At 40.8% G+C, this 63,038-nt stretch overlaps 3 protein-coding genes and 4 long non-coding RNA genes across 31 annotated transcripts in view; 4 read left to right on the top strand and 3 right to left on the bottom strand.

Annotated features, from left to right (window-relative positions):
• Positions 1–2,295: 2,295 nt before the first annotated feature.
• LOC126983598 (uncharacterized) lies at positions 2,296–12,142 on the bottom strand. Of its 20 annotated transcripts, none has more exons than XR_007736010.1 (5): positions 12,000–12,118; positions 11,750–11,874; positions 11,125–11,624; positions 10,500–10,874; positions 2,296–10,184 (listed from the first exon to the last, which is right to left on the bottom strand). It is a non-coding gene; the product is annotated as an uncharacterized LOC126983598 (long non-coding RNA). The 20 variants fall into 20 exon arrangements; XR_007736015.1 differs by lacking the exon at positions 12,000–12,118 and having other exon boundaries at positions 2,296–5,463; positions 5,622–10,184; positions 11,750–11,909; XR_007736000.1 differs by lacking the exon at positions 12,000–12,118 and having other exon boundaries at positions 2,296–9,399; positions 9,537–10,184; positions 11,750–11,909.
• LOC126983602 (uncharacterized) lies at positions 10,526–12,046 on the top strand. The gene is made up of 3 exons (XR_007736024.1): positions 10,526–10,653; positions 11,031–11,778; positions 11,906–12,046. It is a non-coding gene; the product is annotated as an uncharacterized LOC126983602 (long non-coding RNA).
• Positions 12,143–12,705: 563 nt separating the features above from the next.
• LOC126983595 (GPI inositol-deacylase-like) lies at positions 12,706–40,327 on the bottom strand. Of its 5 annotated transcripts, none has more exons than XM_050836405.1 (19): positions 40,180–40,327; positions 38,610–38,847; positions 37,642–37,795; positions 36,347–36,579; positions 35,100–35,237; positions 34,580–34,723; positions 32,940–33,104; positions 32,022–32,284; positions 30,538–30,697; positions 29,860–30,128; positions 22,941–23,054; positions 22,268–22,379; positions 21,994–22,097; positions 20,670–20,840; positions 19,754–19,916; positions 19,092–19,279; positions 18,083–18,184; positions 15,213–16,310; positions 12,706–15,067 (listed from the first exon to the last, which is right to left on the bottom strand). In XM_050836405.1, exons 2-18 carry the CDS (start codon positions 38,742–38,744, stop codon positions 16,025–16,027), a joined length of 2,901 nt encoding a protein of 966 aa, XP_050692362.1. In that variant the 5' UTR covers positions 38,745–38,847; positions 40,180–40,327; the 3' UTR covers positions 12,706–15,067; positions 15,213–16,024. The 5 variants fall into 5 exon arrangements, with proteins under 5 accessions (XP_050692362.1, XP_050692364.1, XP_050692363.1 ...); XM_050836407.1 differs by having other exon boundaries at positions 12,706–14,926; XM_050836406.1 differs by having other exon boundaries at positions 15,355–16,310.
• Positions 24,602–28,722, top strand: LOC126983604 (uncharacterized). 2 transcript variants are annotated; one of them, XR_007736027.1, is made up of 4 exons: positions 24,602–24,695; positions 24,861–24,952; positions 26,969–27,110; positions 28,286–28,722. It is a non-coding gene; the product is annotated as an uncharacterized LOC126983604 (long non-coding RNA). The 2 variants fall into 2 exon arrangements; XR_007736026.1 differs by lacking the exons at positions 24,602–24,695; positions 24,861–24,952 and adding an exon at positions 26,482–26,643.
• Positions 40,328–46,693: 6,366 nt separating the features above from the next.
• On the bottom strand, positions 46,694–52,113 carry LOC126983459 (oxygen-dependent coproporphyrinogen-III oxidase-like). The gene is made up of 5 exons (XM_050836158.1): positions 52,103–52,113; positions 51,524–51,671; positions 50,400–50,562; positions 48,040–48,209; positions 46,694–46,780 (listed from the first exon to the last, which is right to left on the bottom strand). Exons 1-5 carry the CDS (start codon positions 52,111–52,113, stop codon positions 46,694–46,696), a joined length of 579 nt encoding a protein of 192 aa, XP_050692115.1.
• A 207-nt stretch (positions 52,114–52,320) lies between these two features.
• Positions 52,321–54,508, top strand: LOC126983601 (uncharacterized). Its single transcript, XR_007736023.1, has 3 exons — positions 52,321–53,337; positions 53,503–53,842; positions 54,362–54,508. It is a non-coding gene; the product is annotated as an uncharacterized LOC126983601 (long non-coding RNA).
• Positions 54,509–58,362: 3,854 nt separating this feature from the next.
• The window catches only part of LOC126983596 (ataxin-10-like), a 7,431-nt gene continuing 2,755 nt past the window's right edge, over positions 58,363–63,038 (top strand). The window contains exons 1-7 of the mRNA XM_050836410.1: positions 58,363–58,673; positions 58,979–59,153; positions 60,099–60,364; positions 60,603–60,701; positions 61,097–61,355; positions 61,982–62,047; positions 62,774–62,873. Coding sequence (XP_050692367.1) covers positions 58,546–58,673; positions 58,979–59,153; positions 60,099–60,364; positions 60,603–60,701; positions 61,097–61,355; positions 61,982–62,047; positions 62,774–62,873 — 1,093 coding nt within the window. The 5' untranslated portion in view covers positions 58,363–58,545. The remainder of the gene's footprint in view (positions 58,674–58,978; positions 59,154–60,098; positions 60,365–60,602; positions 60,702–61,096; positions 61,356–61,981; positions 62,048–62,773; positions 62,874–63,038) is intronic.

Below are 63,038 nucleotides of genomic sequence, written 5' to 3'. Positions count from 1 at the left end.
ATGGTTGTATCGTTCAAATTATTCGTCAGTGAAGCTCGTATATATTATCAGACGCTTTTAGTCCTCACAACAACCATTTCCAAAAGCCACTAAGGAGATAAGTTGGGCTGTAGTGTGTGTTTTTTACGTTGGCGGAACTGTTTGACAAGGCTTTCGGAGGAGTTTTGGGCATTTCCAGGGGCAACATTGCCAGATTATCGTACTCAGCCTCTTATATTTACCAACTTCCGACACAAAAAACTATCTCCTGGGCCCCAATATTTAGATTCATTTATATTCATCGTTAAAATTGTTAATTCCTGATGTTTCTTGGCAATAGTTATGGGGCAGAAACCGGTTAATATGATGCTCCGAGTACGATAATGTGGCAACGATGTCCAGGGGTACTTTTATGACCCTGGTGGTTGTGTGACCCTTCTTCTGTACCATGAACCTAAAAGACCACTCGTTAGAACCCGATTGATCTCCTTTCTGGCCTTCGGAAATAGTTGATGTAAGATGCGAAAGCCACCGATAAGGCTAACACGCTATAGAGGCTCATCGATTAGCCTTTTCTGTAAAGTTAAAGCTTGGGGCATTTGCTAAAATTAAGGCAGCGCGTGACCTCGGTGCTCATATCCGTCACACTGGCATTAAGAATTTAAGAGCACGTGTTTTTCTTATATGCAACCAGCGACTTGTATATCAGAGCATCACCGGCCTGCATATAATTTTTTTTTTTTTTTTTTTTTTTTTGCGCCTCTATTGCGCCTTGAGGCTTGGGGGAGGGGCGAGGCGGCCCCCGCCCAGCCGGCGCAGGGCGGGGGCAAGTGGTGGCGCCATCTTCTCTTCTCATATGCCGCCCCTGGAACTCGTTCTTTCTGATTTCTGGACTAGGAGTAGAGTCCGAGTTGATGGGTGGTCTTCAGGACAGCATGGGTAGTTTAAGCCACTCGTGGGTGAAAACTGAAAAATGGAGGGTAGTGTGGATTCGACTGTGTCCGTCCATCACATGGTGAATGTGGGCCCAGCACGCTACCGCTTCAGCCACCGCCTACTTACTCTTCAATGCAATCCTCTTTTCTACCTCCTGCTTTTTCCTACTGAACAGCCATATTACGTCTGCCACCTCAATTAGGACGTATCACACACACACACACACACACACACACACGAGGGAAGATGGTGACATGAGATGAAACATGGAGAGATGAGTGACTTATTGGTGTTGTATGGTAATCAATTTATTAATTTGCCATAATGTGTGTGTGTGTGTGTGTGTGTGTGTCCTACATGAAATATTCTATGCTTGTGGGGTCCAGCCTCTGGAATGAAGTGAACTACCTTTTTGTTCACTGTTCAATGCATCTATTGGGCAGACTATTTCTCGATGCCTTTGCCTTTCAAACATTTTTTTTTTTGACTTCCATGCATGCTCTCGTTGCTCCTGTCGTATACAAACATATCTTTATCATGCGTCTACTCCATTCATCGCCATCATCTCTAATTTCTTTCTTTTAACAAAGGCAGTCACAACTTTTCAAATGACATGCTCCGCCTTCCTCCCTTGGGGTATATCCCCAGCGAAATACCAAAAAATAAAATAAATAAATAAATAAATAAATAAACAAATAAATAAATAAAATAACTACTCGTAAGTTAAATAACTCAGGCTGGGTACCGCCTTGTTGGCTGATTTTTGTATTATTTTATTTTTTTCTATGTAGGTACAATATATCAGTGGCAGGTATTCAAACCTGGGCTTGATCAATGCCACTAACAATTCCTCTGTCACTTCTTCATATCGTCCACAGAGTGAAGGGTCACTCTTTTGTTTGTCAAAAACTTACAAGTCTCTCTTACAATCCTGTTAATAAGTGTTCCAGGAGACAAATTATCCTGGACCAACACTCCAAAGTCCTTCTCCTTCTGCCATTGAATAGTTCAGTGATGGCCTCTTAGTAGTTAGACATTTCCAATAATTTGGACTTTTTCATTTAATTTAGTTTCCCACGCCTGGCCCAACTCAAATCCTGTCAAAATCTTCTTGCAGACTTTTACAATCCTCCTCAGCTTTTATTCTCCTCATGATTTTGGCAACATTCGTGAACAGGCCTGCATAAAAAAGAAGGAACTAAGAGAGTGAGAGGCACAGTGCCATCAATGAGTAGGGAGAGTCCCCTCAACACACCCACCAAATTAGTATCAACTCCACTGGCTATGGTGGTTTGACATGGCCAGCCAGGATATGTACACACACACACACACACACACACACCTCAAAACACTTCAAAAGCACAATAAATACAAAACAACAACAATCACAAAGTTTATTGATCACCGTCCACCTTCCTTCCATCATTCTTCATTTCCATGCCTCTCCCTGGCTACTTAAGTACATGAACGAGAGGACAAGTTAACAATAATACCACAACCTGTGCTTGAGTGTTGCCGGCACCACACGCACACCACCATGAGGGGAGGCGACTCTGGTGTGGCGGCTGACAACCTGGTGATGAGGAGAGGCCTGGGAGACTTTGTGAATGTGATAACAATTGTATGAACATGGATTGTGCGTCCTCCCTCTTCCTCCTCCTCGTCCCGTATATGAATTGCCACAAGAACACTTAGATAATACAACTTGTGGTCACGTTACCTCCACGACAAATCTGACGAAATTTTCTTTACCATTCTAACATTGGTGAATTTGTCTATGGTTGTCATCATCATCATTTCTTCACTTAGATAATATAACTTGTGGTCACGTTTTCACAACAAATCTAACGAAATTTTCTCTATGATTCTAACTTTGGCTAATTTGTCTATGGTTGTCATCATCATCATTTCTTCACTTAGATAATATAACTTGTGGTCACGTTTTCACGACAAATCTAACGAAATTTTCTCTGTATCATTTTATCTTTGGCTAATTTGTCTACGGTTATCATCATCATCATTTCTTCACTTAGATAATATAACTTGTGGTCACGTTTTCACGCCAAATCTAACGAAATTTTCTCTATGATTCTAACTTTGGCTAATTTGTCTACGGTTGTTATTATCATTTTTTCCACCATAAGAAAAATATTACTAGGGCCAGCATTCTCAGACACTTTTGACTCACAACTATTTGACTGTCAGACTTACTGGCACCAAAACACACTTTGATAGACAGTGCAATGCTAAATTTTCTTTCCAATTACAAACCTAACTACATTATCAATTAGGAAATATTAAAACCCTAAGTAATTGCGATGGCCTGACATGTTGGTAATGAATACAAAGGTCTTAAGCAGTGGGATACCATTTGGCTTGGTGCAAGAGTCTGCCTCATCTTTCCAAAGCCTGGGTGAGTTGTTGGAAAAAAATAATAAGCCCAAGTATTAACCCGGTAGCTGGCGGGATCATGTTTCTTAAAGGTCCCTCTAACCAAGAAAAATGAGAAAAAATCATCACTCACACAAACCATTTCATAATAATATATATCAATGCATTTGTGATCAGTTTATGCATCATCTATTTTTTGGGGTTTATATTATGGCGAAAATTTGGCCCATCGCTGGTACATGGTAAAGCCACAAATTTAGCCCATCGCTGGTACATGGTAAAGCCACAAATTTAGCCCATCGCTGGTACATGGTAAAGCCACAAATTTAGCCCATCGCTGGTACATGGTAAAGCCACAAATTTGGCCCGTCACTGGTACACACTAAAGCCACAAATTTGGCTCGTTGCTGGTACACTGTAAAGCCACAAATTTAGCCCATCGCTGGTACATGGTAAAGCCACAAATTTAGCCCGTCACTGGTACACTGTAAAGCCACAAATTTAGCCCAGCGCTGGTACATGGTAAAGCCACAAATTTAGCCCAGCGCTGGTACATGGTAAAACCACAAATTTGCCCCGTCACTGGTTCACACTAAAGCCATAAATTTAACCTGTTGCTGGTACACTGTAAAGCCACAAATTTGGCCCGTCACTGGTTCACACTAAAGCCATAAATTTAGCCTGTCGCTGGTACACTGTAAAGCCACAAATTTGGCCCATCGATTGTACATACACCATAAAGCCACAAATTTGGCCCGTCGCTGGTACACGGTAAAGCCACAAATTTGTCCTGTCGCTGCTACCGGGTTAGATTAATTCCTCTGTGCATAAATATTCCTGTTACTCCTCTGCACACTCTCTAAGGAGCAGCACCATCGTAGGCCTCTTTTGATTCCTCTTTTTTGCATCCTTGAGCTGAACCCTTTCCTTAAAAAATTAATATATGAAAAAGGGCAGTGAAGTCTAACCCCCTTTGAGAGATGCAAGCCATATGTTTCCTGTCGCACTGGTAGGAAAGGAAGGATGGGAAAGGATGTCCATTGTTAAGCCACCACTGTCATGAGGGGTGACTGGAAGTTCTTAGAGTACATAAAAAAAAAAAAAATAAATAAAATAAATAAATAAATACATAAATAAATAAAAAAATAAAATAAAAATAAAAATCTACTACTAAAGATAATTTTTTTCCAACAGAGGGAGGGTTGATGTTTACAAAATACTGACTTTTACACGAATATACGTATACATAAGAACATAAGAACGTAAGAACATGGTACATTTCCTTTTATCAAACATTCTAACTGCGACTAACCCGATCAAAGTTGCCATGACTGTTAGACTCATTGCCACCACAACACTTTGATAGACAGTGTAATGTTTAATCTTCTTTCCAATTACAAACCTAACTACATTTTCTTCTAGCAAATATTAAAACCGTAAGGAATCAAAACCAGGCTCCTGAGATGCAAGGCAAGCACTCTACCATCACAACAAAGATACCTCAAAGCTTAAAGGGGATATAACACTGGGCAAATTTTCCGTGGATCTTGTCAAACCACGATTTCCGCTGGCGTGGTTCTTATATTTCCGTTGTTTTCTGACGTGTCCACGATCTTCCAAAGCTACGGTAGATTTCACAGAAGGATGACGGTATTACTCACCATCATCATCAGCAGCAATAACAAGAAACAAATGAGAACCACGCCAGCGGAAATCGTGGTTTGACTGAAGATCCACGGAAAATTTGACCAGTGTAGTAGCCTTTTAAGACCTCCATATTCCTTCTTAACGTCTCAGGCTATCACATAATTTGATCATGTTATCACCGACTGTTAGATTCTCACAGCAACCAGACACACGCTTAGAGAATATGTCACACTACACTTTATTCCCTATGACGCACCTTACAGCACTCTTCTTTCTTGCAAAATAATTCGGACTTTTTGATTCTTATGGCAACATGAAAACAGGCTTAGGAAATGTTATGCTATGTCATGTTACACTTTCTTCCAAACGACGCACACTTCCTTTACGCAAAATTACGACTTTTTGATTCTTATAGCGACCAGAAACATGCTTATAAAATGTTACGCAATGTTACTTGACGCTTTCTTTCCTATGAACCTGACAGCACACTTTCTTTTAGTAATCATGCCCCTGTTAAATTCTTATAGCGATCTGAAACATGCTTTAAAATGTTACGCTATGTTATGTGACGCTTTCTTACCTGTGAACCTGACAGCACACTTTCTTTTAGTAGTGATGCTTTCTTCCCTATAAACCTAACAGCACACTTTCCTTTAGTAATCTTGCACCTGTTAAATTCTCATAGCGACCAGAAACAGGCTTATAAAATGTTACGCGATGTCACGTGACACTTTCTTCCTTATGAACATGACAGCAAACTTTCCTTTAACCCGGTAGCAGCAGGGATCATGTTTCTTAATGGTCCCTCCAAGCGAGAAAAATGAGAAAAAATCATCACTCACACAAACCATTTCATAATATATATCAACGCATTTGTGATCAGTTTATGCATCATCTAATTTAGGGGTTTTATATCATGCCACAAATTTGGCCCGTCACTGCTACACGGTACAGCCACAAATTTGGCCCGTCACTGCTACACGGTACAGCCACAAATTTGGCCCGTCGCTGCTACACGGTACAGCCACAAATTTGGCCCGTCACTGCTACACGGTACAGCCACAAATTTGGCCCGTTGCTGCTACACGGTACAGCCACAAATTTGGCCCGTCACTGCTACACGGTACAGCCACAAATTTGGCCCGTCACTGCTACACGGTACAGCCACAAATTTGGCCCGTCGCTGCTACCGGGTTAATAAATTTGCACTTGTTGGAATCTTATAGCGACCACAACCATGCTTACAAAATATGTTATGCTACACTTGTTTCCCTACGATGCACTCGCCAGCACACCTCCTTATGGTAAATGTTCTGCCGTGGGTAAATTTATCATGTTGGCACGACGGTTACAGCCACAAAAAGCACGTTTAAAAATACACTTCCTACTTGTCCCTTCCCATGAGGAGTACTGGCATTGTCTTTTCAAACAAGTTACTTCCTATACTTGTGTAGAAGAGGATTTTTTAACTAATTATTTTAAGGTAAAGTTTATGAGATTGAGTTTATGTGGATTCTACTTTTCTAAGGGCTTGCTGCTACTACGAGGACAACTACTACTACTACTACTATTGATACTACTACTACTACTACTACTACTACTTCTGCTACATTTCTAAGGGGATTAAATTCATTCCTCAGAACATCAAGTCTTCACGTTTTCTGAGGACTTACTACTACTACTACTACTACTATTGCTGGTACTACTACTTCTACTACATTTCTAAGGGGATCAAGTTCATTCCTCAGAACATCAAGTCTTCACATCTTCTGAGGGCTTACTACTACTACTACTACTACTACTACTACTACTACTGCTACTACTACTTCTACTACATTTCTAAGGGGATCAAATTCATTCCTCAGAGCATCTAGTCTTCACGAGCTTGACTTTTACATGAGATCAGCTTTGCAGGGAATGTAAGGAACACTTCTATAAACAATCTTAACCACGACCAATTTATTCAGTTTATCACAATTGTTGGATTCTCGTATCTATCGAGGGAGTGATAAAAAATACTTGACTACTTCCCTGACTACATACTAAGCATAACTGATTTGTGCACCTAAAATTTATCAGTATGTTCATCACTTCTAAATCACTATAACACTGATATGTTCTCGACGAGGAAGTCTTCTGGATAATCATGAATGGCGAAGATAAAGGTAATAATGATAATAGTAATGAAAAAGGTAGAAGGTTAATCAAAGCCCACCTGTCTGAATGAGGCTACCAAACCTAACTAAAGTTCATCCCAGCAACGCCCTAATTCCTTTCTTAACCCCTTGGCTGCGGATTTCCTACAAGAAAACATCACCAAGCTACAGGAGTGGAGCAAAAAGTGGCTGCTACAATTCAATGAAGAGAAATGTAAAGTCTTGCACCTTGGGAGGGGATATCCAGCATACCAATACCACATGGGAAACACTCCACTATCCACCACAGAGGCAGAGAAAGACCTGGGAGTGCATGTTACCAGGCTACCAGTGAAGGCCAAATCTGAGCCAATCGCAGCGGACCGACTCACAGATTTCTAACAAGATGCAGGAGAGAAGTGTGTGTAGCTTTTTAATGACTTTATAAATGCCTGATGATTGCCAAAATGATAATGACAAATGCTTCTTGCTGTTGTGATTATAGAGTATTGTGAAAGAAACAAAGCTGCTGCAGATGGCAAGACTTGTTTTAGACAGCAGGAATAGAGAAAAGAGAAGTGTTTGGCTAATCAGCTGACTAAACTATGGGCCACTTTCACAGTTCGCCATGATGGGTTAATAAGCCTCCAAACCAATACCAAGAACTTCAAAAATTCCGTCATATTTTTTTTTTTTACAACAAAGGAGACAGCTCAAGGGCACAGAAAAAGGAAACAATAATAAAAAAATGTGTTCATGTTTAAGTTAAGAAATTTGAGGAGACCATACAGAAAATCCTTTGTGTATCCAGTCTTGTATTGAAAACCTAACCATCATGGAGTGTAGAAGATCAAATAGTTTGGTTCGGGTGATTACAAAGCCACTGTGACGGACTGTGAAATCTGCTCTAAGCGTCGTATTATAAAACATTTCATCGCCCAAGAACACATATTTGACAAGGCTTTCGTAGGCGTTGTGGGCATTTCCAGGAGTAGTATTAAGACCCTGGTGGTAGTTTGACCCTTCTTCTGTAACATGAACTTGAAGGGACACTCATTAGAACCTGACTGACCCCCTCTTTGAACTTTAGAAATAGCTGATGTGAGAAGTGAGTGTCTGATAATACCAACCAAAATCCTCAAAAAGATCAATGAAATGAGCAACCAAAGAAGTGTTTCATTAAGCAATACATCAACAGACCCACACTTAGATCAAATCAGCAGGAAGCGACTAAAAATCATCAATGAACGGATTCAAAAAACCTTCAAACAGATCAAATATATGAAAGAAAAAGACTGCAAGTGCCGAGTTTGTTAGCGTCCGTCCAACACACAAGCAGCATGGATTAGGTCATACTACAGAGCAACCACTAACTACACCAGTAAGTCGTCCCTCAAATAGTACGGGCGTTTGGGACCTGCAGGTGTTTTGGTAGAAGTGTTGCTGTAGCAGTCACCGCTCAAATTCCGTGTTCCTTCCCCTCAGTGACAATAAGAAAATGGGGCATTGCAGCATAGACTCTATATTCATTTTTACTTTGTGTCAATGTTTTCGTTCATGCTCCCGTCTCGCTGTTTCTTGTGTGTCTAATTGTTTATCTCTTGTTATTTGTTTATCTTCTACTGTCCGTCCATGTCCTCTTGTCGTCCATTCGTACACATTGTTCTACACATACACCCACACTTAAATGTTAACCTACACAAACAACATTCACACAAACGCATACACAAACAAACACCTATCCTATGTGTTGTCCTTGTTGTAATGACCTATGTGATTTTTGTCCAATAAAGTAACCCTGGCGGATATGACTTTCTCTATCCGTGAACTGATTAGCACTTAGAACACTCGCTAACACCAACATTGCCACTCACGCCATGGCTACTTGGTGCAACGAGCGGGAAATTTAAAAATCCTAAAAAATTCTTCCATGACAATCCGTATAAAACTGAAACCGAACTATTGGAAACTGTACTATTTGAGGGATGACTGTACTATGAATTGCTCTAATATAAATACCACCAATAAAACCCTGAATAATGGTGAGTTAGCTAAAATAATAAGTAGCCTGCTAGCGTTGTCAGCCTGATTCACACCCACACACAGACACGCTAAATAAGAACACACGACAGGCCAGCCACAACTACTAAAATGATTGTTCTTTAGTCTTTTGTCCTAGTATGACCTAAGTCCGTATTACTAAACGTCTCGGCCCCTCAGTTTGCCTATTTGAAAAGCCTCTCGTAGAAGCTGCATGGGTTTTCATGGGCTGTTTTGTGACCCTGGTGATAGTTTTACACGACTTCTGCACCTTGAACGGAGAAAAACACCCATTATTAAACGTCTCGGCCACTCAGTCCATCTAATCGAAAAGCCTCTCATAGAAGCTGCATGGGTTTTCATGGGCTGTTTTGTGACCCTGGTGATAGTTTTGCATGACTTCTGGACCTTGAATGGAGAAAAACACCCATTATTAAACGTCTCGGCCACTCAGTCCATCTAATCGAAAAGCCTCTCATAGAAGTTGCGTGGGATTCCATGGACTGTTTTGTGATCACAGTGATAGTTTTACACGACTTCTGGACCTTGAACGTGAAAAACACCCTTAAAGACCCGGTTAATCTTCTGTGTCTGTATCATTAAACGCCTCGGTCCCTCAGTTCGCCTGTTTGAAAAGCCTCTCGTAGAAGTTGTGTGGGTTTTCATGGACTGTTTTGTGATCCCAGTGATAGTTGAGGTATACATAAGAGATTGCTATGGTTTACGTGGATGGGAGATCATGGCTGAGAAGAGATTGATGGAGCGGAGAATTGATCCGGAAAATGCGATTACTGACCGATTCAACCTTCCCCATCTTTACATACATGAGAGATTCCTAAGGTTGAGGAGAATAGGAGATCATGGCTGACAATAGATTGATAGAATGGAGAATTGACCCAGAAAATGCTTTATATACTGACCAAAACAAAGCCTCTAGATTGCTAAATACATAAGATATTGGTAGAGTTGAGATGGATGGGAGATCGTGGTTGAGAAGAGATTGAAAGAATGGAGAATTGATCAGGAAAATGCTTTATCTACTAGCCAAAATAAAACCTTGAGATCTAAAAACACATAAGAAATTGAGAGAGTTGAGATGGATGGGAGATCGTGGGTGAGAAGAGATTGATAGAATGGAGAATTGATCAGGAAAATGCTTTATATACTAGCCAAAATAAAACCTTGAGATCTCTAAATACATAAGAAATTAAGAGAGTTGAGATGGATGGGAGATCGTGGGTGAGAAGAGATTGATCGAATGGAGAATTGATCCGGAAGACGCTTTTTATCCCAGCCAAAAATAAAACCTTGAATGGATGGGAGATGGGGTGAGAAGAGATTGATCGAATGGAGAATTGATCGAAATAAAACCTTGAGATCTCTAAATACATAAGAAATTGGTAGAGTTGAGATAGATGGGAGATCGTGGTTGAGAAGAGATTGATAGAATGGAGAATTGATCAGGAAAATGCTTCATCTACTAGCCAAAATAAAACCTTGAGATCTCTAAATACATAAGAAATTGGTAGAGTTGAGATGGATGGGAGATCGTGGGTGAGAAGAGATTGATCGAATGGAGAATTGATCTGGAAAACGCTTTATCCACTAGCCAAAATAAAACCTTGAGATCTAAAAACACATAAGAAATTGGTAGAGTTGAGATGGATGGGAGATCGTGGTTGAGAAGAGATTGATAGAATGGAGAATTGATCTGGAAAACGCTTTATCCACTAGCCAAAATAAAACCTCGAGATCTCTAAATACATAAGAAATTGAGAGAGTTGAGATGGATGGGAGATCATGGTTGAGAAGAGATGGATAGAATGGAGAATTGATCAGGAAAATGCTTCATCTACTAGCCAAAATAAAACCTTGAGATCTCTAAATACATAAGAAATTGAGAGAGTTGAGATGGATGGGAGATCGTGGGTGAGAAGAGATTGATCGAATGGAGAATTGATCTGGAAAACACTTTATCCACTAGCCAAAATAAAACCTTGAGATCTCTAAACACATAAGAAATTGATAGAGTTGAGATGGATGGGAGATCGTGGGTGAGAAGAGATTGACTGAATGGAGAATTGATCTGGAAAATGCTTTATCCACTAGCCAAAATAAAACCTTGAGATCTCTAAATACATAAGAAATTGGTAGAGTTGAGATGGATGGGAGATCGTGGGTGAGAAGAGATTGATAGAATGGAGAATTGATCTGGAAAACGCTTTATCCACTAGCCAAAATAAAACCTTGAGATCTCTAAATACATAAGAAATTGGTAGAGTTGAGATAGATGGGAGATCGTGGTTGAGAAGAGATTGATCGAATGGAGAATTGATCTGGAAAATGCTTTATCTACTAGCCAAAATAAAACCTTGAGATCTCTAAATACATAAGAAACTGAGAGAGTTGAGATGGATGGGAGATCGTGGTTGAGAAGAGATTGATCGAATGGAGAATTGATCAGGAAAACGCTTTATCCACTAGCCAAAATAAAACCTTGAGATCTCTAAGTACATATGAAATTGGTAGAGTTGAGATGGATGGGAGATCATGGTTGAGAAGAGATGGATAGAATGGAAAATTGATCCGGAAAATGCTTTATCCACTAGCCAAAATAAAACCTTGAGATCTCTAAATACATAAGAAATTGGTAGAGTTGAGATGGATGGGAGATCGTGGGTGAGAAGAGATTGATAGAATGGAGAATTGATCTGGAAAATGCTTTATATACTAGCCAAAATAAAACCTTGAGATCTCTAAGTACATAAGAAACTGAGAGAGTTGAGATGGATGGGAGATCGTGGGTGAGAAGAGATTGATCGAATGGAGAATTGATCTGGAAAATGCTTTATCTACTAGCCAAAATAAAACCTTGAGATCTCTAAATACATAAGAAATTGAGAGTTGAGATGGATGGGAGATCGTGGCGGAGAACAGATTTGCGGAATGGAGAATAGGGATATACTGACGACAGAGCCTCCTACAAAAACAGCGACATTGATAAATAAATAAAGATAATTAGATGGAAAGAATAACAGGTAACATATCATCACCCTCATAATATAATCGCTTAAGTAACTTTTCATTGATTTCCAGGTTTTTGTCTACATCAATTTCGCATCATGTGACGCCCATTTTCGTACAGTTGTCTCCATCATTTAAGGTTCGAGTGTTCTAGGATTGGCCTTTTCATTTCTGCGTAAATCTTAAGCCAAATGAGGCAATGACAGTTATTTTCCGATTTCGTGTAAAGTAGAAAATAATGACTTTGGTGGTTTGTTTCGAAGTTGATGATGTGATAATAGAAGATAGCGCTAACGGAACTTGATGATAGGAACAGGGTAGAGGAACAAGACGACGGAATAATTTGGCGATGAAATACGATAACGAAATAATATGAAGTGGATCAAAAACGTGGATCAATAAAGTGGATAAATAAGGTGGATAAATTAGTATGTTCACAACCACATACCCCATTTAACTTTTTTTTTTTGTTCTTCCACACACACACACACACACACACAAAAAAAAAGTATGACATGACCACATCCTTACCACACCTTCCTCTACCCACTACACCACACCTCTCCCGCACACCCCCTTCCCCTTTCTCTTCTTACCTTACCCTCCATGCAAATTTAACCACATCCTTACCACATCTATCCACTGACCACATCCCTTCCCTACACCACACCTCTCCCTCACATCCCCTTCCCCTTCCTCTCCTTACCTTACCCTCCATACAAATCTGACCATATCTTTACCACACCTTCCTCTCTCAACTTACCACACCCTCCCTCTCCTCCCTACCGCACCCTCTATGCATGCTAAAGGCTTCACTACATAATAAGAACTAATACAAGGTTAAGTTAGGTCATTCTCCTGGTCTGGGTTAAGTACATGAATGGATTAGTCTAAGCAAAGATATGTACATCGCTTCCGCTAAAATATATTGCTTGCTGTTCTTCCTATGTTCCTTTTTTCTACTGTTTCCTTTCCTTTTTTTCCTTCCTCCCTCCTTTACTCAATCCTACACTACTTTCTTTTTCCTTTCATTCTTTCCATCCCTAGCTCCTTCCTTCCTTCCTTTCTTTTTCCCTTTACTCTAGTCATCCCTCCCTCCTTCCATTTCCCCTTCCTTCTTTTCATCCCTCCTTCCTTCCTTATTCCCTTCCCTCTTTTTATCTCTCCTTCCTTTCTTCTTCTCTTTCCTTCCTACCTTTCTTCCTTTTTCCCTTCCCTCTTTTCATCCCTCCTTCCTTCCTTTCATTCCTCACTGCTTTCTTTTCTCCCTTCCTTTCTTCTGCTTTCTTTCTCCTCTTCTCTTCCTCTACCCTCCCTTCTTCCTCTCTTTCTATTATTTCTCTCTCTCCTTTATTTCTTCCTTCTTTCCTTACTCTCCTTCCTTCCTAATCATCTTTCTCCCATCCTTCCCTCCCTCTCCTCCTTCTTCCTAGTTTTCTTAGTATTTTCCTGAGCCTTCTTTCACTTCTTAACTTTTCCTATATGATTTCTCGCCTCAGTTGTCTTCATATAAATTCAATCCCACTCTGGTTCCATTTAGGGTTGGATTAACCTGGTAGCAGCTGGGATCATGTTTCTTAAAGGTCCCTCTAAGCAAGAAAAATGAGAAAAATCATCACTCACACAAACCATTTCATAATATATATCAACGCATTTGTGATCAGTTTATGTATCACCTATTTTTTGGGGTTATATCATGGCACAAATTTGGCCCGTCGCTGCTACACGGTAAAGCCACAAATTTGGCCCGTCGCTGCTACACGGTGAAGCCACAAATTTGGCCCGTCACTGCTACATGGTAAAGCCACGAATCTGGCCCATCGCTCCTACCGAGTTAAAGGTTCTAGTTTTGATTGGTACTGTCCTATATGGCTACTCAAAATGCCCCAAGTAATGCCCTTCTATATATATATGATAATGTTCTGTACTTCTGAAAATGCCTCTCTCTATATAGTTGCCTACTTAAAAAAAAAAAGATGTGCTTAGGAGAACATTTGAGAATTACCCGATGAACCAGATGGGATTGCGACAGCTCACAGTACGACCTCTTGGCAACGGGGAAAATAGGAACATCTCGTAAGCGGAAAAATAACGCGATAATTTTGTATGGACTAAATGAAAGGCTACGTAAAATAAAACTGAAAATAAAAAAGACTTGAAAGAGCGAAGCAACGGAATCAGAAAGGATCAAATCAACTACGAAAAAGAAGTGTATAGATGAAATAATGCGCATAAATGATAAAACTGAACGAAATAAATAAACAAAAGTGAAGACAGTCATCCTCAAATAGTACGGTTTCCAATAGTTTGGTTTTGGTTTTATGTGGATTTTCTAAGAAGATTTTTTAGGATTTTAAAATTTCCCGACAAGCAAGAAATTTAAAAATCCTAACAGATCTTCCATGACAATCCGTATAAAACTGAAACTGAACTATTGAAAACTGTACTATTTGAGGGACAACTGTATATCTAAAACAAGCACCTAGTAAATACATAACATAAGCCCCTCAATTAAAAACAAAACAAAAACAACAACAAAGTGGAAATAAAGAACAAAAATAAAATCAAAGTAAATAATTATGAAATAACGCGCAAAAATGATATAACTAAACAATATAAATAAACAAAAGTACCTAGTAAATACATAACATAAGCCCCTCAATTATAAAAAACAAATTTAAGTGGAAATAAAGAACAAAAATAAAACCAAATAAATAAATATGAAATAACGCGCATAAGTGATATAACTAAGCAAAATAAATAAACAAAAGTACCTAGTAAATACATAAAATAATCCCCTCAATTATAAAAAAAAAAAACTGTGGAAATAAAGAACAAAAATAAAACCAAAATAAATAAATATGAAATAACACGCAAAAATGATATAACTAAGCAAAATAAATAAACAAAACTACCTAGTAAATACATAAAATAAGCCCCACAATTATATACATAAAAAAAAAACAAGAGGAAATGAAGAACAAAAATATAACAAAATAAATAAATATGAAATAACGCACATAAATGATAAAACTAAGCAATATAAATAAACAAAAGTACCTAGTAAATACATAACATAAGCCCCTCAATTATAAAAAAAAAAAACCTGTGGAAATAAAGAACAAAAATAAAACCAAAATAAATAAATTTGAAATAACACGCAAAAACGATATAACTAAGCAAAATAAATAAACAAAACTACCTAGTAAATACATAACATAAGCCCCTCAATTAAAAAAAAAACTAAGTGGACATACATAACAAAAATACAACCAAATAAATCTCTCTAAGAACAATACAAGAAGTAGATGGAACAATTACAGTACCCAGAATCTGAACACAACAACCCTGAATATACAGATGAATAAATATAGACATTGCAGGCATTTTAAGTACGTTGGATGACCTCACACGGTGCAATATACGAGGTCAAGATCATTAGCTCAGGTCACGGCTCACATGATTACTGAGAGACTGCACCATGAGAGGTCAAGTTGAGGTCATAGGTTCTTTCCCTCCCTTCTATTTTTTTCTCCTTTCCTTCTTTCTCTCCCTTTCACTCTTGTTTCCTTCCCTTCTTGTTTCCTTCCTTCTTTTCCTCTTTCCTTCTCTATCTCTCGTTTCCTTCCTTCTTTTCCTTCTATTTCTCTCTTGTTTCCTTCCTTCTTTTCCTTCTTTTCCTCCCTCCCTTTTTGCTCCCTTCACCATTCCTGCTTCCTCTCTCTCTTTCTCTCCATTTCCTCCTCCTCTTTTGTTTCCTTCCATCTTTTCCTTCTTTCCCTCCTTCCTCTCTCGCTCCCTTCCCTCTTCCTCTATTCTGAAGGGGTCATCGGTGGAGGGTAAGGTTAGGTCAGGCTAGGCTAGGTCGGAGGTCACTGGGAGAAATCACTGCTTGGCGTTGAGGCCTTGGAGTGCCCCGAGAACCCTTGATCCGTGTCCTCACTGCCCAGGTCCTCCATGTAGGGCTGGGTGGGCGTGTCGGGGGTGCTGGAGGGGGTGGGTTCCTGGGGTGCCTCGGGGGACAGGAGTTGGTGGGCTGCGAGGAGTGCCAGAGTAGCCGCCACTAGGTAGGAGACTCGGTAGATGTGGACGCTGCCGAACAGAAGCCCGACAATTGCCAAGGCGTGGATGACGTACGACAGGGGCTTGTAGAACCTCCTGCATGGGTGGGGAAGGCGAGAATGTGTTACTTTTTTGTGTGTGTCCTGACCCAGAGCAGTGGTTGGCTATCTTGCTGGATGCCTATAGTGTGTGTGGGAGGAAGGCAAGAATGTGTTACTGTGCTTTCTGTGTCCTGGCCCAGAGCAGTGGTTGGCTATCTTGCTTGATGCCTATAGTGTGTGTGGGAGGAAGGTCTGAATGTGTTACTGTGCTTTCTGTGTCCTGGCCCAGAGCAGTGGTTGGCTATCTTGCTTGATGCCTATAGTGTGTGTGGGAGGAAGGTCTGAATGTGTTACTGTGCTTTCTGTGTCCTGGCCCAGAGCAGTGGTAGGATATCTTGCTTGATGCCTATAGTGTGTGTGGGAGGAAGGTCTGAATGTGTTACTGCGCTTTCTGTGTCCTGGCCCAGAGCAGTGGTAGGATATCTTGCTTGATGCCTATAGTGTGTGTGGGAGGAAGGTCTGAATGTGTTACTGTACTTTCTGTGTCCTGGCCCAGAGCAGTGGTTGGCTATCTTGCTTGATGTCTATAGTGTGTGTGGGAGGAAGGCAAGAATGTGTTACTGTGCTTTCTGTGTCCTGGCCCAGAGCAGTGGTTGGTTATCTTGCTTGATGCTTATAGTGTGTGTGGGAGGAAGGTCTGAATGTGTTACTGTGCTTTCTGTGTCCTGGCCCAGAGCAGTGGTTGGCTATCTTGCTGGATGCCTATAGTGTGTGTGGGTGAGGAAGGCAAGAATATAATTTACTTTCTGTGTCCTGGCCCAGAGCAGTGGTTGGCTATCTTGCTGGATGCCTACAGTGTGTGTGGGTGAGGAAGGCAAGAATATAATTTACTTTCTGTGTCCTGGCCCAGAGCAGTAGTTGGCTATCTTGCTGGATGCCTATAGTGTGTGTGGGTGAGGAAGGCAAGAATATAATTTACTTTCTGTGTCCTGGCCCAGAGCAGTAGTTGGCTATCGTGCTGAATGCCTACAGTGTGCTGGTGGGGAGTGCAAGCCTGTTAGTGGGGCAGGTGGGTTGGTAATGACACTGTAAGGTCCATGCAACAGCTTGGCCCGTGCTGCCCCCCTGCTGCTCACACTGAAATTAGTCCTTGTAGTTTGGCTGACGAAATGTTGGATGTGTGACTGATTTTAGGCCACTTGGTAACAGCAAAAACTTGTCAGTTGGCAGCACAAAGCAAGCACCACTTGCAGATAAACAAATGCTTTGTAGAGAAGCAAGCATTATTTGCATGTAAAAATAATAATTTCCATATAAAGGGCACCATTTACAGAAGAATAAGCAGCACTAATATGCACAAATTGCATGTACATAAGAACTCCTTCCTTTCGTGCAAGAGAGAAAGAAGGAGAGAGAGCAAGAGAGAGAGAAAGAGAGCAAGTGTGACCAATAAAATACATAAAAATTTACATGTCAAAAGCTTAATTTCAGAGAAGCAGCTTTAGCACGTCAAGAAGCACTTTGCAGGTAAGCGAGAACCATTAGCAAGAAAGCAAGCACTAATGTTTGTCACCAGGCACTCTGCACATATATAAGCTCATATTGCATGAAAAAAAATATCACTTCCATACAAACAAACACCACTTGCACACAAACAAGCACTATCACCATATAAAAAAATTCACTTGCATGTAAATGAGCATATGTAAACAAGCACAAATTACATGTACATAAGAACTCTTTCCCTCCGTGCATGAGAGAAAAAAGAGAGAGTGAGAGAGAGAGAAAGAGAGCAAGTGTGAGCGAGAAAATACAAAAAAAACTCACTTGGTGGGCTGTGGCATTTTCTTCTGCCACAGGAAGCAGAGGGCGAGGAGCAGGGCCACGGCAACACCCAGCGAAGGGTCGTCAGGAAGCCGTTTGTTGGTTCTGGACGAAGGGGAAAATAAAGCATTAGAGCGCCATACATAATTTTAAGCTGTGTGAATGATGACCAGTGTGAGAGAGAGAGAGAAGGGAAAGAGAGTGTAATGAGAGATGGAAGAAAGGGGAGTGAGAAAAGAAGGAAAAAAGTGTTACAGCGAAATACATAATCTTTAGCTGTGTGAATAATGGAAAGTGTGAAAGAGAGGAGGAAGAGAGAGTGTCAATTAAAGAATGAGAGATGGAAGAGAGGGAAGTGAGTGGGAAAAGAAGGAAAAAGTGTTACAACAAAATACATAATCTTTAGCTGTGTGAATAATGGCAAGCGTGAAAGAGAGAAGGAAGAGAGAGTGTTAATTAAAGAATGAGAAATGGAAGAGAGAGGTGAGTGAGAAAAATAGGAAGAAAATGTTACGGCGCCATTGGCCATTGTGAAAGAGGGGCAGAAGAAAGAGGTGAGTTTTAAATAAGAATGAGAGAAGAAAAGAAGACACAGCCAGGTTGGGTTAGGCAAGGTGTGAATATTAGCAGAAAAAAAAGGATGAGTAGAAAGGTTAGGTTAGGTTAGGTGTGAATACAAGAGTGAAAAAGAACAAAATATGTGGGGAAAAACAGAACATACTAAAGACACCGCCAGGTTAGGTTAGGCTACATTAGGTCTTAATATCATTGTGTAAAGAAAAAATAAAGAAAATAAATAAATACATAAATAATAAATAAGTAAAAAAGCCACACAGCTACACAATATACATGAGGAAAACAGAACATACCGAAGACACAGCCAGGTTAGGTTAGGCTACGTTATGTGTTAATATCAATATGTAAAAATAAATAAAAATAAATAAATAAATAAATAATAATAATAAAGAAAGAAAGAAAGAAAGAAGCCACACAGCCCCTTTGCCACCCTTACCTGAGCAGCCTGGACCAGATGACGAGGGTGGGCAGGTGCAGGGTGGTGACCACGCCGAGCAGCATCAGCAGCGTGAGGTGGAAGTGTACGCGGCTCAGTGCCCGCGCCGTGCTGGCCTCCCTCTTGGGCTGGCCGGGAAGAAAGCTCGCCGCCAAGCGCTCAATGTACTCCTCATACTGCTTGGACACCTGGAACACACCACAGAAACACAAGTGATTAATATTTACAGCAGGGGAAGCAGCTCAAGAGCGACCACCACACTACCCCCTGGGATTTTCTGTCACTGCCGAGTGGCCTAAGACTACCCACATGCTGTCCAGAAGACCACACATCAACCCGGACGCTAGAAGAAACCGTCCAGTGAATCAAGAATGAGTTCCGTTGGGGCAGCATGAGCCGAGCATAACTGGCGCCACTATAAAAATTGCCTGTGCCACGATGGGCTTGAGCTGACCACCTGCCCCCTGAAGAAAGCCTACTGGCACTATGGCCGAAAAAAAAAAAGAAAAAAAAAAGAAAAGAAAAAAAAAAAAATAAATAAATAAATAAATGAATAAAACCCACTCATGAGAAACCGAATGATCTTCTCTTGGGCCTTTGGAAATGGTTGACATGAGGGAGGACAGCATCAAACACTACCAAACTTCAACTCTCTCCCTCACCTTCAGGAAATAGAAGACGAGGGCCAGACTGAGGGCCAGGGTGCCACAGGTGGAGTAGGCGAGGGAGATGAGCGACACGCCCACGATGACGGGCACCTTTGAGAGCCCCATCACTGCCAGGTCCGCCAACATGTCCGTAGCCCCCAGCGTGCGGCCTAACACTCTGGGGGCGGCAGGAATGAAGAGGAGAATTAACAGGCATCCCGCAGTTTCAATTGATATGATATTAGGGAGAAGTAGTAGTAGTAGAAGTATTGGTAGTATTAGTATTAGTAGTTGTAGCAGTGGTAGTAGTAAAAGCTGAAGTGATAGTAAAGATCTAAAATGCACTCACTCAATGAAACATAATCTAGAAAAAGTTTTGGAAAGTTTCGTTTAGTCTGCGCAACATCTGTGGTCATATGCTGGAGAGAGACAGAAGGGGAAGGAATTATAGGAGAAGGGAACAGACCCCAGGAGACGGGAAACAACCCCCGAATAATACCTGGTACCCATTCACTGCTGGGTGAACAGGGGCGTAGGGTATCGGAAAAGCCGCCCAAATTTTTCAACTCTGCCCGGGAATCAAACCTGGGCTCTCTCGGAACACAATCTAAATCAATAGCATCAAATACCTCCCTCCTCCTACACCCACAGTCTACCCAAACACACTTACACATTCTTTAAACACTCCTACACACATTCCACTACGACCAAACACATACCCACTCCCACACACCATTCTACACCCCAACCAGCATTTCCACATCCTCCCCACACCCTAAAGAAACACACACATCCTCTAACATGCCCTAGAAACACACATGTCTCTCCCACACCCTAACAACACACACATGTCCTCTCTCACACCCTAGAAACACACACATCCTCTCCCACACCCCAAACACCCCTCTTTCCCTAACCACCGTTCCCTTACTTTATCATGAAGGAGTGCGCGCCTTTCCCAGCCAGTAGTATCATGCCCCAGGTGGCCGCCCCAAGGAGCAGGCTCAGCGGCAGGCACCCCAGGAACAGCACGATGGGCAGCAGCGGCAGGTCCTCCCCGTGGGTGCTCAGGAGGCTCAGGTCGTCCTCCACCTCCATGTTCCTGTAACGAGGCATCCACTGGTCTCAGCAACAGGGCCATATTTTTAAACATTTCGTCGCTTGAGTACAAATATTTGACAAGGCCTTCATAAGAGTTGTGGGCCTTTCCAGGATTAGTTTTATGACCTTTCTTCTGTACCATGAACCTAAAAAACACTCATGGGAATGCGTTTGACCTCTCTTTTGACCTTTAGAAATGGTGGATCTTAGAGAAGGAAGCATCTATGAATACTGTCCACATATTTGACAAGGCTTTCGTAAGAGTTGTGGGCATTTCCAGGAGTAGTTTTATGACCTTGGTTGTAATTTGACCTTTCTTCTGTACCATGAACCTAAAGAACACTCATTAGAACCTGACTGATCCCCTTTTTGACTTTTAGAAATAGCTGATGTGAGTTGCGAAAGTGTCTTGTAATACCAACAACAGCCTCATGCAGCACTTTGGAAGACATCACCAGGACCTACGTGATATGTGCACCAATACACACATTATTTTCCTACACTCTGACTCAAGCATTGTGGGTGACTGTTAAATTCTCTCTTACTTTTGAGCCCTGTGTGATAGTGTCTCTTAACCCTTTCATTGCTAATCACTCACAGTGAGACTATCCCCCCAGGCGCACTCGGGCAGCCCAGCTGGGGAAGGGGGGTCTCTTTTAACTGCTGTATCTCAAAAACTACCAAACTATTCATCACAGATAAAAAACAAAAACACCATTGGAAAGCGGAGGCCGAGATCTATAAGATTCGGTTATGTAAGCCTCTCCTGCGAACGCACAGGCATGTTCGTGGGGTGTTGCCTGTGAAGACGTACATTTATGCGTGCGCGACGGCCAGCCATTTTGAGGTAACTGAGTCTTGATGGGGTGCTGGCAGGGTAGTATTGCCAACTGCAAAATTTACAACTATTTGGTCAAAATATCAGTCATGTGCGACTGGCGCTCGCAGCGAGAATTTAGCACCACCGGCAAGTTATGCAAGTCCTCGCTGCAAGGATTTAGCATTGAAAGGTTTAATAATCCCTCTTAAAGGTAATGTCAGAGTAGAAATGAATAAAAAGATACAGTCAGTTTGAGACAACCCTCCCTACCCCCAAAATCAATCTCACAATCTCACATACACCTTCTCACTGCATCTGGCAGCTTAACACTCACTTGAGGAAGATACTGCCGATCTTGATGAAGGGAACCACGGCCACGGGGGTGAGGGACAGCATCGAGGTGAAGAGGGAGGGGCACTGACCTTCATCACCAATACCCTGCAAACATAGACACACTTGCTAGACAATCAGGGGAAACTTAAGTGTAATGAAATATCTTACTACATAAACACATAAAAAGGGAAAAACTTCAATCCATAGCAAGTCTTGGCACAAACTCTAGCATTTCACCCTTCACCCCCACAGTATAGTAAGCATGCGTCACCCACCCGCAGCTGTCGCGTGAGGGAGAGCAGGAGGTGAACGGCTATGTAGGTTGGGATCTGGTAGCCGTAGACAAGCACCAGGCGCCGGAACACTCCCACAAAGTCACCCTGAACGCTGGACGAGGCAAGGGGAGAAAAAGCATTACTCTCACTCTGCTGTCCCACCCCTCCTCATCCCCCCCAAAAAAAAGGAACTGGAAATGAACAATAATAATAATAACAACAACAACAACTGTGGGTAATGCTAGTTCAGGATATAGGCACTCTTAATCCTCTAGTAGGCAACGTTAACTCTATAGCATCAGTGATTTACTCATCAGTGCCTCTCAGTGCCAGTTCACACGCGATCTGTACAGCACACACACGTACACACTCATACTCCGTTACTTTCCATAGAAAATACTTTGGATTTTTTTAGGAGCAGCGAATAGCGGGCTTTTTTTTGTTATTGTTTTTCCTTTTTTTGTGCCCTTGAGCTGTCTCCTTTCTTGTAAAAAAAAAATAAGAAAAAAAAAAAAACAGTTAATTCAATGTTTCTCTATCTCATCATTACAAGTGCAGACAGCTACCTGAACACTACCAATAACAACACCAGCAACAACACCACACTAGTCTATCACATCATTACCAGTGCAGACAACTACCTGAACACCACCAATAACAACCACACACTCACAGGATGGAGTATGTGCACTCAGGGTTGAGGGTGAACTGTACACTGGGCGCCAACGTGGTGTTGTCAGACAGGTCCGGGACGTCCAGTTCAGCGGTGTAGGAGACGCCCGGGCCACTGTGACGGGATGAGGAAAACATTACAGCTATTACAGAACATAAGAGCCCACACTAAAATAAGGAAAAGACAAACGAAATAAAATAATTGATAAAACAAATAAAAAATTAAACTCCCATACACAGAATATATATATAATAAAAATTGGTGCCTTAGTAATGAGACTTTCTATTCAACAAAGTGAGGTCATTCTTTGTTGATTTATAACATAAGGTTCTGGCTATCAAGTGTTTGAAGATACCCTAAACTTAACTTAACAAAACCCCAAACAGTTACTATAGGTCTTGACTCAGAAAACTCATATATGCTTCCTTAGTTATGAGACTTTCTATACAACAAAGTGAGGTCATTCTTTGTTGATTTATACCATAAGGTGCTGGCTATCATGTGTTTGAAGATACCCTAAACTTAACCTAACCTAACCAAACAAAACTCCAAACAGTTACTATAGGTCTTGACTCAGAAAACTCATATATGCTTCCTTAGTTATGAGACTTTCTATACAACAAAGTGAGGTCATTCTTTGTTGATTTATACCATAAGGTGCTGGCTATCATGTGTTTGAAGATACCCTAAACTTAACCTAACCTAACCTAACAAAACCCCAAACAGTTACTATAGGTCTTGACTCAGAAAACTCATATATGCTTCCTTAGTTATGAGACTTTCTATACAACAAAGTGAGGTCATTCTTTGTTGATTTATACCATAAGGTGCTGGCTATCATGTGTTTGAAGATACCCTAAACTTAACCTAACCTAACCTAACAAAACCCCAAACAGTTACTATAGGTCTTGACTCAGAAAACTCATATATGCTTCCTTAGTTATGAGACTTTCTATACAACAAAGTGAGGTCATTCTTTGTTGATTTATACCATAAGGTGCTGGCTATCATGTGTTTGAAGATACCCTAAACTTAACCTAACCTAACCAAACAAAACTCCAAACAGTTACTATAGGTCTTGACTCAGAAAACTCATATATGCTTCCTTAGTTATGAGACTTTCTATACAACAAAGTGAGGTCATTCTTTGCTGATTTATACCATAAGGTGCTGGCTATCATGTGTTTGAAGATACCCTAAACTTAACCTAACCTAACCTAACAAAACCCCAAACAGTTACTATAGGTCTTGACTCAGAAAACTCATATATGCTTCCTTAGTTATGAGACTTTCTATACAACAAAGTGAGGTCATTCTTTGTTGATTTATACCATAAGGTGCTGGCTATCATGTGTTTGAAGATACCCTAAACTTAACCTAACCTAACCTAACAAAACCCCAAACAGTTACTATAGGTCTTGACTCAGAAAACTCATATATGCTTCCTTAGTTATGAGACTTTCTATACAACAAAGTGAGGTCATTCTTTGTTGATTTATACCATAAGGTGCTGGCTATCATGTGTTTGAAGATACCCTAAACTTAACCTAACCTAACCAAACAAAACTCCAAACAGTTACTATAGGTCTTGACTCAGAAAACTCATATATGCTTCCTTAGTTATGAGACTTTCTATACAACAAAGTGAGGTCATTCTTTGCTGATTTATACCATAAGGTGCTGGCTATCATGTGTTTGAAGATACCCTAAACTTAACCTAACCTAACCTAACAAAACCCCAAACAGTTACTATAGGTCTTGACTCAGAAAACTCATATATGCTTCCTTAGTTTTGAGACTTTCTATACAACAAAGTGAGGTCATTCTTTGTTGATTTATACCATAAGGTCCTGGCTATCATGTGTTTGAAGATACCCTAAACTTAACCTAACCTAACAAAACCCCAAACAGTTACTATAGGTCTTGACTCAGAAAACTCATATATGCTTCCTTAGTTATGAGACTTTCTATACAACAAAGTGAGGTCATTCTTTGTTGATTTATACCATAAGGTCCTGGCTATCATGTGTCTGAAGATACCCTACACTTAACCTAACCTAACCTAACGAAACTTCAAACAGTTGCTATAGGTCTTGACTCAGAAAACTCATATATGCTTCCTTAGTTATGAAAATTTCTATACAACAAAGTGAGGTCATTCTTTGTTGATTTATACCATAAGGTGTTGGCTATCATGTGTTTGAAGATACCCTAAACTTAACTTAACCTAACCTAACAAAACCCCAAACAGTTACTATAGGTCTTGACTCAGAAAACTCATATATGCTTCCTTAGTTATGAGACTTTCTATACAACAAAGTGAGGTCATTCTTTGTTGATTTATACCATAAGGTGCTGGCTATCATGTGTTTGAAGATACCCTAAACTTAACCTAACCTAACCCAACAAAACCCCAAACAGTTACTATAGGTCTTGACTCAGAAAACTCATATATGCTTCCTTAGTTATGAGACTTTCTATACAACAAAGTGAGGTCATTCTTTGTTGATTTATACCACAAGGTGCTGGCTATCATGTGTTTGAAGATACCCTAAACTTAACCTAACCTACCCTAACAAAACCCCAAACAGTTACTATAGGTCTTGACTCAGAAAACTCATATATGCTTCCTTAGTTATGAGACTTTATATACAACAAAGTGAGGTCATTCTTTGTTGATTTATACCATAAGGTGCTGGCTATCATGTGTTTGATGATAACCTAAACTTAACCTAACCTAACAAAACCCCAAACAGTTACTAAAGGTCTTGACTCAGAAAATTCATATATTCTTCCTTATGAATGAGACTTCCTATACAACAAACTGAGGTCATTCTATGTTGATTTATACCATAAGGTGCTGGCTATCATGTGTTTGAAGATACCCTAAACTTAACCTAACTTATCCTAACAAAACCCCAGTTACTATAGGTCTTAACTCAGAAAATTCATATATGTTTCCTTACAAATCAGACTTTCTATACAACAAAGTGAGGTCATTCTTTGTTGATTTATACCATAAGGTGCTGGCTATCATGTGTTTGAAGATACCCTAAACTTAACCTAACCTAACCTAACAAAACCCAAAACAGTTACTATAGGTCTTGACTCAGAAAACTCATATATGCTTCCTTAGTTATGAGACTTTCTATACAACAAAGTGAGGTCATTCTTTGTTGATTTATACCATAAGGTGCAGGCTATCATGTGTTTGAAGATACCCTAAACTTAACCTAACCTAACCTAACAAAACCCAAAACAGTTACTATAGGTCTTGACTCAGAAAACTCATATATGTTTCCTTACAAATGAGACTTTCTATACAACAAAGTGAGGTCATTCTTTGTTGATTTATACCATAAGGTGCTGGCTATCATATGTTTGAAGATACCCTAAACTTAACCTAAACTAACCTAACAAAACCCCAAACAGTTACTATGGGTCTTAACTCAGAAAACTCATATATGCTTCCTTACTAATGAGACTTTCTATATAACAAAGTGAGGATCTCCTTTGTTGATTTATACCATAAGGTGCTGGCTATCATGTGTTTGAAGATACCCTAAACTTAACCTAACCTATCATAACAAAACCCCAAACAGTTACTATAGGTCTTGACTCAGAAAATTCATATATGCTTCCTTACTAATGAGACTTTCTATACAACAAAGTGAGGTCATTCTTTGTTGATTTATACCATAAGGTGCTAGCTATCATGTGTTTGAAGATACCCTAAACTTAACCTAACAAAACCCCAAACTGTTACTATAGGTCTTGACTCAGAAAATTCATATATGCTTCCTTACTAATGAGACTTTCTATACAGCAAAGTGAGGTCATTCTTTGTTGATTTATACCATAAGGTCCTGGCTATCATGTGTTTAAAGATACCCTAAACTTAACCTAACCTATCTAAATCCCAAACAGTTACTATAGGTCTTGACTCAGAAAACTCATATATGCTTCCTTAGTTATGAGACTTTCTATACAACAAAGTGAGGTCATTCTTTGCTGATTTATACCATAAGGTGCTGGCTATCATGTGTTTGAAGATACCCTAAACTTAACCTAACCTAACCTAACAAAACCCCAAACAGTTACTATAGGTCTTGACTCAGAAAACTCATATATGCTTCCTTAGTTATGAGACTTTCTATACAACAAAGTGAGGTCATTCTTTGATGATTTATATCATAAGGTGCCAGCAAACATGTGTTTGAAGATACCCTAAACTTAACCTAACCTAACCTAACAAAACCCCAAACAGTTACTATAGGTCTTGACTCAAAAAACTCATATATGCTTCCTTACTAATGAGACTTTCTATATAACAAAGTGAGGCTCTTCTTTGTTGATTTATACCATAAGGTGCTGGCTATCATGTGTTTGAAGATACCCTAAACTTAACCTAACCTATCATAACAAAACCCCAAACAGTTACTATAGGTCTTGACTCAGAAAATTCATATATGCTTCCTTACTAATGAGACTTTCTATACAACAAAGTGAGGTCATTCTTTGTTGATTTATGCCATAAGGTGCTGGCTATCATGTGTTTGAAGATACCCTAAACTTAACCTAACAAAACCCCAAACTGTTACTATAGGTCTTGACTCAGAAAACTCATATATGCTTCCTTACTAATGAGACTTTCTATACAACAAAGTGAGGTCATTCTTTGTTGATTTATACCATAAGGTCCTGGCTATCATGTGTTTAAAGATACCCTAAACTTAACCTAACCTATCTAAATCCCAAACAGTTACAATAGGTCTTGACTCAGAAAACTCATATATGCTTCCTTAGTTATGAGACTTTCTATACAACAAAGTGAGGTCATTCTTTGTTGATTTATACCATAAGGTGCTGGCTATCATGTGTTTGAAGATACCCTAAACTTAACCTAACCTAACCAAACAAAACTCCAAACAGTTACTATAGGTCTTGACTCAGAAAACTCATATATGCTTCCTTAGTTATGAGACTTTCTATACAACAAAGTGAGGTCATTCTTTGTTGATTTATACCATAAGGTGCTGGCTATCATGTGTTTGAAGATACCCTAAACTTAACCTAACCTAACCTAACAAAACTCCAAACAGTTACTATAGGTCTTGACTCCGAAAACTCATAAATGCTTCCTTAGTTATGAAACTTTCTATACAACAAAGTGAGGTCATTCTTTGTTGATTTATACCATAAGGTGCTGGCTATCATGTGTTTGAAGATACCCTAAACTTAACCTAACCTAACCCAACAAAACTCCAAACAGTTACTATAGGTCTTGACTCAGAAAACTCATATATGCTTCCTTAGTTATGAGACTTTCTATAAAACAAAGTGAGGTCATTCTTTGTTGATTTATACCATAAGGTGCTGGCTATCATGTGTTTGAAGATACCCTAAACTTAACCTAACCTAACCTAACAAAACCCCAAACAGTTACTATAGGTCTTGACTCAGAAAATTCATATATGGTTCCTTACTAATGAGACTTTCTATATAACAAAGTGAGGATCTTCTTTGTTGATTTATACCATAAGGTGCTGGCTATCATGTGTTTGAAGATACCCTAAACTTAACCTAACCTAACCTAACAAAACTCCAAACAGTTACTATAGGTCTTGACTCAGAAAACTCATATATGCTTCCTTAGTTATGAGACTTTCTATACAACAAAGTGAGGTCATTCTTTGTTGATTTATACCATAAGGTGCTGGCTATCATGTGTTTGAAGATACCCTAAACTTAACCTAACCTAACCTAACAAAACCCCAAACAGTTACTACAGGTCTTGACTCAGAAAACTCATATATAGTTCCTTAGTTATGAGACTTTCTATACAACAAAGTGAGGTCATTCTTTGTTGATTTATACCATAAGGTCCTGCCTATCATGTGTTTGAAGATACCCTAAACTTAACCTAACCTAACCTAACAAAAACCCAAACAGTTACTATAGGTCTTGACTCAGAAAACTCATATATGCTTCCTTAGTTATGAGACTTTCTATACAACAAAGTGAGGTCATTCTTTGTTGATTTATACCATAAGGTGATGGCAATCATGTGTTTGAAGATACCCTAAACTTTACCTAACCTAACCTAACAAAACTCCAAACAGTTACTATAGGTCTTGACTCAGAAAACTCATAAATGCTTCCTTAGTTATGAGACTTTCTATACAACAAAGTGAGGTCATTCTTTGTTGATTTATACCATAAGGTGCTGGCTATCATATGTTTGAAGATACCCTAAACTTAACCTAAACTAACCTAACAAAACCCCAAACAGTTACTATAGGTCTTGACTCAGAAAACTCATATATGTTTCCTTACAAATGAGACTTTCTATACAACAAAGTGAGGTCATTCTTTGTTGATTTATACCATAAGGTGCTGGCTATCATATGTTTGAAGATACCCTAAACTTAACCTAAACTAACCTAACAAAACCCCAAACAGTTACTATAGGTCTTAACTCAGAAAATTCACATATGTTTCCTTACAAATGAGACTTTCTATACAACAAAGTGAGGTCATTCTTTGTTGATTTATACCATAAGGTGCTGGCTATCATGTGTCTGAAGATACCCTAAACTTAACCTAACAAAACCACAAACTGTTACTATAGGTCTTGGCTCAGAAAATTCATATATGCTTCCTTACTAATGAGACTTTCAATACAACAAAGTGAGGTCATTCTTTGTTGATTTATACCATAAGGTCCTGGCTATCATGTGTTTAAAGATACCCTAAACTTAACCTAACCTAACCTGACAAAACCCCAAACAGTTACTATTGGTCTTGACTCAAATAATTCATATATGCTTCCTTACTAATGAAACTTTCTATATAACAGTGTGAGGTCATTCTTTGTTGATTCATACCACAATACCATATCTATACCCCTTCCACCCACCTGTTCTGTAGGAAGGAAACTTTTCCAGTCCAGGGGATGTAGAGCCTGGCCATGGGGACCTCTGGGGTGTGGCAGCTCTGGCGTGGTTTCAGAATCAGTTTGAGGGACTGCCAGCCGTCGGAGAAGCCGTTGAGTGTCACGTTGTAGGAGAGCGCCTTCTGCGGGGTGGTGTCCACGACGAGGGTCTGGGCGAAGGAGCGGAAGAAGGTGGGAACGTGGGTGGAGCGGTAACGCCCATTCTGGCTGTGGACATCAACTGCCACGGCCACCTGGATGGAACGAGGATGATGGAGGTGAAAATACCACTACTACTACTATTACTACTACTACTACTAATAATAATAATAATAGTGATAATAATACTGAAATAGTCCAGCCAGTATTTGAACATTGGCATCTGCTACTACTACTACTACTACTGCTACTACTACTACTACTACTACTACTACTACTACTACTACCAATGAAATAAGACAGCCAGTACTGAAACCTCTTACTTGACATCTACTACTACTACTACTACTACTTGTACTACTAATGCTACTAATAATTCCACAATACAAGGTGATGAAAAAGAAAGAAAAAAAAAAAGCTGAGGTCAACAACAGAGGGTAAAAAATAAAATAAATAAAAATAAATATCTTCTACACTACAACTAGGCATGCACAAAATACTGACACCACCAAGGGGTTGAGTGTGAACCTTCTCATCAGAGGGCAGGATAATGACAACAACATGGGTATAGCCAGCCTCCCCGAGCTCGGCCAGGTCCACCTCCACCGCCTTCATCTTGCCCAGCATCTTCTGTGATCTGGAGGACAGGTTGAGGCCGAGGGAGCTGTCGAGGGAACACACCAGGCGTTATGAGGGCAAGGGGTGTAGGGGGTTAGGTTAGGGATAGGTCAGTGCAGGGGTGTGAAGTCAGAGTTTGGGCAAGGGAGTAGGGGGTTAGGTGAGGAAGAGAAGGTTGAATGCAGGGGTGTGATGTCAGCGTAGGGGGCAAGGGAGTAGGGGGTTAGGTCAGGAAGAAGAGGTTAACTGCAGGGGTGGGATGTCAGCGTTGGGGGCAAGGGGGTAGGGGGTTAGGTTAGGAAGAAGAGGTTAAGTGCAGGGGTGGGATGTCAGCGTAGGGGGCAAGGGAGTAGGGGGTTAGGTCAGGAAGAAGAGGTTAAGTGCAGGGGTGGGATGTCAGCGTAGGGGGCAAGGGGGTAGGGGGTTAGGTCAGGAAGAAGAGGTTAAGGGCAGGGGTGGGATGTCAGAGTTGGAGTCAGAGTCAGGAGTACAGTACTGTCTCCAGGATTGCAAGTTTCAAGTTTGCGATAGGGACCCCGAAAATTGGACTTTTATTGAAAACTGAAATTGCAATATGACCCGAAAGGAAAAGGAAAAGTCTGTTAAAGCCAGGTTTTTTCACACCTTGTTGTGGTCTTGACTCCCATTCTCGCTCTTACCCACCCCTTGGGCCTTGCCATTGGCCGTGAGACGCAGCGGTGGGCAAGAGCAAGATGTCGACGGTTTTCAATTTTCCCCATAAGAATAATGGTTCAAAGCTTGCGATTTCAACGTTTGCGACCCACAATGTCAACCTATTTATCGCACCCTTGGAGACAGTACTGTACTTATGTGCTGGTAAGGAGGGATGTCTTTCAAGGGTAGCTGAGGCAGGGAAAGAGGAAAAGTAGAAGGGCAAGGGTGTGATGTCAGAGTTGGAGTCAGGATTGAGTGTGCTGTGCTGAGAGGGAGTGTCAGAACAGGGAGAAATGGAGACACTTCTGCTGCAGCCACCCCCAGGAGGAAAGTTCCAGCGAGGGAGCAGGGCGTCGGAGATAAAGAAATAGATAGAAGTTAAGAGAATCAAAATTAAAACATTATCTAACAAACCATATATGAATAAAACAAGAACAAGTTAGGAGGCATAAGGGAAGAGAATCAAATCTTAACCTGGTAGCAGCGACGGGCCAAATTTGTGCCATGATATAAGCTCCCCCAAAATAGATGATACATAATCTGATCACAAATGCTTCGATATATATTATGAGGGGTGATTTTTTCTCATTTTTCTCGCTTGGAGGGACCATTAAGAAACACGATCCCTGCTGCTACCGGGTTAAAGAACAAACAACTGAAACAATGTAAACAAGAACAGACCACCACAGTCTCACCACGGCTGTCCTCCCTTCTGCGGCGTGGCGGAGGCGGTGCAGGCGACGACCCAGTTCTTGTTGTCGAGGTTGTTGGCGATGATGGTGGCGTGGTGGTGCTGGGGGTGGCCGGGGCGCAGGGGGATGGCCAGGTAGCTGCGGCGTGGTGTGGTGACGGCAACATGGGTGAACTGGCGCTTAGTCACCTCTGTCCATGTTGCTTCGGGCTCCAGTTGTATGGTGTCAGGGTAGAAGGCTTGCTTGTACCTCTTGCCTGTGATGCGCTGTGAAGGGGAGAGAAGGGAGAGGTTACGGACAATGGAAGGCAGGGAGAGCGTATGAACAGAGGAGAGAAGAAAGAAAGAACTGATGAATAAAAGGAATGAAGGAAGAACAATGGAGAGGTTACAGATAATGGAAGGCAGGGAGAGCGTATGAGCAAAGGAGAGAAGAGAGAAAGAACTGATGAATAAAGGAAGGAAGGAAGAATAACAGAAATGAGAGAAAGGAAGAGAAAGAGTGCATGAAGAAAGGAAAGAAGGAAGAACAAAGGAAACAAGAGAAAAGAAGAGAAAGAACGCATGAATAAAGGAAAGAAGGAATAATTAAGGGAACAAAAGGAAGGACGAGAGAAAGAATGTACGAAGAAAAGACAAAGAAAGGGAACGAGAGGAGAAAAAAGAAAGAACCAACAAAGAAAAGAAAAATGAATGAACTTAAGAGGAAAGAACTTGTAAGCAAAAGAAAGAAGAATGATTAACTGATTGGAGTATGAAGTCACGGCACACTTACGAACAAACAAAAGAAAGGAAATACTAATGATCAAACAAAAGAAGAAAACACGTCCGATATTCCATTCAAAGAAGATCAAAACTGCTAAACTTTCCCTTCCTTTCCATTAACAGAACATGACACTCCTACCCTAAGCCTTGCACTAACCTTGGACAAGTGGAAGTCAAACACGTCAATCATCTGCGTCCTGTTGGTGGTGAGCTGGAGAGTTGCCGGGTCCACGCAGTCAAAGAGCGCCCGCATTGTAGCCATCACCAGCTGCCAGCACCACACTACAGCCTGGTGGTCCGCCGTCAACCAGCACGAGGGTATCTGTAACGCACACACAAACACACACATTTACCACATGCAGAAAAAGACGAAGATAGGAAACGAGAGGAGAAAAAAAAGAGAAAGAACTAACGAAGAAAAGAAAAATGAACGAACTTAGAGATAAGAACTTGTAAGCTAAAGAAAGAATTGATTGATTGGTGTATGAAAAAATGAAAGAAAGGAAAAACTAATGATTAAAAGGAAAGAACTAATGGACAAAAGAAAACTGCAGAATGAACTTAGAGGAAAAAAACTTGTAAAAAAAAAAAAAAAAAATATGATTAATTGATTGGAGTATTAAGTCACTTATGAACAAACGAACACACAACCAACAGAGATGAATGCCTGACTTTTCAAACATCGTATTAGACTCCATCAACAATACTGTGTTTAATTTCTCCCTTTTGACCCGTTTTTCAAGGCACGGTTTGTTGATTTTTTATAGTATGCCTTTTTATGAATGAGTTTGTAGTATGTTGACTTTACACTGAGGAAATCCAACACTTCTAACTAACCCCAATGGAAGTAAAAAGCCAAACTAGTGGACGTGGAGATGGAATGAAGCATAGCAATCGAGAATACATGCAGTGGAAATGAGTTCTATAATAGGTGCATGTGGTGTGTCAGGATGGGATGGAGAAAGTAATGAAAGTGTGTATGAGCGGTTTGGTACGGGTGTGACAGTGAAAGGCGTGGACTGTGGAGTGGGTGAAACACGGTGTGCTGAGATGGGTTGGGCTCGTGAGGAGAATAGGGGAGAATGAATTCGTGAAGAGAGTGTATGAGGGAAGGAATGAGGGAGGGGGTGTCAGGGGAAGCGGATCATTAAGTTTTTCTTTTTTACAACAAAGGAGACAACTCAAGGGCACAAAAAAAGGAAACAATAATATAAAAAAAGCCCGCTACTCGCTGCTCCTATAAAAAGAATCAAAAGAGGTGGCCGAAAGGGAGGTCAATTTTGGGAGAGGTGTCCTGATATCCTGAAGGTGAGTATTGGAGCGAGAAAGTTGGAAGTAGCAGGATTGAGTGTGCTGAGAGGGAGGAGGCAAGGAAGCAGGGCGTCAAGAGATATAGATATAGATAGATAGGTTAGGTAAGGCTAGAATTGATTTTGTTGGGTTAAGTTAGGTTACGTTGGGCCTTACATAGATCAATAGAGTGAGTGAGTATTGGAGTGAGAGAGTTGGAAGTAGCAGGATTGAGTGTGCTGACAGGGAGGAGGCGAGGAAGCAGGGCGTCAGAGATATAGATATAGATAGATAGGTTAGGTAAGGATAGAACTGATTTTGTTGGGTTTAGTTAAGTTAGGGCCTTACATAGATCAATAGAGTGAGTGAGTTGGAAGTAGTAGGATTGAGTGTGCTGAGAGGGAGGAGGCAAGGAAGCAGGGCGTCAAGAGATACAGATATAGATAGATAGGTTAGGTAAGGCTAGAACTGATTTTGTTGGGTTTAGTTAGGTTAGGTTAGCCTTACGTCGGCGGTAGTTGTGGCCAGGTCTGCGAGGGGGGTGTTGGTGTGTGACGTGGGGACCTGGATGTCGTTCCGCCCGCCGCCCACCGTCACCAGCACCACGTCCTTCAGGTCAAACTGCCGCTCCATGATCCAGAACACATTGACCTGCGGGGGAGAAGTGATTGATTGATTGGGGTATGAAGTTATGGTGTCACAAATACAATGGAAGGGAAGAGGATTGGTTGACTGACAGCTTGATTGGGTGATTAACTGACTGACTGACTGACTAACTGATTGACTGACTGACTGACTGACTGATGGACTGACTGACTGACTGACTGACTGATGGACTGACTGACTGACTAACTGACTGACTGACTGACTGATTTGGGGTGTGTTATATTACCAGAAAACTGTGGGAGGGGAAGGGATTGGTTGATTAATTTAACTCATATAATTGACTGACTGGTTAAAGACATCACCTATCACCAAACCGACCTTGCCAACGAGTACAGCAACACACACACCTGCGCCAACCCACCTTTTCATAGAAGTGTTCGATGTGAGGGTCGAGGACGAGGACGGGGCGGGTGTGTGGTGTGGCCTGAGTGATGATGAGAGGAGCCATGGCGGACGTCACGAGCTTGGTGGTGTAGACGGCCCGCGCCACCATGCCGCCCTGAAGAAGGATTGGCTCGGATCAGTATCACCGTAAACCAAATAAATTTACCCTAACTAATGATCTAACTGGGTTTTCATGGGTGTTTTTTTCCGTCCAAGGTGTAAATGTCATGTAAAACTATCACTAGAATCGCAAAACAGTCAATGAAAATCCCAGTAACTTCAATGTGAGGCTTTTTAAATACGGATGGATTAGAATCATTGTACACCAACCTATTTTAAAATCTAACTAACTCTGTAGCCAGATTTTCATGGGTGTTTTTTTTCCATTCAAGGTGTAAAGATTGTGTAAAATAATCACTAGGGTCACAAAACAGTCCATGAAAATCCCAGGAACTTCTATGAGAGGCTTTTCAAACATGGATTGATTAGAATCATTGTAAACCAACCTAATTAAATCTAACTTAGTAATCAGGTGTTCATGGGTGTTTTTTCGTTCAAGGCGTATATGTCGTGTAGAATTATCACTAAAATCGTAAAACAGTCCATGAAAATCCCAGCAACTTTTACAAGAGGCTTTTCAAACATGGATGGATTGGCATCATAAGAAAACCAACCTATATTTAAATCTAACTAACTATGTAGCCAGATTTTTATGGGTGTTTTTATCCTGTCCAAGGTCTATATGTCGTGTAAAACTAAGAATCATAAAACGAGTCCATGAAAATCCCAGCAAATTCTATGAGAGGCTTTTTAAACATGGATGGATTGGCATCATCGCAAACCAATCTAATTAAATCTAACTATCCAGGTATCTAATCAGGTTTTCATGGGTGTTTTTTTTTATCCAAGATGTAGATGTCATGTAAAACTATCACTAGAATCGCAAAACAGTCCATGAAAATCCCTGCAAATTCTATGAGAGGCTTTTTAAACATGGATGGATTGGCGGCATCATCGCAAACCAACCTAATTAAATCTAACTATCCAGGTATCTAATCAGGTTTTCATGTGTGTTTTTTCGTCCAAGGTGTAGATGCCATGTAAAACTATCACTAGAATCGCAAAACAGTCCATGAAAATCCCAGGAACTTCGACAAGAGGCTTTTGAAACAGGTGAACTGAGCCGCTGAGACGTTTAAAAATACAAGTACAGGCCTTACTCACCATGGAGTGGCCCACCAGGATCACACTCTCTGGCTTCTTGCTGCCGCCCTTCTGCTCCGCGTACAGCCCCAGGATGTGCTTCACGACAATGGCCACAAATTCCGTCTGTTGCTCCAGGACCGGGCCGTACAGCGCTGCCAGCTCCTCGTTCAGGTCCACAGTGAAGAAGTTGAAGTGGAAGTTGATCCCATCCTCGAAAGACTTGCGGTATGCGACGGATGCCAGCGACCGCACTGATGGAAGGGAACGAGGTGGGGAGATTAGCATTGGGGTTATTGTTACTATTATTATTATTACCCTGCTCAATGAAAAGGCATCAGGGGAAAATGAAAAAAAAATTATATAGACCAACATTGCCAGATTGTTGTACTCAGCCTCCTGTTTGCCGATTCCTGACCCCAAAACTGCCTCCTCGACCCCAATAACTGCCTTCATATATAGTTATCGTTAAAATGGTTAATTATTGGTGTTTCTTGATAACAGTTATGGGCTAGAAATCAGTAAATACGAGGCTCTGAGTACGATAATCTGGCAACTATGATATAGACCCAAACAGAGACCCCTCAATGATTAGACATGGATAAAAAAAAAAAAATAAGGGAGACAGGACAGTAAAAGTAGAAGAATAAAAAGGGGGAGGAGATGAAAGAGATAAAAATCCAAACTTATGATCAACCTAAAGTAACCAAAACTAGACTAGCAACATAGCAAGACAAGATCAGTAACCAGACATGTTAAAATAGTGTGAATATAATGCATCATGTGGTCTAACTTAACCCGGTAGCAGCGACGGGCCAAATTTGTGCCATGATATAAACCCCCCAAAATAGATGACACATAAACTGAATGCATCATGTGGTATAACTTAACCCCGTACCAGCGACGGGCCAAATTTGTGCCATGATATAAACCCCCTAAAATAGATGATACATAAACTGAATGCATCATGTGGTATAACTTAACCCAGTAGCAGCGACGGACCAAATTTGTGCCATGATATAAACCCCCCAAAATAGATGACACATAAACTGAATGCATCATGTGGTATAACTTAACCCGGTACCAGCGACGGGCCAAATTTGTGCCATGATATAAACCCCCTAAAATAGATGATACATAAACTGATCACAAATGCTTCGATATATATTATGAAATGGTTTGTGAGAGTGTTGATTTTTTCTCATTTTTCTCGCTTAGAGGGACCATTAAGAAACATGATCCCTGTTGCTACCGGGTTAACAATGGTCACTAGGGTCAAATCAGCCATGGTCCAAACAACCCTGCCATATGCTCACCCTGCTTGTGGGAGCCGCCGTTGCCAGGGACGAAGAGCACAGGAACGCCAGAGTAGATCTTTTTCTCCAGGTTCTCTACCGAGTCGCCCTCCCCATACACGTACAGGCCATACAGGGGGAACCGTTGCGCCACCTCAGCTGGGAGTTCTATAGGCTGTGGGAGGGATGATGTGAAGGGTGGATTAAACAGGTAGGAGGACAACGGAGCAATCTTTTTTTTTTTTTTTACAGCAAAAGGAGACAGCTCAAGGGCACACAAAAAAAGGAAACAATAATAATAAAATAAAAAAAAAGCCCGCTACTCGCTGCATGGTATGGAGACAAAAAGGAAACAGATAGAAGAATTATAAAGCTAACATAAGTATTCCCGATGCAGTGCTGGGAAAAAAAATACAAATGCTTGAATATGTGCAAGGAAAAGCATTGACAATAGGTGATTCAAGCAACAAACTGAAAAGAATAGTGCGATAGTGTATTGCAGTGAGGAAAGTTAAGTTATACAGCACCATTAACTGATCTGGCTAAATTGATGTAACTGTCCCTAAGGTGAGATTCCCCCCCTCGATTCTAACATATAATCCTCTTTTCCTTCCTATTTCAGTTTTTAGCCTGTCTGTCATCCATCGCGGGTTGACCTGACTTCCCTGTGAGGTATAAACTGTTGCTGCCCTAGTTTAATCTCCCTGACCAGACTATTGTACTCACCCTCCAAGCTACTGACCTGACTAGTGACCTCACCAGAGATTAGGTCCAAAGAAGAAAAGAGGACCGAGAGGAGGAGGACCTAAGAAGCGATACAAAGCGTTACAGGTCAAAAGAAGAAGGGTTCGACTCAAGGAGAAGGAGAGGAGGAAAGCTAAAAGAGTGGATGAAATATATAAAGGATAAACAAGAGATGGCAAGTGGGCAAGTGAGAGTCAAAGATAGGAAGAGAGACCCCCCCTAGACAACCCCGCCCCGACACTCACGATAAAGTGCGGCCGCTGGTACATGTAGGTCATCTCACAGCGGTTGGGCTCCAGGTTGTAGAGGTGTTCGTAGGTCCCCAGGGTGAGCAGGGTTGCCAGCAGTCCTGCCAGCACTAGCTTCACCTGGTACGCCATTGCCCCGGCTTCTTCTCACCCTCTTGGTCCAGCCTCAGCTCACGTCAGCTCATAGTAACCTGTCTCAGAGGGGAGTTTGTTGCATCCACGAGTCACTATGTACCTGTGAATTTAAGGGCTCCCGTTAAAAGTTGTGTTTCCTGTTATTTATTTCAACTGTCCCCCCAAAAGGTAAATCCTAAATTCTAAATGATAAAATGTAATGATTGTTATTCATGTAAATATCAAATTCTCTAACCAGTAAATTTTAAATGCTAAATCCTAAGTGATAATGTCAAAATGGTAAATCTTAAATTCTAAAGGATAAATTCCAAATAGTAGATCCTCTAAATAGTAAATGCTTGACTATCTCCTAAATAGTAAGCAGCCACTCGGGTATAACTAGGGTAAAAGTGGAGTAAGTACACTGGAGTATCATCTTTGTATCACTGGGGTACAGCGGGATACATTGGGGTAAAACCTCAAGTGTACACAGACCTTCCTGCAGAAGTTGGGGCAATTTGACAGGATCTAATCCCCACCCGGGTGACAGAATGACAAACGTAAAACAACTGAAAGCAACTACCACTGGCGGGACTCTCGAGGCCGTGGTCTCACAGTGTAACTAGCCCCATAGAACACGTCAGGAGAAGAAGACGAGTTTTTGCCCTTCAGTTCACAATCCAGGATCAATGGGGGTAGAGACTATGAATGTTTAATTGGGGTAAAATGGATTAAGAAGACACCTGATGTTCACTGGGGTAGACATTTTTGCATAGTGGGATTATCAATTGTGTCTTCAGTGACTGTCTTGCATGCCTCAAATTATGGTTCACTGTTATTTTGTTGTGATTCCCGCTGTGAGTTTAGCTGCTGTGGCTGATTGTGAGATTGAAGACACGTCTCTACCAGGGAATTCACCTTTACCTGAAAATATACCTTCACCTGGCAATTTACCTGGAGCAGCTGATTATGCAGGTAAGAAGGTGGCATTACCTGGGAATTTACCTTGTGCTCCCCGTTGGTCAGTGGAGAATTTACCTCTACTTGAGAATTTACCTTACCCTGAGAATTTATTACCTGAGAATCAACTATTACCTGAGAATTTACTATTACCTGAGAATTTCCCTCTACTTGAGAATTTACCTTACCCTGAGAATTTCCCTCTACTTGAGAATTTACCTTACCCTGAGAATTTAATACCTGAGAATCAACTATTACCTGAGAATCTACTATTACCTGAGAATTTATTACCTGAGAATCTACTATTACCTGAGAATTTACTATTAACTGAGAATTTATTGCCTGAGAATTTACTATTACCTGAGAATGTACTATTAGTCTATTACCTGAGAATCTACTATTATATACCTGAGGACTTACTATTACCTGAGAATTTACCTTAACCTGAGAATTTACCTGCGACGGTTGATTGGCAGTGTCTGGACGCCTTTACCTGTGAATGGCTGTACGTCGCGTCTTCTGGTGTGTATTTAATGAATTCCTCAAGTGTCTGCCGTGTCCTGGGTGTGTCCGGGCCTCCACTCCACTATCAATGTCTTGCTTATTTATAATTTACGTTTATCTCCGAGCCGCCGGCCGCCACGACTCGACAACGATAACAACAACAACGACATCAACAACCCTTATCGTACTCACCGCTCACTCACCCGAAGTTGTCGTACTCGAACAAATGATTTTCTTTTATTCTTGTTTGTCTTCATTCTCTTTCTTTCATATCCTCCTTTTTTTTTCCTTCGTTTCTTTTCTTTTTTCTTGTTTGTCTTCATTGTCTCTCTTTCCTCCTCTTTTTTCTTCCTTCGATCGTTTGTTCCTTCATTCTCTTTCCTTCGATCCTTTCCTCCTTTTTTTCATCCTTCGTTTCTTTCCTTTCTTCATATTTGTCTTCATGCATTATCTTTCTTTCCTCTCCATACTCCTTTTCTTCCTTCGTTTCTTTCTTCATATTTGTCTTTATGCATTCTCCTTCTTTCATCTCCATATACCTACTCCTTTTAATTATTCTTCCTTCGTTTCTTTCTTCATATTTGTCTTCATGCATTTTCTTTCTTTCCTCTCCATACTCCTTTTCATCCTTCGTTTCTTTCCTTTCTTCATATTTGTCTTCATGCATTTTCTTTCTTTCCTCTCCATACTCCTTTTCTTCCTTCGTTTCTTTCCTTTCTTCATATTTGTCTTCATGCATTCTCTTTCTTTCCTCTCCATACTCCTTTTCTTCCTTCGTTTCTTTCTTCATATTTGTCTTCATGCATTTTCTTTCTTTCCTCTCCATACTCCTTTTCTTCCTTCGTTTCTTTCTTCATATTTGTCTTCATGCATTTTCTTTCTTTCCTCTCCATACTCCTTTTCTTCCTTCGTTTCTTTCTTCATATTTGTATTATTATTTTTTTCATCCTTTCCAATTTATTTTCCTTCCCTCTCCTCCTCTTCAACCTTTTTCTTTCTTCGATCGTTAATTTCTTCATTCTCTTTTCTCCCATTGCCTCCTCCTCTAAATTAATTCCTCCCTTTTCTTCGTAGTCTTAAATGTCTTAATTCATTCTCTTTTTCTCTCTTTAATTAGTCTCCTTCTCCTTTTTTCTTCGATCCCTCGTTTCTTTCTTTTCCTCATATATTATAATGGCAGTAATTATAGAAGGCTTAATTTTTACCCTTGAGCTGCTTCCTTTACTGTAAAATAAACAACATTGCATTTATTTATCAGTAGCTTCCTATAATAGCTAACGCACCTCCACCAAAAACGGTATTTAATCAGACACACACACACCACCACACACACACACCAATATAACACTTTAATTTCTTTCTATTAAAATATTCCATAAGAGTGCAGAGAAAAAAATCAGTTATTTAATTGACATCCAAACACCAATATAACACTTTAATTTCTTTCTTTCTATAAAAATTTTCCATACAAGTGCACAAAATAAATCAACATCATCTAATTGTCATCCAAACACCAATATAACACTTTGATTTCTTTCTTTCTATAAAAATTTTCCATACAAGTGAACAAAATAAATCAACATCATCTAATTGTCATCCAAACACCAATATAACACTTTGATTTCTTTCTTTCTATTAAAATATTCCATACAAGTGCAGAGAATAATTCAACATCATCTAATTGTCATCCAAACACCAATATAACACTTTGATTTCTTTCTTTCTATTAAAATATTCCAAACAAGTGCACAGAATAATTCAACATCATCTATTTGTCACCCAAACACCAATATAACACTTTAATTTCTTTCTTTCTATCTTGCTAATCCCTTTTTCAGTTTCTCCATGCTCACGTTACTACGCTCAGCAGGATAGAATGTTAGCGGTTCATCCGACTTCAAGATGTAGACAATAAAACATCAATTCTGTGCAATATAAATTCTTTATGATAAAATACAATCTATCTGACCTTTAAAATATCTACAGTAGGAGGTCATTTGGAGGTCAGTTTGGCGAGTTACCATTCTGTGCGCCAAGGTTTTAATTTCTTGACTGTGGATTTCCTACAAGAAGACATCACCAAGCTACAGGAATGGAACAAAAAGTGGCTGTTACAATTCGATGAAGAAAAATGTAGTCATGCACCTTGGGAGTGGATATCCAGCACACCAATACCACATGGAAAACACTCCACTATCCACCACAGAGGCAGAGAAAGACCTGGGAGTGTATGTTACCAGGCTACCAGTGAAAGCCAAATCCGTGCCAATCGCAGCGGATGGGTTAATTAGTGAACCTTGATATAATTTTAACAATCTTTTCTAATTCAAATTGAGATGGTGTTGTTCCGGTCGGCTGAGAAAACAACTACCAGTAATCACAGGTATAAAATCAATATCAACAGGAAAGTCACACTATATAACGATCGTAAGTACAAAATAACAGTGAGCGATAGTTTATTACAGTCTTCCGAGCTGGTGTATATATAATTACTCAAGGGATGACTGAGAAAACAATAGGAATCACGAGTATAAAATCAATATCAACAAGAAAATTGCAATATATAAATAACGTAAGTACAAAATGATGGTTGTGTGAGTCTATTAAAGTCTTCTGGGTTGCTGTATATATAATTACTCAAGGGATGACTGAGAAAACAATAGGAATCGCAAGTATAAAATCAATATCAACAAGAAAATCGCAATATATAAATAACATAAGTACAAAATGATGGTTGTGCGAGTCTATTAAAGTCTCCTGGGTTGCTGTATATATAATTATTCTTTAGGGATGACTAAGAAACTAATTAATAGAAATCACAAGTAAGAAATCAATATCAACAAGAAAATCACAATATATAAATAACATAAGTACAAAATGATGGTTGTGCGAGTCTCTTATAGTCTTCCGGATTTGTGTATATATAATTATTCTTAAACACACAAGTATAAAATCAATATCAACATTAAGATCACAAAACGCAGCCAAAGTTAATTAATACAACTTTGAAAGACATTACGGAACAAAAATATCAATAAAACCACATTAGAGAAAGTTAATTAATACAACTTTGAAAGGCATTACGGAACAAAAATGTCAATAAAACCACATTAGAGAAAGTTAATTAATACAACTTTGAAAGGCATTACAGAACAAAAATATCAATAAAACCACATTAGAGAAAGTTAATTAACACAACTTTGAAAGGCATTACAGAACAAAAATATCAATAAAACCACATTAGAGAAAGTTAATTAATACAACTTTGAAAGGCATTACAGAACAAAAATATCAATAAAACCACATTAGAGAAAGTTAATTAGTACAACTTTGAAAGGCATTACAGAACAAAAATATCAATAAAACCACATTAGAGAAAGTTAATTAATACAACTTTGAAAGGCATTACGGAACAAAAATATCAATAGAATCACATTAGAGAAAGTTAATTAGTACAACTTTGAAAGGCATTACGGAACAAAAATATCAATAGAATCACATTAGAGAAAGTTAATTAACACAACTTTGAAAGGCATTACGGAACAAAAATATCAATAGAATCACATTAGAGAAAGTTAATTAATACAACTTTGAAAGGCATTACGGAACAAAAATATCAATAGAATCACATTAGAGAAAGTTAATTAGTACAACTTTGAAAGGCATTACGGAACAAAAATATCAATAGAATCACATTAGAGAAAGTTAATTAACACAACTTTGAAAGGCATTACGGAACAAAAATATCAATAAAACCACATTAGAGAAAGTTAATTAACACAACTTTGAAAGACATTACGGAACAAAAATATCAATAAAACCACATTAGAGAAAGTTAATTAACACAACTTTGAAAGACATTACGGAACAAAAATATCAATAAAACCACATTAGAGAAAGTTAATTAGTACAACTTTGGAAAACATAACGAAACAAGAACATCACTAACAACAGGTGGTCATCAAAACTTGTGTACGACTATAAAATCACACTTGGCGTTCTCTTTCCGATCAAATAGAGAAAAAGCAAATCAATCAATCAATAAATAAGAAATAATAATAATAATAATAATAATAATAATAATAATAATAATAATAATGATAATAATAACAAAAATATCTCTTCCTACATCTTTTTAAGTACTGAGAATTTTTTTTATCCTTCCTAGTTACAAAATTTTTAATACTTCTTAGTGGGGAAAAAAAAAAAAAAAAAAAACAGTAGAAATGTACAGCCAAGTTCCCACCCGCTTCTAAGTACAAGGTGCATTTTTAGAGTGGACAATCCACGGTCTATAAAAATGTAACTCTTCACACTCCACGGTTTATTATTTATTTGCGTTAAAACCTCAAATTAATGTAAGGAGTAGAAAGACAAAACTGCTCACAAACTACTACTACTACTACTACTACTACTACTATTGCTACTACTACTACTTCACTACTACTACTACTACTATTATTACTATGCTCACAAACTTCTCACAAACGTCTCGCTATATCATAAGTACGTAATGTCTTTTTTAGAGAGGAGAATACTGAGACAATCAACAAGAAAATCACTAACATAAAAATCTACTAAAAGTGAATACTGCGTGACGTTGTATTGCACGGACTCGGAGTTTCAATAGTTGAGTCGTGAAATCGTAAGTCATGGATATCTAACACTTCCAATAAAAGGAAAGAATATCAGCCATGTCATGTATGGTTAGGTTCATGCACACACACACACACACATACACACACATAAACACACACACACACACACACACATTTACATTCTCTCGTTACCAAAATTGAGGAAAATGAAAACAGAATGGTCGTAAAAGTCGCCAATAAGATCATAACAGGATTTGTACACACCCACCCACACACACGTACACATACACACACACACATTCTCATTCCCTCATTACCAAAACTGAGGAAAATAAAAACAGAATGATCGTAAAAGTCCGCAGGAAGACCATGACAGGATTTACGGACTCACTCACACACACACACACATTTCTATTCTCTCATCACCAAAGTTGAGGAAAATGACAACAGAATGATCATAAAAGTCTGTAGAAAGATAACGACAGAATTTGAACACACTCAAACTCTCTCTCTCACACACCCACACCCACACAGTATAAACACATTCCTTTCATCACTGTGTTCGAAAATATCTTCACAAAGTTCACACCACAGCTTCAAGGCACACAGTTCTTGGCATTAGACGTACTACATTATCCTCCTTTTGTTCCTCGCTTCGGCAACCTTAACGCTAGGAACACACGAGAGGAGCTGGAATGACTGTCTTGTTCGGAAGTGGAAAGTCACATAACAGGTTCTCAAAATTCACACCTATTCAACTATACAAGGACGTGCAGTCATACCTCGGATTATGAGTTTAATTCGTTCTGTAATTCTCCTCGCAAACCCCAAAACTCGTACAGCCCCAAAACTCGTAAAGCCCAAAAACTCATAAAGCAAAATGAACGCACACTTTAATGCTGAAAACACAAAGATCGCACACTACAGCACGAACGTAAGCGGACATGAGCGAGTGGATGTTACCTCTGCCAGTGTACAATGCAGACTGAGACCCCATTCCCTTTGTTTTCCACTATGAGCACTCAGAAAACAGAACACACTAAAAGGCAATACAAAAACAACACAAAACCACATAATAGACAATACAAAAACAATACAAAAACCACATAACAGGCAATACAAAGAGCCAACACAAATCCCGTAACAGATGATTGAGACAAAAAAACAGAACCACCCTAACAGACAACAGAAACACAGCACTCACTTAACAGACACCAGCATAAAAATAAACCCACTGAACAGACACACAGACACTCATTATGGTCTCAAGAATCAAACCCTAACACAACAGACAAAACCCTCACTTAACAGACAACAGAATCAAAACAACACCACCAAACTGAGCCATCAACCTTCAATATGGTCTCAAGAATCACGAACCCTAACAGATTACACAAATCAGAGCCACCCTAACAGACAACACAAACAGCCCTCACTTAACAAACAGCAGAATCAAAACAAACCCACCTAACAGACACACAAACCCTCAATATGGTCTCAAGAATCACCACCCTAACAGACAACACAGATCCGAGCTACCCTAACAGACAACACAAACAGCCCTCACTTAACAGACAGCAGAATCAAAACAAACCCACCTAACAGACACACAAACCCTCAATATGGTCTCAAGAATCACCACCCTAACACAACACAACACAACTTCTGTAGCACCATCGGGGAATGCTGACATGTCTGGGCTCCACATATACCTTCTCCTCTAATCATTCTCTCTTTCCTTAACCTTTTCCTAGTACATTGATTCCACACACACACACACACAAACACACATACACTTCCCAATTTCATTTTCTTCTATTGCACTTATCTTGGTCATTCTTGCTTCTTCTTCACTCCTTCTTCACTCTTCCTTCTTCTCCTCCTCCTCTCGTCTTGCCTCTTCCCCTACACCCAGTCCTTAGGGTTCTTAAGCACCTCTGTAATCTTGTACTCTGGGCTGCCTGGCGCTGGCTGGTGCATATACTCCCATCGCTGTTGAGAGAACCATTACGATTATGATTTGAGATTGGTGCAAGTTTTTTTTTTTGTGTGTGTGTGTGTTTATATGTGTGTGTTAAGGAGTTATCTTTGGGTGTGATAGTATAGGTTATTGAGACAGAAGGTGTGGGTGTTTATGTGTGTGTTTAAGTGTGTGTGAAGGGGTCAGCTCAGGGGTGTGTTAGTATAGGTTACCGAGACAGAAGATGTGTGTGTTTAAGTGTGTGTGTGTGTGTGTGTGTGTGTGGAGTTATCTCAGGGTGTGTTAGTATAGGTTATTGAGACAGAAGGTGTGTGTGTGTGTGTGTGTGTGTGTGTGAAGGAGTTATCTCAAGGTGTGTTAGTATAGGTTATTGAGACAGAAGGTGTGTGTGTTTATGTGTGTGTGTGGAGTTAGCTCAAGGTGTGTTAGTATAGGTTATTGAGACAGGAGGAGGTAACCAGCTGGAAGACTGAAGAAGACCTGGATATGATGTGCAGTGGAGGACATGAGAAGGATGAATGCCAGGGAGGAAAGAGTACATGATTGTCAGGAGTGGAAGAGACTCATAGCCTGTCCAACCCCATAAGGAAAATAGTTAGTATAGGTTATTGAGACAGGAGGAGGTAACCAGCTACAAGACTGAAGAAGACCTGGATATGATGTGCAGTGGAGGACATGAGAAGGATGAATGCCAGGGAGGAAAGAGTACATGATTGTCAGGAGTGGAAGAGACTCATAGCCTGTCCAACCCCAGGAGGAAAATAGTTAGTATAGGTTATTGAGACAGGAGGAGGTAACCAGCTACAAGACTGAAGAAGACCTGGATATGGTGTGTGGAGGAAGACATGAGAGGGATGAATGCCAGGGAGGAAAGAGTACATGATTGTCAGGAGTGGAAGAGACTCATAGCCTGTCCAACCCCAGGAGGAAAAATGAGAACGTTAAATGAAGAAGATGAAGTAGTAGAAGAAGAAGAAGGAGAAGAAGAACTAAAGGAAGGAATTATGACCTAGGAGAAGAGATCAAGGAAGCAATATAAGGCATCAGAGGTCGAAAGAGGAAGAGGAAGAAGTGAAGTTAGGTTACTCTTGCATAGGTTAGGTTAGGTCCCCCCCCCACCCACCCCATGCACATCCCTTCCCCCTCCCACAACCACCCCACCCCCACATGCACCCCTTCACACCCCCACCCCCACATATCCCTTCACACTCCCCACACCCACACATCCCTTCACCCCCCCCCACAGGCACAGAAGCACTAGAACACTCACGGCATGCAGCGGGAGGGACATCAGGATGCTCTCGATGCGTGCGTTGGGTGTGGCAAACCCGAACTTGGTGCCGCGGTCATACACCAAGTTGAACTCCACGTAGCGGCCACGTCGGAGCAGCTGCCACCGCCGCTGCTCCTCGGACACAGCGTCGTTCTTGTGCTTCTTGACTGTGACGAAAAGAAAAGGAGAATGATGGAGGGATGTAATGGGCATTGATTTATTTTTTTTTTTTCCTTTTCTTCTTTTCTTTTTTACTATTTCTTATTTTCACAGGGAGATAATGAGACAGGTAGAGAAGGAGGGATAGATGGAAGGGAGAAGGAGTGGAGGGTGGGATGAGGAGGGGAGAGAGTCTGCAAGGAAGGGAAGAAGGGCAGGTAAGGGAGAGAGAAAGAAGGAAGAGGAGGGTCGCTGAGAAGGTAAGAGGTAGTTTTACAGAAAGAGAGGAAGAGGGAGGCAGAGAAGAGGATGGAAGAAGGGCAGGTAAGGGAGAGAGAAAGAAGGAAGAGGAGGGTCGCTGAGAAGGTAAGAGGTAGTTTAAAGAAAGAAAGGAAGAGGGAGGCAGAGAAGAGGAGGGAAGAAGGGCAGGTAAGGGAGAGAGAAAGAAGGAAGAGGAGGGTCGCTGAGAAGGTAAGAGGTAGTTTAAAGAAAGAAAGGAAGAGGGAGGCAGAGAAGAGGAGGGAAGAAGGGCAGGTAAGGGAGAGAGAAAGAAGGAAGAGGAGGGTCACTGGGTAGGTAAGAGGTAGTTTTACAGAAAGAGAGGAAGAGGGAGGCAGAGAAGAGGAGGGAAGAAGGGCAGGTAAGGGAGAGAGAAAGAAGGAAGAGGAGGGTCGCTGGGAAGGTAAGAGGTAGTTTTACAGAAAGAGAGGAAGAGGGAGGCAGAGAAGAGGAGGGAAGAAGGGCAGGTAAGGGAGAGAGAAAGAAGGAAGAGGAGGGTCGCTGAGAAGGTTAGAGATAGTTTTACAGAAAGAGAGGAAGAGGGAGGCAGAGAAGAGGAGGGAAGAAGGGCAGGTAAGGGAGAGAGAAAGAAGGAAGAGGAGGGTCGCTGAGAAGGTTAGAGATAGTTTTACAGAAAGAGAGGAAGAGGGAGGCAGAGAAGAGGAGGAAAGAAAGGGCAGGTAAGGGAGAGAGAAAGAAGGAAGAGGAGGGTCGCTGAGAAGGTAAGAGGTAGTTTTACAGAAAGAGAGGAAGAGGGAGGCAGAGAAGAGGAGGGAAGAAGGGCAGGTAAGGGAGAGAGAAAGAAGGAAGAGGAGGGTCGCTGAGAAGGAAAGAGGTAGTTTTACAGAAAGAAAGGAAGAGGGAGGCAGAGAAGAGGAGGGAAGAAGGGCAGGTAAGGGAGAGAGAAAGAAGGAAGAGGAGGGTCGCTGAGAAGGTAAGAGGTAGTTTAAAGAAAGACAGGGAGAGGGAGGCAAAGAAGAGGAGGAAAGAAGGGCAGGTAAGGGAGAGAGAAAGAAGGAAGAGGAAGGCCACTGAGAAGGAAAGAGGTAGTTTAAAGAAAGAGAGGGAGAGGAAGGCAGGTAGAAGGCAGGTATGAGAGAAATAAGGAAGTTTACCACTGAGGGCAGGTAAGAACATATGATTACTTCTTAACTTACTTTTCTTAACTTTTTGACTTATGACTTTTCTTAATAATACTTTTCTTAACTGTAACAAAAGGTCTGAGCATGGTTTCCTAATGTAATGGAAGTTGATAATACTAATACTAATACTACTACTAATAGATGTTTGAGAATAGAAGCCTCGGACACTCACCCAGCGGAAGGTACGAGGGGACGACAGACTCAGCGCAATCCGTGACGAACTTAAACACCTTCTCCGGGTCCTCGTCCTCCAAGTCGTCGAAGAAGATGCCACCAACGCCTCGTCTCTCCCCTGGGCAAGGTTAGCATGGGGTCAGTACGAGGATTGAGACGGAAAATGAGGCTTGATGAAAAACATAATGAAAAAATAAAGATAAAGAAAGAAAGGAAAATAACATCAGGTAAAAAGGTAGAGAAAGGAAGAAAGCAATGAATGTGGGAGAGAAAGAAAGGATGAAGAAAAAAATACACGTACCAAAATGAAAGAAAAATTAAGGAAAAAAAGGGAGAAGGGAAGAAATGAGAGAAATAGGAAAAGGAAGAAGATAAAAGAAACATATTGAAAAGATAAAAAATAAAACATAACATAAACAAGCACACACACACACACACACACACACACAGAAGGGAGAAGGGGAAAAATGAGAGAAATAGGAAAAGGAAGAATATAAAAACACATAATGAAAAAGATAAAAAATACAGCATAACATAAACAAACACACACACACACACACTCCTCCCCCCCCCTAACCCCCCTCCTCCTCCTCCCCCACACACCTCTAAACTTAACAAAGAAATAGTCGTCACACCACTTCTTGAAATTGGGGTAGTGCTTGGGGTGGTGGCGGTCACAGGCGGACTTCAGCACCCCATGGAAGAGCTTCACGTCGTCCTCCACCAGGTAATATGGGGTCAGGTCCGTCCCACCACCGAACCACCACTGCAAGGAAGGAAGGAGGGAGGGAGTCAGTGGTGTGCGTTGATGATGTTTTGAAGCATTGATGATGTTTTGAAGTGTTAAGTAGGCTTGTCTTGTGTAGAAGTTGCCTCCTCCATCCCTCTATCTCTCTCTCTGTGTCTCTTTAACCGTGTATCAGCGATGGGCCAAATTTGTGCCTATACCATGTAGCAGTGACGGGCCAAATTTGTGTCTTTGCCGTGTAGAAGCAACAGGCCAAATTTGTGTCTTTACCGTGTATCAGCGACGGGCCAAATTTGTGCCTATACCATGTAGCAGTGACGGGCCAAATTTGTGTCTTTGCCGTGTAGAAGCAACAGGCCAAATTTGTGTCTTTACCGTGTATCAGCGACGGGCCAAATTTGTGCCTTTACCATGTAGCAGTGACGGGCCAAATTTTTGCCGTGATATAAACCCCAAAAATAGATGATGCATAAACTGATCACAAATGCATAGATATATATTATGAAATGGTTTACGTGAGATGATTTTTTCTCATTTTTCTCGCTTAGAGGGAGTGGCCTTTAAGAAACATGGTCCCCACAGCTACCGGGTTAAGTACTAGGAAGCACAGCATATTAGTGTTTCTTTTTCTTCTCTTTTTTCTTCTACTTCTCCTTTTTCTTTTCTGCTTATTATTATTATTATTATTACTAAATATACTCATGAAAACGTTAATCTTATGTAAATAGCTGACTTCTCCTCCCCTCTCCCTCTTTCTCTGTTTGTCTTCTCATCTGTCTGTCTGTCTGTCTGTCCATCTCTCTCTCTCTCTCTCTCTCTCTCTCTCTCATCATTTATCTATCTATCTGTCTATGTATCTATCAATTCATCTGGCTCCATGTATTCCTGTATTCTCTCTCTCTCTCTCTCTCTCTCTCTCTCTCTCTCTCTCTCTCTCCCTCTCTACTTCCCTCCCTGCCCCCTTCCCCACCCCCCTCACATGCTTGTTGTTGCCGTCCTCGTCCTGCATCTCAAAGTAGCGGTAGTTGAAGTGGATGGTTGGCACGTGGGGGTTCCGGGGGTGGATGACGGAGCTGATGCCTGCCGCGAAGAAGGTGAATTTTTTGTCCTCTGGTAGTGACTTGCCTCTGTGGGGGATGATGGCATGCCCGATTATTATTATTATTATTTTAACTGTTTTTATTATTATTATTGAGATCCCTTAAAACACACACACACACACACACACACACACACACATAGTAGACATAGATATGGGACAGTATGAGGGTAGTATTGTTATTACCCAAAAGATGGAATAAGTATACTGGATTGCCTTTGTTTATCTAGATATGTATAATGTTGTTTCCCTTATAGCAAGAAGTAGATGAGTTAGCACTGTATGGATGGACGAACAAAATAGCACATCCTCATCAAGTTATCCCATTTCTGATACTAATGAAAAGCAGGCCAAAAGCATCAAATAAGAAAAAATTAAAAAATAAAACATATCAGATAGAAAAATATAAATAAAAGTGAATAATACAAAGCAAACCTACACACACACACACACACACACCTCGCTCTCATGCTGGCCTGGAGTTGTTTAGAAAGTGGCGCGGTCATGACGGTGATGTTGACGCCAGCTTTCTCGAAGGTTTTGCCGTCCTGCAGCACACAGGTGATGCCGCCGCCCTCGCTGGGGTTGTGTCGACGCCAACGGTCCACCGTGAACTTGGTGCCGCCCTCCTCGCCCTCCAGCGCTCGGCAAAACTCACTCTGGAATAAGGGCGTGTGTTGACCTAGTTGTTATGACCTGGTTGTATTATTATTATTTTTATTATTATTTTTATTTTCTTCTTTTTTCTTAATTTTCTTTTTTCATCTTCTTTTTCTTTTCCTTTTCTCTTCAACAAAGTGAGGACATTCTTTCCTGATTTATACCATAAGTTGCTGGGTATCATGTGCTTGAAGATACCCTAAACTTAACCTAACCTAACCTATCCTAACAAAAACCCAAACAGTTACTATAGGGCTTGACTCAGAAAATTCATATATGCTTCCTTAGTATCCTTACTAATGAGACTTTCTATACAATAAATGGAGGTCATTTTTTGTTGATTTATACCATAAGGTGCTGGCTATCATGTGCTTGAAGATACCCTAAACTTAACCTAACCTAACCTAACAAGACCCGAGACAGTTACTATAGGTCTTGACTCAGAAAACTCATATATGCTTCCTTAGTTATGAGACTTTCTATACAACAAAGTGAGGTTCTTCTTTCTTGATTTATACCATAAGGTGCTGGCTATCAGGTGTTTGAAGATACCCTACACTTAACCTAACCTAACCTAACAAAACCCCAAACAGTTACTATAGGTCTTGACTCAGAAAACTCATATATGCTTCCTTAGTTATGAGACTTTCTATACAACAAAGTGAGGTCATTCTTTGTTGATTTATACCATAAGGTGCTGGCTATCATGTGTTTGAAGATACCCTAAACTTAACCTAACCTAACCTAACAAAACCCCAAACAGTTACTATAGGTCTTGACTCAGAAAACTCATATATGCTTCCTTAGTTATGAGACTTTCTATACAACAAAGTGAGGTCATTCTTTGTTGATTTATACCATAAGGTGCTGGCTATCATGTGTTTGAAGATACCCTAAACTTAACCTAACCTAACCTAACAAAACCCCAAACAGTTACTATAGGTCTTGACTCAGAAAACTCATATATGCTTCCTTAGTTATGAGACTTTCTATACAACAAAGTGAGGTCATTCTTTGTTGATTTATACCATAAGGTGCTGGTTATCATGTGTTTGAAGATACCCTAAACTTAATCTAACCTAACAAAAACCCAAACAGTTACTATAGGTCTTGACTCAGAAAATTCAAATATGCTTCCTTAGTTATGAGACTTTCTATACAACAAAGTGAGGTCATTCTTTGTTGATTTATACCATAAGGTGCTGGCTATCTTGTGTTTGAAGATACCCTAAACTTAACCTAACCTAACCTAACAAAACCCCAAACAGTTACTATAGGTCTTGACTCAGAAAATTCAAATATGTTTCCTTACTAATGAGACTTTCTATACAACAAAGTGAGGTCATTCTTTGTTGATTTATACCATAAGGTGCTAGCTATCATGTGCTTGAAGATACCCTAAACTTAACCTAACCTAACCTAACAAAACTCCAAACAGTTACTATAGGTCTTGACTCAGAAAATTCAAATATGCTTCCTTACTAATGAGACTTTCTATACAACAAAGTGAGGTCATTCTTTGTTGATTTATACCATAAGGTGCTGGCTATCATGTGCTTGAAGATACCCTAAACTTAACCTAACCTAACCAAACAAAAACCCAAACAGTTACTATAGGTCTTGACTCAGAAAACTCATATAAGCTTCCTTAGTTATGAGACTTTCTATACAACAAAGTGAGGTCATTCTTTGTTGATTTATACCATAAGGTGTTGGCTATCATGTGTTTGAAGAAACCCTAAATTTAACCTAACCTAACCTAACAAAACCCCAAACAGTTACTATAGGGCTTGACTCAGAAAACTCATATATGCTTCCTTAGTATCCTTACTAATGAGACTTTCTATACAGTAAAGTGAGGTCATTCTTTGTTGATTTATACCATAAGGTGCTGGCTATCATGTGTTTGAAGATACCCTAAACTTAACTTAACCTAACCTAATAAAACCCCAAACAGTTACTATAGGTCTTGACTCAGAAAACTCATATATGGTGCCTTACAAATGAGACTTTCTATACAACAAAGTGAGGTCATTCTTTGTTGATTTATACCATAAGGTGCTGGCTATCATGTGTTTGAAGATACCCTAAACTTAACCTAACCTAACCTAACAAAACCCCCAAACAATTGCTATAGGTCTAGACTCAGAAAATTCATATATGTTGCCTTACAAATGAGACTTTCTATACAACAAAGTGAGGTCATTCTTTGTTAATTTATACTAAAAGGTGCTGACTATTATGTATTTTAAGATACCTTAAATGTAACCTTCCCTAACAAAAACCCAAACAGTTACAGTAGGTGTTGACTCAGAAAACTCATATATGCTTCCTTAGTTATGAGACTTTCTATACAACAAAGTGAGGTCATTCTTTGTTGATTTATACCATAAGGTGCTGGCTATCATGTGTTTGAAGATACCCTTAACTTAACCTAACCTAACAAAACCCCAAACAGTTGCTACAGGTCTAGACTCAGAAAATTCATATATGTCGCCTTACTAATGAGACTTTCTATACAACAAACTAAAAATGAAACTCGCTAACCTGTATCCTCATAATCATCAGCTCCATCCTGGTCCTCATGTCGTTGGGGTTGTCTTCCAGTGCCTTGAGTTCAGTGATGGGAGCGGCCATGAAGGTTGAAGTGTCGAGGGAGGGAGCGGCTTTCTGGGCGGCTGACACTGTGCTTTGGTGTGTTGCGTAGAGTGCCACACCGCCTGACACCATCATTGTGGCGCCAACGCACCTGGTGGAGGAGTGAGGTTACTGGGTGTTATTGTAGATGTAGATTTTTTATGGTAAACAGCTCAAGGGCATCAAATAAGAAAAGGGTGAAGCAGAAGAATAAAAGAAGAGGAAAAAAAAGAAAAAAAGGAGAAGAAAAAGAATAAGAGAATAAGAAAAGGAAGAAAAAAAAAGAAGAGGAAGAAAAAGAAGAAAAAGAGAAAAATAAGAAAAGAAAGAAGAAAAAGAAGAAATAGAAAAGTGAAACAAGTCCACAAGTGTTTTATTACATATTTTCTTTTCTTCATGTGTTGGGATACAGCTTTGAAATGCCTCCCACTCCTAAGGTTCTAGAGTAGTTTGGAGTGTGGACGCTTTAGTAAACTCCTCTTACCTTACAGAGCATGGCACTCTTGTTTACCTTAGTGATAGTACAGAGGCAGGAAGCTAACTACTTATAAGGCTGCCTCTTCTCTGAGCATCTCTCTCAAAGTTGTCAAATCTATTTTTAAAGGTGTTGACGCAAGGGCTGCGGACAACACTTTTGGGTAGTTTATTCCACCTGGTTTTTTTTGTTTTTTTTTTTACAGTTAAGGTAAAGAAAGGAAGAAAGCAGTGCATGTGGGAGAGAAGGAAAGGACGAAGAAAAAAATACACGCACCAAAATGAAAGAAAAATTAAGAAAAAAAGGGAGAAGGGAAAAAATGAGAGAAATAGGAAAAGGAAGAAGATAAAAAACAGCTCAAGGGCAACAAAAAAAAAGGTGTAAAAAAAAAAAAAAAGCCCGCTAATCGCTGTTCCCACAAAGACAGAAGTAATGAGTGGCCTAAAGAGAGGTCAATTTCGTGAGGAGAGTTGTCTTGTCGAATATAATGTTCTCTCTTTTGAGTTCTTAGCCTGGGGTTTTGGAGCTTGAGATCGACCCCTAGTGGTGTTATTGTTGTCTCTGGGGCCAGCTGGAAGAAATGGGCATAATCAACATTTTCCAGGCCATGTAAAAATTTATATAGCCCTCACCTGCCAGCTCTGGACATCCTTGGGACCTTGACAGCTGCCACTGTGGTCATGGTCCTCGCCACGCCTCGCACCAAACGTGACGCCATGTTGCCAACACACTATCACAGGATGGCTTGGGGCTGGAAGAGACAACGCCACAAACATAACTCATCAACAATCAATTCTTACAGATGTGCAGCCTTCATTGTGCCTCTGTACATACCAAAACATCACAGCTAAGGGGATTTGATTAGTTCCAAAATAGCTTCCTAGTAAAAAAAGAGCGGACAATTCATGGTTTCACCCAACCAACGATTTTCTTATGTGGTTCATGTTTTTCTGGTGATAGATATAGTGAATTGCACGATTTTGTACCTCATTTCCGTCGCAAATTTCTACTTTTCGAGTTATGCCACTTTTCAAGTTATGCCTATCCCCTGCCCTGACCAGAGCTGTTAGTACTGTTCGTTAATCAGTTCTCACACCTTATTATAATCATTATCTTACTTATTTTGGTAAATCTTAGGAATAGCGGCTCCTAGCGGGTGTGCATTTAGGGCACGGTGTGGTGGTAATTACAACATTTCTAGCACGTACGACGGGGTTTTGACGAGCGGACAGGCGTGTTTATGTCCCAAGGGGAGTATTTTTCCATGCTAGCCTCACAATTTCTTCAAGTTGATGGGCGATGAGACTGCGAGCTCTGGGGTGAAGAAAGGGAAGAGCCCGCGCGGAAAAATACACCCTTGTGACATAAACACGCCTGTCCGCTTGTCAAAACCGCGTCGTACGTGCTAGAAATGTTGTAATTACCACCACAAAGTGCCCTAAACACGCACCCACTAGGAGCCGCTATTCCTAAGATTTACCCTTATTTTACCTAAAAAATATATAAAAACCTTAATTATTATGAAAAAGAAGCATAACAGCAGTCCTCACAACTTATTACAATCATTATCTTACTTATCTTACCTAAAATGGCATAGTAAACCTTAATTACTACCAAAGAGAAGCCTATTAGCCGTCCTTACACCATATTTTAATCATTATCTTACTTATTACTATGAAAGAGAAGCATATTAACAGTCCTTACACCATTTTTCAATCACTATCTTACTTATTACTATGAAAGAGAAGCATATTAACAGTCCTTACACCATTTTTCAATCACTATCTTACTTATTACTATGAAAGAGAAGCATATTAGCAGTCCTTACATCATATTTCAATCATTATCTTACTTAATTATTGCCACAAAAGCATAAAATTACACCTTACTCCAGACTCCGGCACCTTATTTCAACCGTTATCTCACCTTTATCACGGGCGTACAGGTGAGTCTCAGGTTAATTACACTCGCCCACACCTGTACTTGAGGCGGCGGGCAGGTGAGGGAGGGAGAGACCGAGAGAGGAGGAAAATTGTGGAGAGATGGAGGTATTACAGGTAGAGAGCTCCTCCAGGTGTAATTGTGGTCCCGTTGAAAAGGAAGAATGATGTTGGTGTACGTGATGTTAGGCAGGTGCTCCTCCTCCTCTTCTTTTTCTCCCCCTTCCTCCTCTTCTGGGTTTTTCTTATCTTCTTTTCCTGTTTCTCTTCATGTTCTAGCTCCTTCCTTTTCCTCCTCCTTTCCTCTTTTATTTTCCTTCTCCTCCTTTCCTTTAATATTAATCCTCCTCTTCTGGGTTTTCCTTATCTTTTCCTATTTTTTAAATTTTTTACAGCTCCTTCCTTTTCCTCCTCCTTTCCCTTTTCGTATTTTTCTTCCTCCTCTTAACCTCTTCGTTTTCTTTTCTCCTTCGTATCCCTTTTAATTGATCCTTTTCTTCCTCTTCCTCCTTTTTATCTTTCCTTTTTTTCTTCTTATTCTCCTTCCTAGCTTTTACTTCTCCTTTCCCTTTTCTTTTTTTTTCTTTCTCCTCCTCTTCTGTCTCTCTTCTTTTTGTTTCAGTGCTTCTAATTATTATTCTTTTTCCTTTTCTTGTTCTTCTTCTTCCTTCTCCTCTCTTATTGTTTGTTCTTGTTCTTTTTATTTTCTTCCTCCTCCTCCTCTTTTTCTTCTTCTTCCTCTTCTTCATGTGATCTTGTATCTTACTTCAGTGCTTCTTTTTTCTTTTTGTTATTCACGTCTATCTAATCATCACTATCTTCAGCATCAACCTCGATCATGAATAAAACCAATACGTACTTGTGATCATAACAAGTTTCGTATATTTACAGCTTTTATTTTTTATCATTACGTCATAGGGATTAGCATGTATGTACCCTCATCTCCATCCCACAGTTAATATAATAATAATAATTATATAAATGTTCGAGCTAAGCCCACGTGGGACACTTTTTCCTCTCTCCCCGGCGGCTGAGCCCAACGCGGCGCCTGGCAGCGGGGCGGGACACGTGCGTTTGTTGACACTTCCCGCCGCCCGCACCCCGCCCACCCTGGGACTGCTGTGGGAGCTGCCAACAGCTGGCCTTTTGGACCCCTGCCCTGCCCAGTCCAGTCCTGGCGGCCGGAGGTGATGAGTGGAGGGAAGGAGGAGCCGCTGGGCCTGTCAGACGAGGCGGCCCTCCTGCAGCAGAACGGGGACCTGGCGCAGTGTGTGGCCAGGCTGAGGCTGCTGCAGCGACGCCTCACGGAGACTGACAGGTGGGGAGGTGCCTCACACCCTTGGAGCTTCGCCCCCTTAAATCCCCTACTGTCCACATTTCGGCATATTGAGGTACTCAATCCCCCCCCGCCCCCCCCATCCCCCAGCAGCTGCCAGGCTCATTGCAATTTTCACACTTGTTTTTGTTTAGATCTTCACACTTTTTCTGATGCTTTTCTGAGAGATTTGAAGGTTAGGAGAAGACATGTATGACAGCAGAAGAGTACACTCTTTAAAGTGGGAGGTGAGATACTGGCGCGTTAATATAGCAAATTTTAAACGTGGTAATTTGGCTTGTTTTTAGATGGCAGCTGAGCCCCTCTGTGCTGTGGGGCCTGTGTGGCATCATCCAAGGGGAGGCGGGGAAATGGGGGGCTGAGGGGGCCGGCCAGCCAGCCGTCAGCAGCCTCAAGGTGGTGTCGGGCGCCCTCTGCTGCCTCAGGAATGCCTTGCCAAACTGTGCCAGGAACCAGCTGATGGTGAGGCTGCCACTGTGCTGTAATGTCTTACCACAAGGCTTCAAAGACAATAATGTGCTAAAGCCTGTACTCTCAGGTGCTTTTGGCTCTCACAGCAAACATTTATAAAGGCCATAACAAAGGAGATTAGTTGGGTTCTCATGAGTGTTTTTCATGTTCATGGTGCAGAAGCCTTGTCAAACCATCACTATGCTCATAAAACTACCCCTGGCAATACTAACACAACCTCTATGTAAACCTTGTCATATGCGGGTGTGTGAGTCCCAAAATGTTTGAGAAGATTTGCCTTGCACACAAATTACTGGATAACTTGGCAACATTATAGCCATGTGATGTTCTAAAATGTATGAACAAAAAGGTGAAATCCCTGTAACAACTCATAATTTGAAAGCTGGGAGGGCCAACTATTTTGATTGGTAAGGACTCTGAATTCAGGGAAAAAATATCTAAGCAAGGGAGGCACCTTAACCTGGTATCAGCGACGGGCCAAATTTGTGGCTTTACCGTGTAGCAGCGACGGACCAAATTTGTGGCTTTACCGTGTAGCAGCGACAGACCAAATTTGTGGCTTTACCGTGTAGCAGCGACGGACCAAATTTGTGGCTTTACCGTGTAGCAGCGACGGGCCAAATTTGTGGCTTTACCGTGTAGCAGCGATGGGCCTAATTTGTGTCATGATTTAAACCCCCAAAATAGATGATACATAAACTGATCACAAATTCTTTGCTATATATTATGAATTGGTTCGTGTGAGTGATGATTTTTTCTCATTTTTCTTGCTTAGAGGAACCATTAAGAAACATGATCCCCGCAGCTACCGGGCTAAGGGGAAAAAACAAAAAAAAAAAAGTACTGGTCCAGCAAAAGAAAAGCAGAATGAGAGGTTAGAACAGAAGGAAGGATTTGGCCTTTTTGCTAAGACCCTAACCCTCAACATGTCCTCAGCTGGCAGAGACTGAGGAGCTCCTGAAGTCCATCCTGTCCTGCATCCAGTGGACCTTCAAGGCACCAGAGGCAGCTCACACATCCGCAGAACCTTCCCCTGATGGCCGTGCTGTGGAGGCGGAGGAGGGGGAGGGGAGCGCTGAGTCTGAGTGGAGGACGGCACACCACACCCTCGCCTCCTCCTGCGTCACATGTCTCGGCAACCTGGTGGCGGCGAACTCCAAAACAAGGCGGATTGTCTGGCCGTACTTCAAGCTGCTGCTAGAGTAAGGTTTGCCGAGGACAGCCACTCTTCTATGGTCTGTTTTGATGGTGCTTCGTGTAGCTTTGGAGAGGCTGAGGCAATGGACAGAAGTAGTTGGAAGCATATCATCTAACCTTATGAGAGATTATGGGAACCCTGACATTAAACAGAAGATGATGGTGTCCCTTAGAGAGCTATGCTGCTGTTCATGAAAAAGAGAATACCAGATGACCACCAGTTAAGTCTTGTGCCCCTCCCAGAGACGTGCTGTTGTTCCCGGACAAGGAGGTGGCTCAGGCGGCCTGCATGATCCTGCACAACTGTCTCCTGGAAGCTGATCTCAAGGAGGAACTCTGCATGTAAGTTTTTTTTGTACATCAAGGGAGGCAGCTCAAGGGCAGAGAAATAAAAACTGGAACAAAAAGGCCAACTAGATTCTGCTCCATTGAAAGAAAACAGAACAGGAGGGCAAAGGAGAGGCCAATGCATGTAATATTTTTTCTTATGTACATCAAGGGAGGCAGCTCAAGGGCAAAGAAATAAAAACAGGAACAAAAGAGGCCACCTAGATTCTGCTCCATTGAAAGAAAACAGAACAAGAGGGCAAAAGAGAGGTCAATTATGCCTGAAATTCTAATGTTACTTATCAATGTGACTTATCTGACTAATCTAAGTATCTAGTGGGCCAGTTTTAGTAAGGAGAACTTGTGCTGTGGGACTGCAAACACACCCTTATCAATACACTCCATTTCAGGTCATCTTTGGGTCAGCAGGTTCTCACACATCTGCTGACACTTTATGAGACAGAGACCAAATTCTCCTGCTTCGTGCTGCTGTCCCTGGAGGTGCTGCTGGCCGGGAGGGAGGTCCTGGCGGGGGCTTGGGGCGGCCTGTCAGAGGGTCACCAGCGTCTTGTACTCGAGGTGGTGGAAGCGAGGCTAACACACAGCGCTGCCCCTCATGCCGCTGCCGATGTGCCCCCAAGCCTTGAGTTCTTGGTGGCCGAGTTCAAGGTAGGAAGGTTATCAAGGTTGTTTATACTTCACAGCTTTTCCCTCTATACTTTAACTTTTCTCTTTCTCCTCCTCTACTTTTCCTCTTTTTCCTTTATGGTAACACAGACACTTTTCTCTTTTTTTCCCTCCTCCTCCTCTTCTTTATCCTCTTTTTTTTCCTTTATGGTTTCACTTTTCTCCTCTTCTTTTCCTTCCTCCTCTTCTTTATCCTCTTTTTTCCTTCTTTTTTCTCTTTATTGTTTCACTTTTCTCCCCTTCTTTTCCCTTCTCCTCATCTTTTTCACCTCTTTTTTGTCTTTTTCCTCTATGGTTTCACTCTTTTCCTTCCTTTCCTCTTTTCCCTCCTCCTCCTCTTCTTTATCTTCTTATTTTTTCCTCTATGCTTTCACTTTTCTCATCCTCTTCCTCTTTTCTCTCCTCCTACTCTTCTTTTTCTTTTTTTCCTTGTCCTTTTCCTCTCCTCTTCTTCCTCCTCTACTTTATCCTTTCTTTTCCCTTACACTTTTATCCTTCTCCTCTTCTTTTCTCTCCTCTACATACTTTTCTTTGTCTTTTTTCCAGGTCTATGCTTCCACTCTCCTCCTCCTCTTCCTCCTTCTGATCAGTGTTTTCCTCCCCCTCAGAGTAAAGCAGACTGCATACTGAGGACACACGCTGACACTGACTGGATGAACCCTGGCTCGGCTCAGGTAAGCTCTCGGCCTCCTGTATCAAGTGTCTGGGCGGTGTTGGACGGGGAAGGTGCGTACCGCTGGTGGGTGCATAGTGGAGAGCAGGGTTTTTTTTATGTTTGTTTATATGTTTTTTATGTTTTGTTATGCTTTATGTTTTAGCTAAGTTTTTTTTATTTATTTATTTATTTTTTCTCATGAGCTGCCTCCTTTGGGTTAATAAAATAACGGTAATGTTCTGAATACGACGGTCTGGTAACGCTGCACATGGCGGGTTTGTTGATGTTGTTTGTGGTGGTGGCGGTGGTGGCTCATAGATAAACACTAATAAAACTCGGTCATAAAAAGTGTTATAAAAAATCGGCAAAACTAACTATTGGTGATGAAGTAGGTGATGGTACTCTACACAACTTCTTCTTTATCGTTTATAGTCCATCTTCTCCCATTTTTGCAGCCGGACTCGTGATGACCCTCCTTCACCTTGCTCAATCTGCTATTTTTTACAGTAAAGGAAGCAGCTCAAGGGCAAAACAAATGGGGAATAAAAAGCCTGCTGAACGCCGCTCCTATTAATAAAAAGTAAGAAAATATAGATGAGCGGCCAGGAGAGAGGTCATCAAGAGTACTTATCCTTCCTCTATCTCTAACACTTCCAAGTCTCGTCGCACTGTTCCTCTCCGTGCTCGTTTCCACGTGATATTTTCCGTGTACAATCCCCTGGTAACACTGCCCTTGGCCCTGCAGGTGTTGGCACGGCTGGGGACCTTCGTGTGTGCCTCAGCCGCCTCTGACACCTGGCGCCAGACCCTGCAGCGAGACAGAAGCCTCCTTGTGACCAGTGTGGGTGAGTGTGTGAGGCAAGGAGGAGGAAGGTACTGTAGTAAGGAGGGGAGGAGAGAAATTAGTGCAGTAGGAGAAGGAAAGGGCTGGTGAGAAGGAGGGAAGGTGAAAGAAAAGCACAGGAGGAGGAGGAAGAGGAAGAGGAGAAAGGAGTATAAAAGAAGGAAAG

Source organism: Eriocheir sinensis, chromosome 54 (genome assembly GCF_024679095.1).
Source record: "Eriocheir sinensis breed Jianghai 21 chromosome 54, ASM2467909v1, whole genome shotgun sequence".
NCBI classification, from domain to species: domain Eukaryota; kingdom Metazoa; phylum Arthropoda; class Malacostraca; order Decapoda; family Varunidae; genus Eriocheir; species Eriocheir sinensis.
Note: the sequence above shows the minus strand (reverse complement) of the source record. Positions and strands in the feature narration are given on the sequence as shown.

Bases quoted from the DNA above. Each gene is read 5' to 3' on its own strand.
- LOC126983595 (XM_050836405.1), bottom strand. From the start codon at position 38,744: ATGGCGTACCAGGTGAAGCTAGTGCTGGCAGGACTGCTGGCAACCCTG. The intron at 30,698-32,021 runs GTGAGACTGTGG...TTCCCTCGACAG, and splicing joins CAGAAGGGAGGACAGCCGTG to CTCCCTCGGCCTCAACCTGT. The intron at 20,841-21,993 runs GTGAGTGTTAAG...GCCTCGTTACAG, and splicing joins ATCGGCAGTATCTTCCTCAA to GAACATGGAGGTGGAGGACG.
- LOC126983459 (XM_050836158.1), bottom strand. The intron at 50,563-51,523 runs GTGAGGGGGGTG...CCTTCCTTGCAG, and splicing joins AGGACGGCAACAACAAGCAT to TGGTGGTTCGGTGGTGGGAC. The intron at 48,210-50,399 runs GTGTGTGGGGGA...TTTTCGTCACAG, and splicing joins TTTCTTTGTTAAGTTTAGAG to TCAAGAAGCACAAGAACGAC.